At 42.1% G+C, this 72,089-nt stretch overlaps 2 protein-coding genes across 3 annotated transcripts; both read right to left on the bottom strand.

The window, feature by feature from the left end:
* Positions 1 to 27,691: 27,691 nt before the first annotated feature.
* On the bottom strand, positions 27,692 to 43,268 carry LSMEM1 (leucine rich single-pass membrane protein 1). Of its 2 annotated transcripts, XM_019795035.2 has the most exons (6): positions 42,925 to 43,268; positions 41,987 to 42,051; positions 39,483 to 39,510; positions 35,055 to 35,183; positions 33,044 to 33,172; positions 27,692 to 28,830 (listed from the first exon to the last, which is right to left on the bottom strand). In XM_019795035.2, the coding sequence occupies exons 4-6, from the start codon at positions 35,176 to 35,178 to the stop codon at positions 28,700 to 28,702; spliced, it is 384 nt and encodes a 127-aa protein (XP_019650594.1). In that variant the 5' UTR covers positions 35,179 to 35,183; positions 39,483 to 39,510; positions 41,987 to 42,051; positions 42,925 to 43,268; the 3' UTR covers positions 27,692 to 28,699. The 2 variants fall into 2 exon arrangements, with proteins under 2 accessions (XP_019650594.1, XP_019650593.1); XM_019795034.2 differs by lacking the exon at positions 39,483 to 39,510.
* Positions 43,269 to 43,609: 341 nt separating this feature from the next.
* On the bottom strand, positions 43,610 to 65,502 carry IFRD1 (interferon related developmental regulator 1). Its single transcript, XM_002915046.4, has 12 exons — positions 65,159 to 65,502; positions 61,236 to 61,340; positions 61,004 to 61,088; positions 60,229 to 60,353; positions 58,310 to 58,467; positions 55,349 to 55,399; positions 55,088 to 55,266; positions 54,890 to 54,998; positions 51,710 to 51,844; positions 47,403 to 47,531; positions 46,892 to 46,987; positions 43,610 to 44,166 (listed from the first exon to the last, which is right to left on the bottom strand). The coding sequence occupies exons 1-12, from the start codon at positions 65,247 to 65,249 to the stop codon at positions 44,077 to 44,079; spliced, it is 1,353 nt and encodes a 450-aa protein (XP_002915092.2). The 5' UTR covers positions 65,250 to 65,502; the 3' UTR covers positions 43,610 to 44,076.
* Positions 65,503 to 72,089: the final 6,587 nt, after the last annotated feature.

Below are 72,089 nucleotides of genomic sequence, written 5' to 3'. Positions count from 1 at the left end.
TGGGAAGAAGCAATGTGTGGTTATATATTATAGATATTATATGCATTTTTTCCACACACAAAAAAAGTAACCTTTTTTGCCTTCTTCAACTGGTCACGTTATCTAGACCTGCACTGTCCAGTAAGTTAGCCACTAGCTATAGGTGGCTGCTTACAGTTACATTGATTAACATTAAATAAATTCAAAACGCAGTGCCTGAGTCACATTAGCCACATTCCAAGTGCTACCCACATGTGGCTAGTGGGCAGTGCAGATAAAGAACACCCACTGAATGGCCTGATATAGACAATGAATAATTCCTCCCTCTTTTATCCGTGAACACCTTGCAGTCAACAGCATAGGAAGGAAAGCCGCCGCGATGCATGTGACCCTCACTTCTCCAGACGACATCCATCTTCACAGGGAAGAATGCGAGGGGATAATGACGAGCACACATAAGAAAGCGGTCTCCAACTTTAAGCTCAAAAGTCCGCCTCATTTTTCTGCACAGAGTCCTAGGAGTCTCCCACTCCTCATGTATAAAAGTTCTCCACCTGCTGCCCAGGAAACCCTCTCCACTCTACTCCTATAGTCTTGCCACCACTGCCAACCTCACCACCCAAGACACCCTGGCCACTCCGCGCCTTGGAAACCCCCACGTCCTGAACTCACGCTTTCTCGTCCGCTTCCCAGACTCCTTTGCAGGCTCAACACAGTCATGTGACCTAGGATCTACCAATCAGGTGCACTCAGGGGAGATTTCAATTTGCAAAAAAGCAATTCAATTTGGAAGAAAGCAATTCAATTAGAAGGCAATACCCAGACACTACGAGACAACATGCTGGCAAGGACGGGAGGAGGAGGCAATAGAGAAGGTCGGCTTTGAGAAGCAGCAGGAGCAATGGGGGGGGGGGGGCAGTGCCCCAAGCTCAGTGTCAGCAAGGGAGATCCCAGTCATGGCTCCACATGGCAGGCGGGCCTCCAGTGGAACAACCCACGCATTACAACTTACATCTTGTTCCTGGCTAGAAAACATCCCAGTCCCATTATCCAGTTTTTTGGAAATCCTGTGAGTTACTTAATATACTTTAATAAATTCCTTTTGAGCTCAAATTATCAAGAGTGAATTCTGTTGCTTGTAAATAGTGTTTGTAGCAGACATTCCTACCCAAGTTGGAAAGAATTCTCTCCACAGTATTTATTCACACACATTGATTATATAACTTAGGTTCTCTGCCAGAGAGGAGATACAAACACTTGCAGGACTCATTCCCCAGGGCCTTCCAATTCCAGGAAAGAGAATGATCAGCAAACCAAGAAGAAGGTGGCCAAGACAAATGTAGCATCACGGAGGCCTAAAGGACAGGGAGGAGGAGGGCAAGTTGGAAAGTCTTCAAGGAGAAGATGACCTTTGAATTGCAAAACATAAACAGGTTGCTGACAGGCAGGTAGGCAATAGGATGAAGGCAAAGGCAAAAGCATGATCAAGGTCAAGAAGGCGAGGATCATCTTCCCCATTCTGGGAAGACCGTCAAAGTATGGAGTTGGGTGGGGAAAGGAAGGAGTCTCAGCAACCAGCAAAAACACTAGAGAAACCCTAATAATAACAGCTAACCTCCCCTGAGGGCTTCCTGTGTGCACTTCTCTAAACAGCTAACAGGGCACTAACTCATTCACTCCTCACCACATTCCAGGAGGGAGACGACCATCACCCTTATTTTACAGAAGGAACAAAAAGCAAAAAACTGAGGCACAGAGGTAAGGGACATGCTCAAGCCCGGGAGCAGCCAGGAGGGAATGATCTTCCCCCCCCCCCCCCCCCCCGCCCCGGGCCAGCTCCTGAGTCTACACACGTAAGCCGTCCATGCTGCTCAAGTCAGGGGAGTGCCAGTGCGGAGAGGACTTTATATCCCATCCTAAGGAACTTGGACTTCACTCTGGCCGCACTGGAGGATTTCAAGCAGATGAGTGGAATGACCAGACCTGTGTTTTAGGACACATGCCAGGAGTTTACAGAGTGGAGGGCAGAAAGAGGGAGGGCAGCTAGGCAGGAAGACGAGACTCCACTCCCTACACTGTACGCCCAGCCCTGTACACAGATACACACAGAGATATACATACATACACACACACACACACACCCCTCCTCCTGGGGCCTGCCAAACAAACAAGATAACAAAAAGTGAAGCTTTGGGAGAAATGATTCAAAACCAAGGAAGAAATAGCAACTTTTAGCAGAAAAGCTCAAAATGGCCCTATATTGGAACCATAGCTCCCAACTTTGCAGCTTTGTGACCCTGGGCAAATTACTTAACCTCCTTAAGCTTCAGCTTTTCAATAAAAGTGGAGAAACAACATGAAAATCCCTATCACAAAACTCAGAGTGGGGTCAGATGTGTCCCCAGAATTCAGATTGTCTGGACTGTTGAACAGTAATACATTGTCCATTCCGCATATTATGTAACGTACCCAGCGAGCCCTGACACAGTTTCCTATAATCAAGTCCATCATTATTTCTACAGAAAAATATATTTCTGGGGCGCCTGGGTGGCACAGCGGTTAAGCGTCTGCCTTCGGCTCAGGGCGTGATCCCGGCATTCTGGGATCGAGCCCCAACATCAGGCTCTTCTGCTATGAGCCTGCTTCTTCCTCTCCCACTACCCCTGCTTGTGTTCCCTCTCTCACTGGCTGTCTCTATCTCTGTCAAATAAATAAAAAATCTTTAAAAAAAAAAAAAAAGAAAAATATATTTCTGCAGCAAAACATATGAAAATTCACACTAAGGGGGATAAAGCAAAACTATAACTAGTCTCACATAAGTTCAAGTTCCGTTTTCCTATCAGAAGATTTCAGGTCACATCAGTTTTATATTCAAATGAGTTATGAAAAACTTGAGGTTTTCAAAGCTTTGGGGATTTCAGAATTGCAGATAAGGGGTAATGACCCTCATAATATATATATGCTTCAGAGTTTCTGTAAGAATTAAATAAGGGAGGCATATAAAGCACTTAGAATCTGATATTTGTCCCAAATGACAACAAATATGACCCAGTATCCCCATTACTCAGGCCAAGTCTCAACTCTGCCATCTCAGAGAGCACTCAAAGCTAGCAATATCCTCACTCCTGCTTTTGATCATGAATTCTCATCTTTACAATCTATCAGCCCTACCACCAAACATAATTTCATTTCACCATATTTCTTGGTGGAAAAAGTCTTCATGAAAAGTACCCACATTCCCAAGATGGGTGCTAGAGACTGGCCCTCTACTCCTACTCCCATGCGAACACCTATCTGCAGGGCCACCCTGGAAGGTGTGAAGCTGGGGTAAGTCACACCATGGGAGACCTTCCCCTATATCCACAATATTTTCTAGGGCCAATTTTATTAAAATCAGCAAAAGTAATCATGAAGTGTAGAAGGTGGGGGGAAAGTACCAGAACACATTAAAGCTCAGCAAGGCAATGGTGAGCCAGGAAACCTTTATGGTCAGCAAACCAGGGACCAAGGGCAGCACTGCTGGACCACCGGCCCCACCATAAAGACAGCACAGTTTCTGCCTCCTCTTCTCCAACCCTCCATTCCACTCCCTTGCCTCAATCAGAGTTTTGCTGAATCATCATCACCATCATCACCACCACCACCACCATTACCACCATCATCATCACCATCATCACCACCACCACCATCACCACCACCATCACCATCATCATCATCATCACCATCATCATCATCATCACCATCATCATCATCATCACCATCACCATAATCATCACCATCATCACCATCATATCACCATAATCATCATCACCATCAACATCACCATTACCATCACCATCATCACCATCACCACCATCACCACCACCATCATCATCACCATCACCATAATCATCACCATCATCATCATCACCATCATCACCATCATCATCACCATCATCATCACCATCATCACCATCACCATCATCACCATCACCATCATCACCATCACCATCATCACCATCACCATCATCATCACCATAATCACCATCAACATCACCACCATCATCATCACCATCATCATCACCATCACCATCACCATCATCATCACCATAATCATCATCACCATCATCATCACCATCATCATCATCACCATCACCACCATAATCCTTCTATGACCCAGCGCTCTGAAGTGTACTTGGGACTCTGAATATATCACCTTACAGTTGGGACGTTCTCTTCTACCAGGCACTGCGTCCTCAGCCAGTCAGCCTTCTCACAGCAAGTAATTTCTATAAAATTCTGGTTATTCTGGTCTGCAGAACGCTGGAGACAAAACCATCAAGCCATGCGGATGAAGACCTCCCACACCCACAACCCAAGCCACCAGTGCCATTTTGTGGGTCTGCCTGGGCTGATCTGAAAGGCCTCCACGGATGGAGATCAGGCCCAATGTGCATAGTGTTAACCGAATGCCCGCCAGCAAAGAAAAGGAGAGATGCTGCGTATTGGCATTTCCCCTGTGGTTACCGAGAATAGGGTGCCCAAACCTTAACTGAGCATCCGACTCACCCTGGGACATTGTTAAAATCCAGATTTCCAGGCCCCATCCCGAGAGATTCTGAGACCACAGATGTGAGGGGAAGGCGGAGAATCTATACTTTATTATGCTCCCCAGATGATGCTGATACAAAGGCAATCTTGGGAACCACTGGCCTAGAAAATCAGGAAACACAAGTTACAGAAAAAAATCACTTTAAACATACCAAATTCTAATTTCTGGCAACTATAAAATCTGTGTTCACACTGGGAGCAGAAAGGAAACAGCCTTGGAATATTAATACAAGCAGCCATAATAACTATTCACTTCAAATAACCTTTATATAAATGACACAGAGACTTGGCAAAAGGAGCACAAAATTGTAAGATGTAAAGCCTAAAATTAGGCCAAGTGACAAATGAATACTGGTTATCTAGAAGATGCGTCTAGGCAGCTTTAGATGAAGGCTTGTTATTGGCTCTTGCCCTCCATCCGTCTCCTTTAGCTCCCACTGCCCTCCCACTCCATGTCCAAGTGAGAGCTGCCTACAGGTGGCAGGGTGACACTTCAGAAATCAAATGGAAACCAAAAAATTACTTCTTTGGTTAGCATCTGTGTGGCAATATGTTTACTGCCTTTATTCAGCCCTAAGCAACTGCCAGGGAAGGCAAAAAAGAGGGCAAGAGCTTTATTCATCTAATTACTTCAGCAGAAGAAAAATGTGTTAATTAATTGACCTTAATAATTCATATGTATCCAAACCGAGGGATCATTAGACTTGCACAAAAGGCCTAGCATCTGAATAAAGAATCCTCAGAATGATCTCAGGGACAGCCTCATTTTGGAGAGGTGATCTATTTTTGTTTTCTCAAGAACAAATCTACCACCTCCAAAATGATTGAAGAACCTTCCTGCAAATTATGGGTTTGCTATAATACCTTGATTCCTCCAATTTCCTCAGCCCCTCCAGGGAATGTAAAATATTTTTAGAATCACAACAGCCTAACACATTAATTGGATTTCATTGTGCTCACTGCTGATTGGACCATTATACAGGAAAGGGGAATGTGACTGTGTGTGTCCTCTATAGACTTGCAAAGCAGCCAGAGGAGAGACAACAATGGGTCTTGCTTTTCTGGGGAGTTAACTCGATCATTCAAATCACAGTTCCCTGCCCAACAGGCTGCTGCCTAGAAAGCAGCCATGAAATTAGTCCAAAAAGCCTCCTCTCTCGAAGTCTAAGACAGACCAAGAATGCTGATGATTTCATTCTCAAAGACAGTGGGACACCCCCAGGCAGGTACACTATTTCCATTTGCCTTTCTGGGGTCTTAGCAGGCCAAGGTGGAGACTTGTGTTAAGTCCACAGGAAGGAAGGGCAAAGTGAATCATGCTGCGTTTGCAGTCAGGACAAAGCCATCCTCCAAGAACATCTGCTACCCAGTACACCAGCAGCACAGACAGAGGAGTGTACAGATGGAGGCCGCAAAGCTGGTTGCAGAGGACAAGCAGGGATGGTGAATGAAGCCCAGCAGGAGGTCCTTCAGCAGCTCAGCAGGACGTGGTGCTGATGACAGAGATGCCCTGGCGGTGGTGGCGTGCGATGAACACCTGCCCCTGGCAGCGACGCCAGCCCATCAGGCCAAGGCCATCACTGCTGTGTGCGCACCCCAGCTGAGCCCCAGAGCCAGCAGCAGGGCCAGGGGACACCTACCTCACTAGCCAAGGGCACCCGGCCAGAGGCCCCGCTGCAGGTGGGAAGGGGCTGAGAGGACGCCAACCTGCACAACCCCTGTCCGTGGGATCCTGGGTGTTGGGGTGAACTCTCCAGTCCCCCAAAATCATATGCTGATGTTCTAATGCCCAGTGCCTCCAGATGTGACCTGATTGGGAAAGAGGATGCTGCAGCTGGCATCAGTTAAGACAAAGTCACACTCCAGTAGAGTGGGCCCCTAATCCATTATGACTGGTGTCCTTATAAAAAGAACACCATTTGAAGAGACAGACCCAGGCCAGAAGAACGCCATGGGAAGATGGAGTTGTACTGCTACAAGCCAAGATGCTACCAGAAGCTCTGGGGAAGACCCGGAACAGATCTTTCCCCAGGCCCTTCAAAGGGAGCACAGCCCTGCTGACACCTTGATTTCACACTCTGGCCTTACAACTGTGAAACAGCTTTCCGTGGTTCTGAGCCACCCAGTGTGTGGGACTGTATTACAGCAGCCCTGGGAAACTAGTTCACGGGGCCAAGGAAGAAGGTTTTGAGTGGGTAGGAGAGGGATCCATCCTCTGGCACTAGAATCTGGCTGTCATGGCCCAGAGCCCAGTTCTGTCATCTTAGACAACTTGCTAGCCCTTTGAACCTATTCCTCCATCTATAAAATTGGGGGGCTTAGTGCCTGGCCTAGGGTTGTTATGAGGATTAAGTGATGTAACACTGGTCACATGGTTAGCCCTGCGCCTGGCACACAGTAAGCATTCGATGACTGTGTGTTAGCTCCTGTTGAAGGGCTGCAGAATCGGATCAGTGAAGTGTGGGTGACCGTGTACGTCCATCTGCAATCTTTTAGCTTCTAGGGTTTACTTTGCACACTGCATGAGTAGTGATCTGCATTTTCTAGCATGGCAGCTAAAATTATTCACCTGCATGGCTGATCCACAAACATCACAACTCCCCCCAACTCCTTTCCCTACCACGCTTCGCTAGATTACTCCTAGCTGGCAAATCCTCCATCAGCCCCTCTCTCTGCATCTCCCTCCTTCCCCACATCCTGATCCATCTCTCCCACAGCCTTCCCTCCCAGGAAGATGCTTTTCCTCCTTGCCCTTTCTATTGGCTTCGCCCACCTCTAGCTATAAATCTTTCCAGTTCTCTAGCTGCTCTGCCTGGAACAACTTCCATTATACGTCCTCCCCTCCTTTCTTTAAGCCCCCTCTCATCCCACCTTCTCCTCAAAAACCCATCCACGTCCAATTATAGTGAATGGAAATAGGAGGCAGGTTCCCACTCACACCTAAACATCATCAACTACCTTCTAACCCCAACACACCCACTGCTGATAAAAATAAACCTTTAAAAAATAGAATGAGTCAGTTTAATCCAACCTCTGTTCATTGAACCAGGAAGAGCCTGTCTCCACATCCTCCCAGAAACACATGTGCAAGACAGGGAGGTCTGCGTGGGCAACAGTTCATGAGAGAAAGCTGCTAGGAGGTGCCCTGGGCACCCCCACCTTCCCTGCCTTGCACGAGTGTCTACTCGATGCTCCCAGAAAAAAGACAGAGGCAGCACACCCGATAATTCATCTGCAAATGCACAAAAGGAGAGCCAAGTCACACAGGCAATCCCCTTTCCCTCCACCATGCTACTCACCAGGAGTCAGCCTTTTGGGGTTTCCGCCCACCTGTTAGAGAAGCATCATCCCAACTGTAGGTGGTGTCAAGTGCAGCAGTGCACAAGTCTGGGTGAGAACGTTCTACTCTTTACCAAACATCTTGCTATTGATTTACAAGTAGAGAATGGATGAATCTGGTTTTTCCCTGCCAGTACCTCTCTATTTCTTTTGAGGAACTATTCTTTTTCTGTTCCATAGGAGTCTCATGATGCAATCAAGCAAAACCACACACACAGAGTAACAAAATTGACCTCCTCTCCCTGTAACAGCCAAGAAATAGGCATATGATCCAAGGTGGACCAATCAGAGTCCTGCCCTATGGTGACATGTAGACACAGGGACAGAGAAGTGCCTTTTCCCACTGGAGTTGCTAAACAGAAAGGATGTTTCCACGGGACTTCCATTAACTATCTTCTTCACCACACTGAGAGCCAGTCTGCAGCAGGAGGCCAACCCACAGAGGGAAGGTAGAGGTGAGAGACTGACAGAGACAAGCACAAAGACCAAACAACATCATTTGAGCCCCTGGATCCAGCCAAGCTTCAAGCCATATCCACACACCGTCCCCCTATGCAGCCCTACCAGGGATTGTAGGAGCCCTTTTTTATTTAATTCACTTGGAGTCAGAGTCCTAGCTCTTGCGATGAGAAATGACACTGAGGTAATTTTCCACTCAATGGCAGTATCTATGTCTTATTATGGCCAGCATCTGTTCTGTGTTACTGGTTGCTTAATATTTTGATTATCACCACTGCTTCTGGTGTAGTTCTGACCCAACAGAGTGGGTGGTTAGCAGTGTTTTCTAGGCTGTGGGGAGGCAGCCTCCAAACCCTGTAGGCTGGGACTGCCTCCCCAACTCCCATCTCAACAGGAGAATGAGATAAGGCCTGAAGACACTCTTCTCATCCCTGAGGTGTGAAGAGGAGAGCAGCAGGGCAGAGTTAAACTCTTTATTCTTCATAATTGTGACAAAGCCCCTGTGTCGAGGGAGGATGAAATGTCGTGGGTATGTGCCATAAGGAGGAGACTGAACGCCTGACTTGGAAGAGTCAAGTCAAGGAAGATGTAAATGAATGTTCAGAATGAGTCCGGAGGAAGATCAGACTCTCTCTAGGAAGATGGCACTGCGTGAAAAGATGCTCAACACCACTGGTCATCAGGCAAATACAAATCAAAAGTATAATGAGATATCACCTCACACCTGTCAGGATGACTAAAATTAACAACACAAGAAACAACAGGTATTGTGAGGAAGTGGTGAAAGGGGAACCCTCTTACACTGGTGGGAATGCAGACTGGTGCAGCCACTGTGGAAAACAGTATGGAGGATCCTCATAAAGTTAAAAATAGAACTACCCTATGACCCGGCAATTGCACTGCTAGGTATTTACGCAAAGGATACAAACATACTGACTCAAAGGGATACATGCACCCCAATGTTTATAGCAGCATTATCAACAATAGCGAAATTATGGAAAGAACCCAAACATCCATTCACTGATGAATGTGTAAGGAAGATGTTGTACATATTACTCAGCCATAAAAAAAAGAATGAAATCTTGCTATTTGCAATGACATGGATGGAGCCAGAGTGTATTATGCTAAGCAAAGTCAGTCAGTCAGAGAAAGACAAATAGCATATGATTTCACTCATATGTGGAATTTAAGAAATGAAGCAGATGAACATAGGGGGGAAAAAAAGAGAGGCAAACCATAAAACCGACTCTTAAATATAGAGAACAAACCGAGGGTTGCTGGAGGAGGAGATGGGTGGGGGATGGGCTAGATGGGTGAGGAGTGTTAAGGAGGGCACTCATTGTGATGAGCACCAGGTGTTGTATTAAGTGATGAATCACTAAATTCTACTCCTGAAACTAATATTACACAATATGTTAACTGGAATTTAAATAAAAACTACATACATACATACTTAAATGCCTTCACGAAGAGCTTGCTGCTCAAGTGGGAATACTGTCGGTCCCCTCCCCCGGTAATGAATGTGAACAAAAAGGTAAAATCCGCTATTTCAGATTTCATGCTTGTCATTTTTCTTCACTTAACATCCATTTAAAGTATGATATTCTTTCACTAACTTATAGACTACATCAAAAGAAATTGGTCAGATCACAAAATCTAATCCAAGTTCAGATACTGGTAAGAATGATGACTTAGAGTTGTTTATCCTTCATTTCACCACTGAAAAATAAGCACAAATATATACTTGTGGTCACAGATTTAAAAAAGTAGAACAAGTGCAGTTTCCCTTTTCTGGGACGGCTGGGATATGACTGGAAGAGTTCAGAGCAACCCATGTGTTACAGACTGAATTGTGTCCCCCCAAAGTTTGTATTTTGAAGCCCTAATCCCCAATGTGATGGTATTTGGAGATGGGGCCTTTGAGAGGTAATTGGGATAAGATGAGGTCATGAGGGTGGGACATTCATGACCGGATTAGTAGAAACTGTCCTTTTAAGTAAAGACTGGGAACTGGCTCCCTCTCTCCACCATATGAGGACACAGCAAAAAGGTGGCCATGCACAAGTCTGGAAGAGAGTCCTCACTAGAACCCAACCATGCTGGCACCTTGATCTAGAACTGCTAGCCTCCTAAGTTGTGAGACAATAAACTTCTGTTGCTTAAGCCACCCAGCATATTGGTATTTTGTTATGATGATCCAAGCAGATTAAGACACCCTGAAACCTGGCTGCGTACGTGGGGATTCTGAAAGGGATGAGGCAACTCAGCATTGAGAAGGCAAGCTGAGAAGGTAGGTCACCCCTTCAACCATGCAGATGTTCTATGGATATTTAAAGCCAATATTTGTTGACTCTATGGCATCTTCTCTATTCCAGCCCCATAAAGGGGTATCCACAAAACTCAGGAGGGAAGGAGTCTGCAAAAACTATCTCACACATTCTCACAGATCAGTTGGAGCTGTCTCTAGAACCAGCATCCGCCATGCCACCTTCCCCATGGTTCCTGCATGGCCCTGCCACCATCCTGCTAACCTCATTCCCCCAGGTGTGTAGGCCGTTCAGAGGCTATCTCTGTCAAGGATACAGGATATAAGGGTGGCCTCTCTCTGGGAAACAGTCAGTTGCTCAACCTCACAAGCCCCAGTGTTACAGGCCTTGGGCCTTGATTAGGACTGCTTAGGCTCACTCAAAAGCCTGCATTTTTCCTAACACAAAGTCCTCAGTCTTCAGGAGAAGAGGTAGGTGTACACCCCCATGGCCTCTTGTGCAAACTGATCCACCTTCTCCCCAGATTTTATACACCAAGGGAGAGGGCAATGCTTCCAAGTTAGACAGAAACTCCCCTCACACACTTTGCCCAGAGCAGGGGCCAAATTACCTTACATTAACCAACTAAGAGGACCCATTGCACTGAATCTTCAATTAAAGATCTGGTCCCATGTGATCCCATTAAGAATACAGCTGTCAATTTCGGAAGGAAGGAAGGAAGGGAGGGAGGGAGGGAGGGAGAGAGGGAGTAGGGAAGGGGAAGGGAAGCTCAGAGAAAGCACCATACGGGGTACCTTGTTATACACGTGGAGGCAAATAGATGCATGAGGAGGAAGGCTGTCATTCCATATGTCAGACACAGCTGTATCTCTGTTCTAGTCCAGGCCTTGTGACACAGATACACAGTTACGCATCTGGTCTCTGCTATGTCGAGACCTAGTAATGAAATTTCCACTGAGGTAATTCTGGGAGAAGAGCTGAGGGCTGGGGTGAAGGTAGTGGCACCTGGCAGAGCACAATGAGGGTGTTAACAGTGGCCAGCTACCTGAAGAGCGTGTAAGAGTGAGAGACTGACTTTTGAGGACCCCTCTTCAATAGGCTTCTCCTACTGAGGACTCTGCCCAGGGTATGGGGAGTGATGAGAAATGGGACATTTGGGAGCCTCATCTCCTTCCTAGAATCCAAGAGGCACTTAGCCAGCCCATCCGAGCAAGGGAGTTGACAACAGGGGGCGATCTGCAATCTTTCAAGAGAATGAAAAATGTGATACATGGCTTCCTGTGGCTCAGAGGTAAGGGGTGGAGAAGTCCCTAGTCTCATGCCCCAGCCCAACCTGTTACTTCCCTGAGAGCACAGGCATGTTTGTTTTCCAGCCTCCAGCAACATCTGCTTAGAGCTTTGCCGAGTCCCATCTACATCCCTGGCTTGGCTCTTACGTAGCCTGCAGTTTGGCTGCCATCATCAGGAAGGCTCTGGGCAAAGGCAATGGCAATTCACTGACTATGTAGATGAGATGGCCCAGGGGTCTTGGGAAAGTTCACCTAGTGGAGAAAATACAGAAAACAGAAGCATACCCAGGGGAGGCATTTGTGCTCTGTTAGTCCCCAAAGCATCTTTACAAAGAAAAATTAAAGGCAAATTTAGACCAGAGTTAAGTAAGGGATATTACAAACAGAAAGCCTTATGGGTGTGCTAGGAAAATGAACATGTGGAAGTTACCAAAAAAAGCCAGTCTGAGATCTATATATCATGTGCTCTAAATTATCTGGCAGGTAGCACTGGGACCTTAGAAATTAAAATTGAAATTGGGGCAAAATACCCTAATGGAAATAAACCTCAAAGATGTGCTTTTCTAATTTTAATAAAAAATAATTCATATCCGGGATGCCTGGGTGGCTCAGTCAGTTAAGCATCTGCCTTTGGCTCAGGTCATGATCCCAGGGTTCTGGGATCAAGCCCCATGTCAGGCTCCCTGCTAAGCAGGGATCCTGCTTCTCCCTCTGCCTGCCACTCCCCCAGCTTGTGCTCGCTCACTCTCTCTTGCTCTAATAAAAAATCTTTAAAAAATAATAATTCACATTCATGTGGTAGCTAAAACTTTACAGTGTGACGGAATGGCCCAGAGTGACAGGTTTGCAATTGAAGGCATTTATAAAAAGAGTGATTCCCCCAAGTGCTTGGCAGGGGGGCTGTTCAGAAGTCATTTTCCTAATCTAAGATTTGCCTGGCAGAGAAAGTGATGGTTCCTGGAGCCCTGGAAACCCCATTCACTCTCTCTCAATCTCTCTCTCTCTCCCTCTCTCTTCAGGGTCTTCCCACATTTGCCCTTGGCCTTCACCTGCCGTCCTACTGACTCAGCACTGTCCCCTCCACTGCCACTCTGAAATCAGTTACGATTCTTGGATATTGAACCATCATCTCAAACTCAAAAGCTGAACTCATTAACATGCTTTCTTCCTGTCCTCCTTTATCTCCCAACCAGGTCCCCTTCTTGGCTTTGTTTCTGATCATAACACCTCTGTTGTCTCAATCACCTGCACTGAAACCAGCAAGTTAATTTTTACTTTCCCTCCCTTAACCCTACGCCTAATCCCACTGGGTAGTAAAGAATTAACTTCATGCAAAAAGAGGTCTGGCCTTTGCCCTTGGCTCCTAAAAAGTGATTTCTAGGTCCTTTAGCTGCCCTTCCTGGTAAGAATGTTTTTGTTTACCTGGGACCCTCAGCCACAGCAGATAATCTAACAGTGTGATGTATGCAGCACTAGGTAGGAACCAGATTAGGAAGAATTTTTCCAGAGATGGCCACAATGATATCTTTTACCCCACACGCTCTTTGGATCCCTGAGCTGACCATGATCGGCTATTCCAAGCCTGGATCACAGTGAGAAGCCATGTGTTGGTCCTCCAGTTCATAGCCTCTGCAAGGCGCAGACACATGAGTGAAGACACCGCCAATGATTCCAGCCATCAAGTTATCCCCAGCCACTCAAGTCTTCTTGCCTGAGGTCCCAGACATTGTGGAGCAGAAGAGAACAGATTCCACTGTGTCCTTTCCAAATGTGTGATCCACAAAAATTCTGTGAGTGTAATAAAATGGTGGTATTATGCCACGAAGTTTTGGGCCAATTTGTCGCCCGGCACCACTAACTGATATACTTTCCTGGACGCAGAGGTCTGGGTTAGGCTTCCATTTTCTGGACTCCAATGGCATCTTGTACTGTTTCCATTCTACCTTTCCACACCGAATTGGCATTGCCAGCTTTCTCATCTCTACTCCACACTAGGCATTATGTCTGTGAAGTCAGACACCACATTGACCTCTATGGATCTGTATCTCCTCAGCACTCTGCACAGTGCCTCGCAGAAAATAAGGAATCAATAATAATTGCCCAACCAACCTCCAGTAAGGTAGTGCCATGAGAGCACTAGACAACTGGCCAAAAGCATCACCCAACAGGAAAAACCAGTTCGGAACAGGCACCCAGTGAATCAGATGTATCATCGTCTTGTATGAAGGGAAGCACCTCAGGTCAGTGAAGGTTGGCAAGAGCCTCAGCCCAAATCCTCTACAAAACCAGCTTTCAGCGTGTGAGTTTTTCATGAACGGAAGGCAAGCTCTGCACTGGAAGAAAGACCCAGATAGCAGGAAGGCTAAAAGGTCAGGGCTATGATTCTGGGTAGCAAATTATACTGTGAGTTTAGACCACAAAGGGACTGAGAGAGAGAAACAATGTCTAGCTGACCTTTATCTAAGGCCTGAAATTAATTATTAATCATAGATCCTGACCCACATATATTGAGCCAAATCCTATTTCAACAGAGGCATTTATGGTGCTCAAAAGATCTAGGGAAAAGGGCCAGGTTGTCACATTGGGGAATGATGAAGGGATCAGGAAAATTCACTTACTGGATAAAGACAAATTAAAGTTTGGCTAAGAAGCCAGGATTTTATTCAGGAAAACTTGATGGAAATGAAAACATGGGAGTGCCTTGGCCAAGTAAAAACCTGCAAAAACAAGGAATATTATCTAATCTTATTTCCTAATTAGTAGTAGGAATCATGGATTACAAGCGTGTTTGGTGGTATGTGAAATAATGACCTGCCAACCAATAGCACGGAAATAAAGCAGTCAAGGAAGCTTAGGTGCTAGAAGGAAGATTTTCTTAGAAAGCAAGCTAGAAATGCAATTTCAAAAACTATTTTGACAGTAAATTATATCTTTTGACATTTTTCTCTCTTCAATTCTCTGGGCTTTCTTTCTCAAAAGCACCAATATGAAAAGGAAGGTGTTAATTAAATAACCATTCTGACAAATCTGGAATAGCAGGCTTGCTGAAAGGTAGTATAATCAGAAAGGACTAGGGTTTCACAGAGGTCCAGGATGGTTCTTTAAAAATTCACATCCACGTTCATCTATGGGAGTCACTCAAGCTAAGAAAGAGCCGTGTCTTTTCTCTTCCCTCACGCCTGAAGGAGTCAAAAGTTTACTAATTTTTTGAATATGTAAAGCATGCATATGGTATGAAATTCCACAGGTATAAAAGGGTATAAGCTATAACTAAGCTTCCCTCAAGAGTGTTTTTTAAACACCCAGCTTTATTATGGAAATTTAGAATCTCTGATGCTGTATTTTGGACCTACAGCAAGAATAGCATTAGGACTAATTTTCTTTGTTAGTACCAAGAAAAGAAATCTATTCGATCGATGTGTAGTGTTATTATTACAGTCACTTTCTATCTTAATTCAACTCTTCTTAATTAAGTTACTTTCCCTCCGCACCATATTTCAAGACTTATGACCACGGCAAAATCCTACCACCTAGTGGAAAAACTCTCCATCCTTCACTCTGAATCCTTTTTAGAATTTAGAATATGTTAGCTGTTAGCCAGGAGCTACCTATGTAGGTCACTTTGAAAAGTTTGCTTTAAGGGAATGAACTGTTCAAACGCTTTAATCAATGAAAGATGCTGTAAATTTTGGCCTCAGAGGCCTCCCCAGTGTTTCCACATCTTAGGCAAGCAATAGTTACTGGGACTGGCAGAGATCTACTTCCATTGTTAGGATTTTTTTCATTTTTGTACTCATTTAGTGTTGATAACATCAAGATAGGCACAACTGGGTGACAGCAGGCATAGTTTTAATCTCTTGGACGTGTTAAGCATATAAATTCACAGCCACATCAGTCTATGGGAGTCACTCAAATTGAGAAAGCAGCAGGTCTTTTCCCTCAAGACCGTGAAGCAGAATCCCACACTTTCGGTAGATTGTAAGGCTGCAGTGCACAATGACTAGACAACAATTCTATGTGTGTTCACAGATAAGGATTTTCCAGTGTTTTATTTCATTTGACTACCCCATCACAGGCAATGGTTTTGAAGGCACAAAACTTGATGCAGAGATTACGGACTGAGGATCTGACCCAGGCAACAGAGAAGAGAAGGGGAGGAGAAGAGAGGGAATGAAAATGGTTCACTTTCCTGAGAGACTTCAGTCCATTCTAGCACTAAATCTGCATGAGTTGACACCAAAAGAAAAATAAGACCTTTGCTCTTTGCCACATTTTCCTCCTTCTTCCAGATGGAATCTTGGTTTTAGGTCATTTCATCACTGGCCTCAGACAGCAAAGGGAAGAAAGAAAAACGAAAAGAAAAAAAAAAAAAAACCTGCCAATAGGGACACAGAAATAATACTTCCAGAAGTCTAAGGTCCTACCTTACATGTGTGATGCCTTGTCTGCTCATCTGTTTGAGTATCCAGGTGCCTGCACATCTCCTTTGGCATTTGATTCATTCATTTTGGGATTCTTACACCATGAAACAGTGTCCCATTTCCCCAGACCATCTTCAACTTTCATATTTCACACTCTAGAAATCATCTCCCTCAAATCCCTCCGTGTATGAGTGCCCTGCATCTGATGTATGTCATCCCTTCTGCTCCTATCTACTCAGTCAAGGAAAATGCTGGCTGTCTCCTGTCAACAAACTCCCTCTCTGTGTTTTTAAAGGAAGCCTTAATGTTTTCTGGATTATCTTGTCTTAATGAGGAGGTGAGGTCACAGATACCCTCTTCGTTCTTCAGCTCCCATTTTCATACCACACTCTCAGTCACTAACACCAATTTACCCCCATGTCCAGAATTTATGTTCTGAAAAGTCTGAGCCCAAACTAATGTTATCTCTTCCTTCTTACTTTATTGCATCAGATTTGGTCATTGAATATCCATATTGATAACTTCTTGGCATCCCCATTTCTCAATAAACATTAGGATTAATCCAGATTGAGATGTTTTGAGGATGAGTTCAATGGAGGGATGGAGAATAAGGCAGTTTGGAGGCTTTTTTTTTTTTAAGATTTTATTTATTTGACAGAGAGACAGCCAGCAAGAGAGGGAACACAGTCAGGGGAGTGGGAGAGGAAGAAGCAGGCTCCTAGCATAGGAGCCTGATGTAGGGCTCGACCCAGAACGCCGGGATCACGCCCTGAGCTGAAGGCAGAGACTTAACAACTGAGCCACCTAGGTGCCCCTTGGAGGCTTGATTAGTCACCTTTTAGACTGTATGTCCAGTTCATAATAAAGCTTTTCTCTGAGAACTACCCTGTTCATACAATATGGCCCCACACTGCAATTCAGCCGTATGTGAATGGACCAGAAATAGTCAGCTGGTAAAAACTGAGCCACAGATTCTCCTGGAAACTTGGAACAGGGTTCAAAGAGAGCCAGATTGTTTCTGGAAGTGAGAACATATAAACTTACAGGCTATGATGAAGTTTTTGCACAGTAAAGCAAAGATTGATCTGCAGAGAAAGAAGAATGAAGCATAGATAAGGGCACCACATAGTTCCAAAGGAAACAGACTGAGGAAATGCCCTCATTCCCTCCATTCTTTCTCATTCCTAAGTCTTCTCACTTCCTTCTGGAAAAGGAACTTTAGCACTTCAGGTAGTGTGTGGATCTGTTGGTGATGAATTCTTTCAGCTTCTGTATGTCTGAAAAAAAGTCTATTTCTCTCTCATTTTTAAAAGTTATTTCTGCTGGGTACGGAATTCTGGGTTGACAGTTGTTTTAATTTTGGTCCTTTAAAGATATTGTTTCGCTATATTCTCACTTAAATGGTTTTCCATGAAAAATCTGTCATTCTTATCACTGTACCTCTGTATTTGATGTGTCTTTTTCTATGGCTGCTTTTGAGATTTTCTCTTTATTACTGGTTTCCAGCAATTTGATTACAATGTGCTTTCTTCGTTACTTGTGCTTTGGTTTCATGGAGCTTCCTTGGACCTGGAGCCTTCTGGGGGCTTCTCTTTTTGCTTCCATTTCTATTACCTTGCCATCGAATTCACTGAAAAATTCTTCTGCAATGTGTAATCTGCTAATAATTCATCTAGTGCATTTTTCATTTCATACCTTGTAGTTTTCATTCAAGATGCTTTAATTTGGGTCTTTTTTATACTTTCCTTTTCTCTATCTTTTTAAACATATGGAATACAATTCAAGACAGTAAACTGGGGCAATGGTAGGGCTTCCCTTGTTTGTTTCCAGTCTCTAGAAATAACGATCCTCCAATGCCTGATGCCCATTATCTTGAAACCATAGTTGCATATATCTTGGGGGATGGGGGAATGGTAAATCCAGTCCTAGTTACTCTGTCTTGATCAGAAGAAATCCCTTCTCCCATTTCCTAAGGCATAATGTTTGATTTTTCCTTGGATTTCAACATATTAGCCAATGTCTTTCCAAAAAATTCTTCTTTTTTCTTTTTTTTTTTTTTTTTTGCCTAAGCAACAGTATCTGATACATTGAACAAGTAGAACTTATAGGGTTTCATAATGATGACGACAACAACAACAAAATCCAAAACTATATTTTCATGTCCTATATCTTTAAATCTCTTCACTGGAGGGTAACCATTCTTCTCCTAATATTGGAAAAAAAACTCCAGGCAGTCTATGCAGGAGTATTTAATATTAATACCCTCCATGTATACATCAATTCCTAAAAAGGGTCCAAGAGACCTAATGGCAGACATCTCTGATATAGGTGATAGATTGGCTGGGGAAATTGGGAAGTAAAAAATGAAAATAAAATAGAATATAAAAGCAAGTAGCTACAAAGAATTTAAGTAATATCATAGGCTATACAGTTCCATAATGTGTTTTTAATTTCAAATCATTCAGAGGAGCTATGGAGAACCACCATATTCACCCCTAAAATATCCTTAAGTGCCACAGGCAGAATTCTAAACCAAATCAATCTCTGATCTGACCTAATATGGGTGGCCCTCCTTACTTTAACACAACCATTAAGGCCAAAGAATAAGTTAATATGGAGCCAAAGAATGCAAGAAATAGACACAAAATCAATTAAAATTCAACTAAAGGTGGGCGCTAACTAAAAGAATTTGGAAGTGAAACTCTACCTAAGATTTGATACTGAACAGATGTTCAAAAAGATTATAAAAGAGGAAATGCCAAATATATTGTATAACAGAAGCCAATTATGAGAAAAGAGTGTGAATATAATTTGGACCTTAACAATGGATGGGGGCTGGTGAGCCGTCCACGGATAAGCCAGGTTTCCTAAGACAAGGCAGCCAAGTGCTGCCTACGCATCCACGGCTCCTCGAACACCACACTCCATTTTAAGCACTTTACTTGCTGAGGAACAAATGAAAATTGGAAAGAATCCAAAGAAAACTAAAAGTGATCACAGAAGAGCAGGTTTTGGTTTTTTTTTTTTTTTAGGATGATCTAAGTTAATTAAAGATGGAAATCTGGTTGAAAGACAGGAAAAGCAAAGAAGGATGTATGGATGAGATTCAGTCAGAAAAACAGTGCAAAAATCCTGACAGGAAGAGAGCAGGATGAGAACAGGAGGGCAAAAGAATTAAACCTTGAAAAACTTTAAATGCAAAGATTTTTGGGGTTTGGGACAAACAAGTGGTGTTACCTATAGGGAACACAAGCCGCCTTTATGAAGGGGAGAGGACTTGATGGCCAGGTTTTTTGTTTTTTTTCTTCTAAACTTCATGAGTCAGAAATTGAGCTGAACACTGACTAAAATGCCAGCAACAAGAAGACTTCCTTGTCTCCAACACAAGTTACAGTCTCCAAACCAGGGCAGTTTCATGGGCAATCAACCCATGCAGTCACACAAGACCCTGTATTTGGTCTAATCCTCTCCTATCACCATCTTGAAATTATTAATTTACAAACGACCTGCAAATTTCATTTTACACTGAACCCCATAAAGTAGATAGCTGATCCTGCAATAAACTCAAGACTATAAAGAATTTTACCACTTCTCACAAAATGTGAATCTTTTCCCCCAACATCTAAGATAATGGATAAATCTAGAGAGAGAGTGAAGCAAGAACAAGGACCATCGATTTACTTCCTTTCTCTGCAAGAGCCCCCCTTCTGTCATACCTGCTGACTGACTTTCCCCAGTCTTCCTTCCCCAGGACAATAAACACAAGGTTAATGACACTGTGCTTTGATAACCTGAGCTGCATCATAAGAGGCCACAGAACAATGGGTTCCTCCACAGAGATCACTCCATGTTAATAAAGTCTTTCTCTGGTCAAGTGACATCTCTAATCTTTCCAGATTAAATCACCTTTCTTCTTGCAGAATCCACGATCTCTCTTTGGCGAGCAAAAAACTACATTAGCAGAAAGGAGAGCAGGCCTACAAGGCCTAAGAGAATTGGAGATTTCTCATCCCAAAATAGTATTAAAAAGCAAGAAGTTTAGGAAATACACATGTATGTAATATAGTCTAACCGCTACAACCTTTTATTCATATATGCAAAAGTCCCCTCTGGCCAGGTACTGTCAGTTACTGAGGATTCAAGGAGGAGTAGAGCATAGTTTCTACCCTCATGGAGGTTATGGTCCAGTCATATTAAACATGCTCCATTTATCCAAGTCCAGATATTGAACAGGCAATTCGTTCTATATCTGAAGCACAGTAGAAAGATGTGGATTGAAGAAACAGATATGGAAATCATCTATATATAAGTGGCATTTAAAACCATAAGATAAACTAACCCAGAAATAGTATGTAGAGACAGAACAGTGGGCTAAACCCCAGGGAATGGCAACACTGAGGAGGGAGGCAGAGCCAGAGGGGCCCCAGCAGGAAACAGAATGGAAACTCCAGGAGTACAGAAGGGAAACAAGGAGAGTGCTGACCCAGAGGCCAAAAGAGTGAAGAGTTTCATGAAAGGAATGATCCAACAAGGTCAACTCCAACAACAACAAAAAAGTCTACAAAGAAAAAGTTTGGGAAATGGGCATGGGATCTAGCAATGAGATCATAATTTCTATTACCTCAGCAAGGACAGTTTCCACAGACAGGTAGGGGCGAATGCTCAATTGTAGCAGGCAGTGAGGAATGGATGGGAGGTCCAACTATAAGACACAATGGGTGTAGCCCACCATTTTGAGAACTCCAGACAGGAAGGAAAGTAAGAAAAAAAAGCGGCTAGAGGAGAGAGCGGGAGGATTTATTAGGATAGGAGAGACTTACATGGGTATCGAGAAGGAGCTACTGTGAAAGCACAGACAGACTAGAGAGATCATGGCCCCAGGTTAGAAAAAGAGACTGAGATCAAGGACAGGAAGCGGTGCACATTGACTTGAGTCTTGAGGAAAAGCCACAGTTGGGGTGAGGTTGTAGGTAGGTCTGTAGAGAGAGAAGATGGACATTCAGAGAAACCCTCCTGATGGCTTCAGTATTCTCTCTGAAGGTAGGGTGACCAACAATCCTAGTTTGCTGGGGACAGAAGGTTTTAGAACGACAGCTGGTCAACCTATTGTCAGCTCAGGGACATGCCTTCCCTCCCTGAACCTTTCCAGCTCTTACTCTCTGGGTCACAAAATTGGAGTTATGCCCCCAAATGGTTATGCCTTATTTCTTGTTTTGCCATTGTGTGAACTTAACTTCCCATTTAGGGGTAAGCTCCACGAGGGTGGAATGTCTGTGTGGTGAAAAGACATTTACGGAGCTTGCTAAATTCCTCTGCTTCATAGGGAGACACTTCCCGACAGATCTGAAACAAGGTTACCTGGTGCAGACCTTCCTAAAAGTGGGATCAAAGAGCCCCCTCTACGGACTTTCCCAAAATTCAAGAAAACTCTGAACCTTTCACCAGAGCCAGCAGAATACTGTTCCTTGGCATCAAACTCTACTCTCACCATTCTGCTGTGAATAAGAAAAATAACAGCCACTTTCCTTAAGTGCTTAACATTTTGTTCAATTATTACAGCAATCTTATTAGGTAGAATCATTTGCATTTTATAGTAAGATGACCAACACTCAGAAAAGGTAACTAGCTTAGCCAAGGTCACAGAACAGAACCAGATTCGAAGGTAGGTCCTTCGACTCCAAAGCACACAGTCTTCATTACTATCTAGGTGACCTTCTAGCCTAATAGCCTTTCCCCAGACATAAGCCCTCAGCTGTCCTATGTCTGAAACAACCATTCACTCTTCCATGGACCTCATAAACTGTATTTTAACTCTTCCTCCTTTCTTCCTTTCTAAGTGACCTCCTTCCTCTGAAATAACCAACTGCCACCAGGTGTCCCTCCTCTCCTATTAGTGAGTACCACTTTGTTCTAATTGCAAATCAGAGGCAATGCAGGCAAACAGGAAAGACTTGCTAGCTTAATTCAGTTACACAAATTCACATTATTGAGCAACATACTATACCCTGAGGAAGCCCAGATGAGAAAGCCATGCAAAGGGTACGACACAAGCACACAGTGACAAGGCAAAATCCGAGAGGTTCAAATCAAGTTCTAGTTCAAAAGAGAAATAGAGGGCATCAAGTTGATGGGGGTAATGATTATGGAAGATTCCTTTGTGACTTCTGCAAGGAATATGGAAAGAACCTGGGTTTTCCATCATCTGTACCGAATGAAGGTTTAAAAATAGGTCCTAGATTGTACCTCAAAGGCGACCTAATGTCTTTTCCTTCCTTATTTTCTGAGTCTGTGCAAAACTGTTTCTGAGCCCTTAAGTGTGATTCAGAAGTTGACCCCAACTCATCAATATTAAAGAAGTTTAGGGGAGTGAGGATGTGGAAGAGAATTATAATTTAGTCTGTGGTAATATTTAAAATGACTTTAGGGCATGGAAAATTAGACATTTTTGGCATTTAAAGATGCCATAATTAAATTATTAACTGGGTTTTCAATTGTTTGGCCTTCTCCCTTTGTTCATCAGACAATAAATGCTCTGTGGCAACAGCACTCCACAATCAGGAAGGATATTCCTGATGGAACAAGCTTGTTACAAACTGTCTCTTTGAAGACTCATGCATGAATAATGCATCAGGTTTTGAAATTTAGAAGGGGACATGAGAGTCAGAAGAAGCCAAAAAAACAAGGAAAAGTTAGGATCATGACTTCCTTCCCCACAACGCATGCCTTCTTCATCTCTCTGCGAAGACACAGAGTAGCCCGTGTCTTCCTCCATCTGTGAAGATTGCGAATGCTGTGGCCTTGCCCGTGGGCTCTCTGTTTCACACCACAGCTGCTTTCTCTGCCCTCACCCCCTTCATATCCTACTGCCCACATTCCTGGCCTGAAAGCAAATGTCTAGAGAAAAATCCTTAGTATTTTATTGGCAAGACCAACTTGGAAGAAAAAAAAATAAAGAAGAAATAAAACAAAGGTAAAAGCTTCCTCGAGTTTCCTTCTGACCAATTACATGACTTCCTTTAGGTGCATTTTGATTTCTTTTAGATGGTGAGGGAAATTCTGGGGCAACGCAAGCGTTGCCCCAATTAACTCTTGCAAAGGTGGAAAATCCAACTACATGTAAGCCTGGCTTTCATCTCTTGGCAGTTTGAAGAGCTGCCTTACATGTGTAAACAGAGTCACAGCTCATTTCTACTGCTCGTGTTTGCTCCTCCGTGCTGAGCACTGAATTCATCATTTCACTCCCTCCATTGGCCATGATTGTCATTGGTTTCAATTATTCAATATTTTGGAATTGATTCTGACATCTGGCATCTGACCATTCCTCAACAATATTTTTAATCCCTAGGGAACGTCAGTAGTCTGTCAAAGGACCTATAAAATGTCTTCAGCTGAAGAAGTCGAAGACAGAAGGTTCTCATTCGAAATGAAGTCAAGGTGGATTCTGACATACCCAGTGGGGACGGTGCAAGGGCAGCTCATTCTCACGGGCAGCCAGGCCGCTCCCTTAGGCAGTGCCCAGAACAGTGCTACCTTCCTCAAACAAACATCTAAAACCTGAATCCTTTGTAGTCTTTCGATCAAGGTCAAAGATACCACTTTCCAACGTATGTGAGAAGACAAAATGCTGGACAGTCTACTTCCCGGTCAGGTTTGTGCATTGCACATTTCCAGTAAGCCCACGGGTCATGGTATCACAAAGCTGCTTCTTCAGGAATAATCATCCTTCTCTGCTCTCCTGGGGCAGGAAGTGGAACACACCACTTGTCTGGCTTCTTTCTCCTCTGGGCCCTTACCTTTCAGGGTTCCCGGCTTCTCACTCACATCTGCTCTCAGACTGGCTCTTCAGAAAAGTGAAGTAACCCCTCCAACTGGACCTTAAGCCACGTGCAGCTGAGAAGGTGCAGAGGTGGTGGGAGGGAGGGAAATGGAAAGTAGAAAGTGTTGTTCTGAAAACATTCATAGATCTTTGACAAGATGTCATGAATGTTCCCTGGAGCTTAAAAATAATACCCACAAATGATCAGATGGTCCCTCTTTTTAATGTACAACTTATTAGTGACTTATAAACGGTACAGAGCCTGAAGAACTTTCTACCAAATTCCCCATTCTCACCAGAAGCCACGCCCTCCCGTGTTACCGAGCAACAACCTGAAAGTCAGGGAAGTTGAGGAAGCGAGGAGAGGTCAAGGCTACATTCTTACTCAGGCACAGTACCAGAATCCAAACCCAAGTTTACCCCAAATCCATGATCTGCGCGGCCGCCGGTCCAAACGGAGCACCAGAACCATCACAGCAGCTTTTTTAAAACCCTGAGCTCCCAATCCCACTCCCTGCCTGCTCGCTCGGAATCTCTGAGAGCAGGGTCTGCTCTGGGGGTGGGGGTGGGGGGATTCAGCCTCCCAGCTGATCCCTCAATGAGCACGCTGGGAACTGCTATCTCCTGTTTGTAGCTACAGGTCAACACCGGTTTCTCATGTCTTATTTCCACAAACGTTCTCCCCCCCACCCTCATTTCCAGTGATTACAATTCACTTGTTCTGTAGAACCAAATTGAAAACAATAAATTTTGTTTTTCAGGCTGAAGGAATCATCTAATCCATTTTTAAGAAACCTCACACGTTCTTGTGATTTAAAAAATTCTATAAAGAAACCACAGAGCCAGGCGTTTAGCAACACAGCACATTAAACGCTTCCGTCTGTTTTCTCTGGCTATTCATACTTTAAAAGCAAGGAATATGGGGGTGTTAACCAAATCTTTTGTTTCAAGGAACAAAATGTCTTAAAATATCGTAAGTATCAAGGCCTCTCCTAAGACATTAAGACAGATTATTATCAGGTGCTGGAAGTATTACCATGTATTTGATCAGTTCTCATAAAATCTACATCTTATCAAAATGTCCTCCATCCCCAACCAAAGGTAATGTCCCACGTATCTTCCCAGGTGGGAAAATAATCTGTTGCTAACATACCATAGGACATAGATCAGAAGCCTATTTGGAAAAAGGACCACACCTCCTCTTAGGTCCTCCACAGCGTGGGTGCGGGGAAGCCCAGCACAGCCCACACCACTGGGGGCGGCAGATACCCTCACTTCCCACTCGTTACATAGAATTACATTTGTTCTGACTTGCTGTTTCATCACGTCTTTAAAAATCCTTTTCACCTTCACAAACAGTAGGATGATATTTCTGTAATGTTTTCTCCACAAAAATTTTTACTGAGAAGCTTTTCTCTTCACCAAGTAAGAATAAGGGGGCACACAGGTTCCAATAAGAATATTTTCATTTTTCCTCTTTTTAAAAAAATACACTTCCTGACTCTGTGGAAAGATAGCTCATGGCCCTTTCTCTGTTTCACAGCTTCTTCTGCACAAACTCGTTTACAAAGGGGATAAGTTACCAGTCTTTTCTGACGATCTCGCTTTCCCTCATCCTCGTCTGAATTTAAATGGGGTCATTATAAGAAGCTGACATAAAATTATTTTATACACCCTGACTCAGAGAAATCTTGTTTCCACTGAAATTACTTGCAAAGCAATAACAATAAGTTGGAACACAATGCTTTGGGCTGTATTTCTAAGGCACCTCAGTTCCTCGACATGACGACATGACGTGCACACCAGAACTCTTCCCCTTTCCACGGGCTGTCACTAGTAAAACAAGCAATTGTTTTTGTGTTATTTTTAACCCTCCAGGTTTGCTTTGTTCTTACCCAAAAGCCTTGCTTTGGAGGTTGGCATCCACCGGCAGTGTCTTGGACAGAGAGCCTTGGTCTTTTCCGGAGAAAAAAGTAACGTGTGTCCCCTAAATTACAGCTCAGCCGCCATGCCGGGAAGCTGGGCCTCAATAGCCTCCAGGTGTTGACAGCGGAGCGTGGGAAGGGCGGGGCTGGGCTCACCTGCAGGCCTTTGCNCTGGTTCCAGGTTGCCGCTCCTCAATAGCCTCCAGGTGTTGACAGCGGAGCGTGGGAAGGGCGGGGCTGGGCTCACCTGCAGGCCTTTGCCAGGGCAGAACTCTTTGAGCCGCTGGAGGAAAGTGAAACACAAAGTGCATGGGCTGGGACCTGGCGACAGGTGTGTGTAATCCTTCCGTCACAACGGAGCCATTGCCAGAGAAAAACCTCTCTCTGACCCCTTGTGAACACAGAGTCCAAAGGATGATGCAAAAGTTCTTTTCTTTTCCTATCAGGACATGTCTCAGGTCAGATGTCTCTTCTATTTCTTTTTCTCCTCCTTTGCTCGCTCCCTCCGTCCACTGAAGCTTGTAGTCAAGCTATTAGTGCAGGACAGACAGATTCCTGACTCCATCTCAGGTAGGCAAATGTGCATCCTGATGTTCTTCAGACTAGATTATTTGATAAACAATAAAACCCTCCTGCATTTATTGATCACCTTTGAGAGCATAGTACATTTTCTGCTACAAAGCCTGTCACCCTATCATCCTTGGCCAGATAAGACCAGGATGCTATGGTCTTAAACACTGCAGCAGAAAAATATTTTGGCTTTAAGTCCCAAAGATTTAATGCAGAGGTTTAAACGTAGTGGGTTATTTCCACTATGCCATACTTACTACTTTTAACAATAATTACAATAACAACTAGTACTTTGTTCCTGATGGCTTTCAGTGCTTTATCGTCTCTTTTAAGCCTCCCAACAACACTAAGAAATAGATTTTATAGTTTTGCTGAAGTTAATTTTCCAAAACTCACAATAAATAGTGGCAGCAGGATCCAAACCTGGAAGTTGGGTTCCTCCGCCCAGGTCTCAACTGCCATATTTGACTGCTGTGTAGGCAAAGGATACAAAATTTTGGTGATGCAAGATGAATCCATTCTCAAGACCTTATATCCAGTTAACAATACTGTACCGTATACCCGAAACTTGTTAAGAGGACAGATCTGAAATAGTCTCACCCCCAAATCCCCCAAACACAAATGGTAACTACAGAGGTGATGCATGTTAATTAGTTTAACTGTGGTGCTTATTCTACAATATATACGTGTATCAAAACATCAAGTTGTATACCTTAAATATTTGCAAGGTTTATACGTCAATGAGAACTCAAGAAAGCTGTTTAAAAAGAAAGAAAAGGGGCACCTGGGTGGCTCAGTCAGTGGGTGTCCAACTGTTGATTTCAGCTTAGGTCATGATCTCAGGGTCCTGGGATTGAGCCCTGTGTCTCTCTTCCTCCCGATAAATTCTTTTGCCACAACCCATCAAGAGTTCATTAAGAATTTAACAGTAAACCCAAATTCTAGATTATTAAAATATCCTATATGATATCTATCAATTTTAAGAAAGTGAGTATGCAGAACAAATGCTTTTGAGTGCAAAAATAGGTGTTTATTTCATCAACCAGTGTTGTAAAATGTAAACGTGTGTGTATGTGTTTAATAGTTAATGACAGGTTTTTGATCAGCCCAAAATGACAGAATCGCAATGCATTCTTCAATAAACTTGCACAATATATTTGTATTAAATAGAAGACTTTCTAAGACTCATATGCTTTTTAAGCTCATTTGTATCACACCATATCTTTTATCATGAACTGTGTACCTTTTGGGCTAAAACGGGGCAGGTTCCAATATTCCAAATATGCAATTTCCTACTGTAGTTTAGTAAAGACCACAAACCTAGCAGATTTCTTCAAAATTAATCAGAACACTGATGGATTTCTTTTCATGAGAAAGGAATCCAACAAAGCTTATATAATTTATATATAACCCTTATTTCCTTTGCTCCCCAATTGAATGTAAACTCTTCTAAAGTAGACAGACACTTTGTACAAAGTAAGAGCTCAATGAACATTAGTTGAATCAATTAGCCTTGATCTTTTGACCCCCACCCTACCATACACGTATCAATCCGACTCACAAATACGAGGGCACCTGGCTGTGAAGTTCGCCCACCCCCGTGTCCCTGGAAAAATAAGAGTCCAAGTTTAATCACCTGAGCAGGATTTCTTTTATTGAAAAGAGTTATCACCTGGTTCCCTTGAAAACAATTCACTGAATTCGTTAGGCTGTCACAGGAATTCATAAAGGTGCATAAGGTGCCGTGAACCTCACGGGCACAGTGAACTTATTCTGGTGACACAGCTCCTTTTGTAAGAGAAGGTGTAGGTATGGAGTCGAGTTTTCTTGCTCACTGTTGGTTCTCCTTCATGTCAGCCGCCCTTAACCCCAATGAAGCAGAAGGACCCTGCCATAAAATGAGCCCTTTTCTGGCTGCTACCCCCATAGCCCTTTGCCTTGAGCTGCTCCTGTCCCTGCAGCAGGAAGTCGGCCCCAGGCCTGGGCTCAGGAACCAGAGACTCTGTTCCTGCAGAAATGCGCATGCCTGGACAGTGCTCTTTCTTTAGTTTTGTTTGGCATCCAGCTGATTGAGTCGCTTTACAATCATGCTGTTGATTTTCTTAAGATCGTCTATGTCCTTTCCCTCAGCTGTTAGTCTTCTTGACATGTCGTCCATCTTGTTTCCAGTTTGAACTTCAAAACAGAAAACAGACTGTGTTATATTGGTTTCCAGGCTGTTCCATCGGGACTCATTAGTACCTTGTGTTGGTGCTTAGCTAAGTGCTGAAAGGGCCCCTTGGCAAGTCCCCTGCTCTAATATTCCAGGCAGCCCAGAAGCCCGGTAGAGAAATTGCTAAAGACTGAAGTTATCTACCAAGCGGATTATTTCTACAATTTATTGAGGCAGCCTAGACTACCTTGGGAAGCTCTCCACAGAGTTTGGCTGAGAAACATCACCATGAGCAACAAGGGACTGAGCACGTCAGAGATGTGATTGTCACATTGTCTTTTTCTGAGACATCTTCTCAAAAGGTTTTTGGTTCCTCATCAGGGAATGAGGTTTTCTGGGTTTCAACCTCTTTGGACATAGCTCTGCTGGTTGTGGATACCAGCTCATAAATTCCCCTCAGACCACCCTAAGAACAGAGACAATATTTTCAAAATAGAACTCCTGGCAATAAAGGCAGCTATGGAATGGAACACCCTGAGGGCTGCTGATCAGAGTTAAAATTTCCAGGAAATGCAGCACAAAATCCACATTTAATATTTAAGCTTCTTGATTTCCATTTTAGGCAAGTTTTTTCCAAGGTATCTTTCAGGAACTAATGATGTTGGTAACATATCACCAGGCTTAGTGGATAAACTAATGCAGGAAGGAAAACTAGACATTAGCGCTTCCCTTTCCAGGCTTGGGGCAAATTGTTGCTCAGAAGCTGCTTTTTCCCCATGTTTGAAAAATTATGCTGGATGTATTATGGTCCAAGACATGAAGGAAAGAACTTAATTGAGATTTGCTGCAGAGCAAGGCAGAAATACCACTTGCTTCTGGGGAAAAATGTGAAACTGAAATAAATTCCTAACACATGAGATCCTTTCCCCTCTTGGGAACCTCCTAGAACATTAGTCAAACAGAGAAGGAAGCAGCAGCCATGGTAGCGTAAGTGTATTTCACGATACACTGATTCCAAATTTGACAGAGTTGCAAGCGTAAAAAAATTACAGAAAAATTATATACTGACTTGCCTCTTGAAAACTCACAGGAAGTAAAAAAAAAAACAAAACACTTTGAGCATTATCTAACTTAGCAATTCTCAAATGCATATGGCCATAGAATCCTTTTTTTCTTCAGGCAACACTTAATAACATCCCATGCATCCAGTATTCTTTGGAATACACTGCTTGGCCACTAGAAACTGCTACCAGACACATCCATAGTAATCTACCCTTGCTGTCTATTATTCCTTTTTAGGACAGAGATTATGACAAAAACATAAGGCCCTATGGGGTTTTTTTAATTATTACTTTTCTAAGATTTTCATTTTTTTATTTTTATTTATTTCTAAGGTATTTATTATCTCTCTAAAGAGACAGAGATAGCAACAGATAAGGAGAGAGACCACAAGCAGGGAGGAGAAGGAGAAGCAGACACCCTGCTGAGCGGGGAGCCCGGAAAGCCGGGCTCAAACCCAGGACCCGGAGATCATGACCTGAGCGGAAAGCTGATTAACTGACCGAGCCACCCAGACATCCCAAGGCCCCATGGATTAATAAGAAAGTGATCATCATAAAAGGAGTCTTCTCTCATGTAAAAAGACCAGAGTTATAAAGAATACAGGTTCTTTCACTTCAGTGAACGGGCTACAAATTTGCATTAAATCCTACTGAGAGCAAAAAGATTTCCTTGTTAAAGATGAGCACAGGCCAAGTTCATTTCCAGATGCCTGTGCCATCTCTGGTCTTAGGTTAAGTTTTGTCTGAAAACCACAGGAAGTCCTTACTTTATTACTTCAGTGTAGGCAATGGAGGGCAGGGGAGCTCTGGGGCCAGACAGATGAGGGTTTGAACCCAGTTCTGCCTCCGATTAGCAGGGTAAACATAGAGAGGTAAACTCTGGGCCTTAGTCTTGCATTGATGAAATAGAAATATTAAATACTATCAAGAGGTAAAGATTTAAGATAATTTATGTGTCTGGCACAAAGCAACTGCCCAATAAAAAAGATACTCTTAACTCATGCCTTCTTTCCATTTCTTAATATGACTTTGCCCTCAATATAAAACACCAGCAGCAAATAAAAACTAAGCCATATTTATAATGACGGTGATAAAGCGGCTGCTCTTGGAGGTCGGGCAGCAGTGTCTTTGGGCACTTACTGGCTGTGGACCTCAGGCACGGTAATTAATCCGAGCCTCGGTGTCAGCATCGGTAAAGCCAGAATAGTAGCCGATCCTATACCACAGAGTTGTTACGAGGTTGTGGGCAGACAGGCATCAAGTCCTTCCCACAGTGCCTGCGACAGTGGGCGCCCAACAGACAGCATTCCTTATCATGACCCCTAATCTTCCTACCTATCATCCCACAGAAGAGAGGAGTTCTTTTGGGTGGTTCTCCTGTCTGTGGGCATACCCAACATTTCCTAGGAGTTTAACTCAGTCATTGTCCCAGATGCGTGTGGCAGAAGGGTATGTGGAGTATTCACTGTGGTTGGTGTAACATTTCAGAAGAGTAATCCATGGGCTCTTTCCGACCGAAGGTTCAGGAACAACCCATATCCCAGTGTCGATCAGATACAAGGTCACCATTATTGTAATGAGAGTTGTCGAGTTGTCCTTGCAGCTCTAAGCACAGGAAGGCAAGGGCTGGGTGAGAGAGAAGCAATCAAACATCCTGCCTCCCCACCCGCCCAACCCCCAGGCTGTATAAAGAACTTTTGCCTGGAAGGAGGGAGTTTGGGGAAGAAAAGGGGTCGGAAGCTCTAAAAGAGTTATGCCCTCTGCCCACCTGCCTCCCCCCATCATCGCCACCACTACCTCCTTTAATCCTGAATGAATTTATTTTTTTAAATTTTTTTTTTTTTATTCATTCGACAGAGATAGAGACAGCCAGGCGAGAGAGGGAACACAAGCAGGGGGANTCTCCCCCCATCATCGCCACCACTACCTCCTTTAATCCTGAATGAATTTATTTTTTTAAATTTTTTTTTTTATTCATTCGACAGAGATAGAGACAGCCAGCGAGAGAGGGAACACAAGCAGGGGGAGTGGGAGAGGAAGAAGCAGGCTCATAGCAGAAGAGCCTGATGTGGGGCTCGATCCCAGAACGCCGGGATCACGCCCTGAGCCAAAGGCAGACGCTTAACCGCTGTGCCACCCAGGCGCCCCTGAATTTATTTTTTTTAATGATTTTTTATTATATTATGTTAGGCACCAAACAGTACATCCCCGGATTCCAATGTAAAGTTCGATGCTTCATTAGTTGCGTATAACACCCAGTGCACCATGCAATTTGTGCCCTCCTTACTACCCATCACCAGTCTATCCCAATTCAAGCCTGAATGAATTTAAAGGCATTCCAATGACATGGGCTCCACTTCTCATCTTAGATTTTTGAAGGCTACATGGCCTGCAAAGTAGGAAAGGGCAGGAGAAACAGTGTGGTGGATCCCAGGTAAAAGGTGTCAGTGATGGCTCCCCCTCTTGGGCTCCTTCCACTCTTCTCTCCAGGCTGGGAGGGAGCTGAAATAATCCCGATGATGGCCCAAAGGGATTAGCTGAGAGATAAAACTGGTGGGCTGGAGGGGAAGGGGCAGCACCCCTGCCCCTTCCCAGGCACTGAGGTCTGGGGGGTGTCTTGGCCAAGGAGCTGTGTGGGGCAGCCCAGGTCACCAGGGGAGAGGTCAGGCCCAGGCCAGGAGCAGGCAGGGCAGCTCACATAGCCTGGGGAAGTGTCAAACAGGAAAGAAGCGGCTTTATCACCTTCCTAACACTGCCACCGGGAAGCTGCAGGAGCCCTCAGCGCTTCCAGCTGATTCTTGGGATGTGTGAAAACCCGGAAAGGAGTTTGAAGCCTGAACGTGACTCTCTGGTACAGACCTGAATTAACGGAGCGGTTATGCAGCACATCAAGAAAACCTAGAATCAACAAGCATAAGCCGCTTACCTTTGGACAGCTAGGGCTTCCAAGTAAGAGGATAAAGTCACAGTATGAGTTTGTGAAGTGTTGGCAGTGTGGGCCGGTGTTTCCGTGACCCTCCCAGAGCTGCAGGGCTCAGGCAGGGCATGGGCCTTCCGTCTGTCTTTCAGCGTAGCTGTGAGTGCCAAAAAGCACGGACTCCTCGCCGGAACAAAGTTAAACAACCAGCCACAAAACAAGAGATTTCAATAATGAGAACATGTTGGTGGTACTTACCTATTAGAAAGATCACGAAGGAAACCAGTGCCAAGCTGACGATCAGTACAATTATCAGCCCCATAAAAAATAGACTATGACTTCCGTTTCCTGAGTTAGTGCCAACGTCTGGGATTTTCTCCTGGAGGGCTGATACGATACAAAAACAATGATGATGAAAAGTCCTCAGCCGACAGCTTGTCCGTCCGCAGACTAACAGTCCCCCACAATTAGAGGTATGAGTAAGGGATACGCCCATTTCCCCTGTGATCTGCCCTGGAGAGTGACTTATGTTTTAGGAATGTCTTTGGGCTGGTGCTCTTTGTGAATTTTTTTCCTTTTCAACATTGGTATTCAAAAAACAAGCAGTGTCCTTGGAAAGTTCTTTGAAGATGGTGTTACCACTGAAAGAGCAGGACCTGGGCTTTTCTTTGGGTGGGTGGGGGAGGCTGCTTACTTTAAGGGTTCAGAGGGATGGAGGCTCTAACACCCTTTCCCCCAACGTGACCCCAGAGTAAAAGAGCTGGCTGGGACACCTCTTCTGAGTAGAAGGCTGAATACTCTGGGATGTCTCCCAGGAAACTCCTTGCACCATAGGAGTGGTCAGTTAAGCCCACATCCATTTAAACAGAAAAATAGCGCCGATGTAGTTTGGTTTCTTAGAAGCAGTCTTTGGGATGGACCTGCTCTGGAAACAAGGTTCTTTTAAATGCGCTGCAGTTAAATTGGGACTGCAACCGTGCTCAGCCAGAGCATGAAGTGTCTGCACGTGGCCATGGTTTTGCAAGGCTTGTGTGCACCCAAACTACATTCAGTAAGAAATAGAGAAACTTGGGGCGCCTGGGTGGCACAGTTGTTAAGCATCTGCCTTCGGCTCAGGGCGTGACCCCAGCATTCTGGGATCGAGCCCCACATCAGGCTTCTCCACTGGGACCCTGCTTCTTCCTCTCCCACTCCCCCTGCTTGTGTTCCCTCTCTCGCTGGCTATCTCTCTGTCAAATAAATAAATAAAATCTTTTTAAAAAAATAGAGAAACTTGGGGTAACGGAGACTAATGACTTCCTTTCTGTATTCTCGCCTACTTGGCATCAGTCCCACACACTGTGCTGCTTTACTGTAGCTGGGTGGGTGGCTTGTGTCCTGGGCTACGCCGCCCTGCAACAACTTTTGCTTCCTAGTCAAAGCGATGGCATCAGCTGGCACCCAAACACCTGTTTCTATTGAGACGGACGGCAATAAGAGCGGGTGCAAACCCAAACGCATTAAAATGAAGGAAAAAGCAAGACTTCAGGAAGGATTTAGAAGGGGAATACTAGATACAAATTTGGGACGGTCTGAGTTTAGAACGGGAATGGAACAAACGGCCAGTGGAAAATGAATGCCTGTGTTTGAAGGGCAGAGTTCAAGCTGGAAAGATGGGGCTCAGAATGATCGGATCGAGCTCGTTTACAATATTTAGGGAACAAAGTACACATTTAGTATTCAGCAGATTTTTGTTTTGCTTTTCCCCCTCCTTTTTTAACCCTTTAATTGGGGCCATTTGTAAGTAGAAAATGAAGTTGACTTCTTTGCCCGACAGAATTCTAATGACTTTTTAGAAGCTGGAGGAATGTGTGGACCATTTTCCAGGAATCTGCTACGAAGTCAGAGCTCTCTAGGAAAGTGGGCCCCACCGGTGACCTGGCTGGGGTCCCTGAGGTACACAGCCGCCAAGAGGGAGGAGCAAGCCTCTGGGAAGACCAGTCCTGCAGCCTCCACCCCTTTCCAGGGAGAGGCACTCCCCAGGAACACCTCAGAACTCCTGAAGACAGATTCCAAATCTTGCTTAGGAGCCAAGAAAGCCCCTACGCCTGTCAAGTATTAAGAGAACAGAAACAAAAATTGCCTAATAATAAATAGCACTTCCAGGGCTGAGCTGTCCCCAGTGCCCACCCTGTCCCCCCGACCACACCCCCAGGTCCAGGTTAGCATTTGCTATTTGTAGGTGGTCTAGAAGCCAGGAAGGGCCACAAGCCTGGGAGGGCGCACGTACGGAACAGGTGCTGTGATCCGGCAGGACAGAGGTTTAGCTTGTTTAAGTCATTTATGGAGTCCACAATATAAAGTTTTCTGTCTTCAGGCATGCCTCGAGAGCCGCTGTCCTGGGAATGGTTCATCCTTCCTGGAAGAAAACAGCGAGCTGAAGCAGAAGGCTGGGCCCGCGAGCCCCACGGGCCACAGGCACATAAAGACCCCCCACATACGTCACCTCCAGCTGCAGGTCTAGGAGAACTGTGCTTGTCCAGAAGGAAATACTGCCTTGTGGGGACAACTTCATACCTCTTCTTTTTGCTTGGCTTGCCAGGAAGCTCAGACTCAAGGCTGTGGCCGAATGTGAGCCCTTTGTACCTTGTTTGTCTGAATATCCTCCCTCCTCTTCCTCTGATTTCTCAGCTCTCGCTATTTTCCCTGGGCCTGCTTTTTATTTTGTAATTTATTTTAAAATATTTTTTTCTTTTATTACATTGTTTATATTCTGGTGACATGCCTCGAATACTTTGCCCAAGAAAAGTTTGTATAAACATATAGAAAGATAAAACTAAGCTAGTCAACCTGTGGCCCAAAGATTCTGACGGGGGAAGAGAATATTACTGTGAACCATCCTAATTGTGGGAGGCTTTAAAACAAAACTGCAGGGGCGCCTGGGTGGCACAGCGGTTAAAGCGTCTGCCTTCGGCTCAGGGCGTGATCCCAGCGTTCTGGGATCGAGCCCCACATCAGGCTCCTCTGCTATGAGCCTGCTTCTTCCTCTCCCACTCCCCCTGCTTGTGTTCCCTCTCTCGCTGGCTGTCTCTATCTCTGTCGAATAAATAAATAAAATCTTTAAAAAAAAAAAAAAAAACTGCAATTTTCTTTTAAAGATTTTATTTATTTTTTGAGAGTAGGGGTTGGGGCAGAGGGAGAGAGAGACTCTCCAGCAGACGCCACACTGAGCTCGGAGCAGGATNACTGCAATTTTCTTTTAAAGATTTTATTTATTGAGAGTAGGGGTTGGGGCAGAGGGAGAGAGAGACTCTCCAGCAGACGCCACACTGAGCTCGGAGCAGGATGCAGGGCTCAATCCCACAACCCTGAGTTCATGACCTGAGCTGAAAGCAAGAGTCAGACACTCAACCAGCTACACAAAATTGCAATTTTTATATTCTCCCTCAATATGGCATATGAGTCTCTACCTTAAATGTATCCTTCAGCCATCAGATGCTGGCTGGGAGTCCTCAAGAAAAAAATCTTCACAAGCTTAGGTGCCACAGACAGGAACCATACGGCGAGTTAAAGGCTAGACTGTGGGACATCAGAGGTCTCTTCCCCCTGAGTTTCCTTAGATCGAGGTCTCTTATATAATACAGAAGTTTAAAAGTGAGGCTTACATTTAAGGTAATATTTTCTAACGATGGCGCAACTTCAAGCAACCCTGAAAAGCCTGAATGGATTAAAAAGGTCTATTTTAAGATGTCTGTCCAGCACAACAGAGAACTTGAGGCCTTTTAATTACATGAAATAAAGGGCTCTAGGAAGACAAACTCAAATTACTATCAAAGCCGTCTCTTTCACAGTTCTCTCTTTTCATAAAATGAGTCTAACAGTGATACAGGGCTTTTTGATCTGAAAGGGATTGTAGACATGCTCTAGTCTGGTCCCCATCCTTCCTCTAAGTCAGGAAATCCAAGCTGAGCTGGTGAATGGCCGAGATCACATGTTTAGTTAGCTGCAGAGCTGGGAGCAGGGCTCTTGCTTCAGAGTTCACTGCGTTGTCCCTTTCTTCCCCACATCCCTGCCTGACCCTCTTTCAAGCCTCAGCTCAAACCTCACCTCCTCTAAGAATCAACCTGCCTTTCCTTTGTGCTCTTGCTGGATGCAGTACATTCTTCCACCAGAACACGTACACTATTTTACGGCATGTATTGCTCACATCTTTGACTTTCCCAACTGACTGAAAACTCCTGAGGGTCGGCACCAATCCTCTTCTCCAAATGCCCAGTGTCACATGGGTAAGCCAGTGATTTAGGTAAGTGCGAGCAACTCAAATATTTTATTCAAGAGTTGAAGCTTGCTATTTTCAAAGGAATTTGAGGCAGCTAACAAGAAATCCACTAATAGAGGGGCGCCTGGGTAGCGCAGTCATTAAGCATCTGCCTTCGGCTCAGGGCATGATCCCCGCATTCTGGGATCGAGCCCCACATCGGGCTCCTCCGCTGGGAGACTGCTTCTTCCTCTCCCACTCCCCCTGCTTGTGTTCCCTCTCTTGCTGGCTGTCTGTCAAATAAATAAAATCTTAAAGAAAAAAAAAAAAAGAAATCCACTAATAGAAATGCAACTGAGTGTAAAAATCCTCATGTGATGTCTACCCAGGCTCTGGAAAGTCAATAAACTTTGTGCCTGCTGATAAGAAGCAACACACTACTTCCCGTAAACATTTTAGAATTTTCCTCTCATAGCAGTTACAGAATGAAGAAAAATAGGAGAAACCAAATTCAGAAAGAAAAAAAAAAAGATGTGAACATCTGTAGATCTGAAAAAAGAATCAGCCATTTACTAAATGGATTAAACTGTGTTCTAAAATATTAAAAACCAGGAATTTCCCAGTGATACCTGAGAACCATCAGTACTTGTGAAAAAAAATAGGCTCCTGAAGCCCTAAGAAAAACAGTGAGTTCCAAATGGACTTGGTGCCCGGGAGGCTCAGTCAGTGGAGCGGCTGCCTCTTGATCCCAGGGTTGGGGATCAAGCCCCACATCCTGCTCCACGCTCAGCAGAGTCTGCTTGGGATTCTCTCCCTCTCCCTCTGCCCCTCCCACCACACGTGCTCTCTCTCTCTCTCCTTCTAAAATTAATAAATAAATCTTTTTAAAAATGTCACGGACTAATTAAACTTTTCCTCAATCAAAGTTAAAAACTAAACAAGGTGTTTCAGTTTTCCTGAAATTTTAATTAACAAAAACACATAATTCTCTGGGTATTTTAGATTACCTACTGCTAAAGCAACTTAGATATTGATATTACTGAATTCCAAATATACTTCATGAAGCATTCCTAAGGGAATGACATGAAGCGATTGTTTTTTAAAAAGCAGCAGCAGCATATAAAATAAAGGAGGTTTAGAGATCAATCAAATCCTCTCATGGATAAAACCGTAATGACTGAGGCATGGTCACAGATTTTAAAATGTTTTGCATTTTCTCATCTCTTACACTTTACTATCCCAAATACTAATATTTGATAAGGAATAAAGGTTGTGTCACATCATAAAATCATCATTCCAGCCATGGCTTCTATTTTTGGCTTGGGGACTGATGCATGGTTCATTTTTGGATCTCTGACTTAATGTCCTTGAGCCTTAGCTTCCCCTTTAGGAATGGAATTCCTATTGCTCAGATCTCATACTGAAGCTTAATTGACGTTTACCAAGTGGAGGACCAACTAGAAAATCATAGCCGCCAAAGCTAACCTAAGAGCAGTGCCACTAATTAAATCTCCAAATTATTAGCCTTGCTACTGACTGCAGGGGTGACTGAGTGCAACAGCAAATGCAAAAGCACCAAGGCAGCAACTCAGAGTAAGCTATGAAGTGCCCTGAAAGTAAATTTCTTCTTCAGGGTTAAGTCACAATATAAATAGATGCCGTTTTCATGTATTTTTAAATTAACTACAACATGCAAATGGAAAATAAAGGACTAGCAAAGAAAACAGAGTTGGGTGTCTGTGGTTCATGGCCACCAAGGGATTACCAATGACTCTGTAAGTGGATACAGCATCACATGGCCCTAAAACCAGAACCCACGGCTGTTGGCATCCAGTTATTGCTATCTTTGGCACCTCCATAGAAGGGCAACAATCAGCAGGGCCGGTTACTAAATTCTGCATCACACCAGCTCGGCCCTCCTCCCTACCCCTGGTGTGCAAATGTGCTCATGAAGATTGACCAAAGCAGTATCCTTCTAATGGAGCCCTTTCTGATACCTTGCACTGAAACACGTAAGTAATTTCATTTTCCTCCGGCTTAGATCAACGCTCACAGCTGATTCTTTTTATCATTTAAGAACTCTTTCGCACCCTACAAATAAATATTCTGACAAAATAGTTGTCTATGAAAAATTGCTTTGCTCTTTATTTTTTCCCCATAGGCGCTCAGTATCAAAGATCAGAAATCACACACCGGTATTGCTTGCCACAAGATGAGAATTGTTAGAATAGGGCTTAATTCAAAGCTAATAGGAAGCTTTATTGAGTGAGTCATGGTAATTTGTTCTTTAATTCCATTTCAGAGTCAGTGCCTCTTCACATTCAGGAATTAATTTTTTAAATCAAGTCTAAATCATTTCTAGCAAAAGTTAAAAGCACAGAGCACATGCAACAATAAACATCCCCAGCCTCAAGAATCATAATTCAGGGTTGGCAGAGTAATAGCATGCAAATTACTTACAAAAATGTGAGCTTTGACTGCTAGGTTGCTAGGAAAAAAAAGAAAGAAAAAAAAAACTATTCAGAAGCAATTGCAATAAAACTTCTACAGTCTGTGGTTCTTTCTTTGCCTTCCCTCAGCGCACAGGTGCTCCTATGACGCCCAGAAACCCCAGCATGATGTCGGTCTATATTTAGTGTTAATTTAGCCAAGCAACGTAAGATCCCAAACACTTTTTTAAAAATGTCTGGGGTTTTTTGTGAATATATTACTGAAACTATGCTTTAAAAAGAAAAAGTCACCATGCCTTGATTCAACTGGTAACTGATGAGGTTCTTACTGGACCGAAGTTAATGTCCTTCTTTGGCTGCTGTGACTGTGTAAGTGGACACATTTGCAGCGCCTCGACCACGGTGTCCCATATATAAACATCCAGTAGCGGCCGGAGCTGCCCTTTGCACACCTAACTTGCACAGGACTCCGGACCAACCAGAGGACGGCCATCAGCAGGGACAGAGTAAGGCAGTGATAGTAACTAGGAGTACCGCGCTTTAGGGAGCTCCTTGGGCTTCCAGGAGCTACAACACAGGACTGTGAGTGGGAGATCATATGGCTCCAGATCCACGGCAGGAAGCACTTGGTCGCATCCACTGCCCTTTCTGCTCTAAGGCCCTGTATTCTGGGAGTTTTTAGGCACCCTCCTCTCTCGGGAGTGTCACGCTCTCTCTTGTGTGGTTCACTCGCACACAAGCCAAGGAGCTTCTGCCCCCTGCTGTACACAACAGCAACTACAGTGAGACCTGCCACCCCGGGGAGCCCCATTTGCAAGCCGCAGGGACTAAACTACCCCAGCAGGACGCTGAGGGCTGGCCAACCGACGCGCAGTCCTTTCTCATCCCCTCTCCTTGAAACATTTTGTACGTCAATGAGAAAACGTTTGCTTCCCAGGACTTCTTTTACGTTTATATTCAGTATGGACCTGACCCTGCTTTCAGGGGAAAGTAAGGTCATTTTCTTAGGCTCCATGTGCACCAGTGGCCCAATTCGTGGAGGAAGACAATGTAACCAGTGACTGTCTTCTCAGAGGTATATTATACATTAAGAAGCCAGATTCCTTGAAAAATGAAAATGTTTGTTTGCTGTTAATTAGCCTGTTTTTGAAATAACCTCCTGACTACCTGATCTGTCCTAAACCATCAAACCTTTGAAGAAATAATAGAATAGCCTCATTTTGAGCATTTACTGTTTTTCTCTCTCCTATAACCTTACAACCCTGTTAAGTATCAATCCCTAGGGTTGAGAAAGATGGAGCCTAAACAATTCCTGAAAATCTGAATAAAACCGTATTTTTAAAAAGATTTTGAGACAGAGGTAGTGAGAGGGAGCATGGGCAGAGAGGGAGAGTGAGAGGCAGGCTCCCCACTGAGCAGCCAGTCCAATCTGGGGCTTGATCCCAGGACCTTGGGACCATGACCTGAGCCAGAGGCAGACGTTTAACCGACTGAGCCGCCCAGGCGCCCCTGAATTTTTAAACCAGTGAAGGGGTTCAGAGTTTTTATGGCTTATGACCAATTGTCTCCAATTCTGGAGAACCACGTAAGAGCAAAGCAAGAGGACATACCTCATTTTATCTATTACATACCTGAAAGCCCACATCAAGAAGAGTTGAGAGTCACAAGAAGAAAATAGGTATTCTCACCTAGGGGCATTTTCAAGTATTTCTTGATTTTTATTTCAAATACTGTATTTTACTCTATCTAGATAACAACTCCCAAGAAATTCAATAAATGCCATCCAAGACTTGAATCATGGAATGCTGGTTGTTCCAAAATTTATGCTTGAGCCTCAAAGTAAAGAACTTCGTAGGCAGGGAACATTTTAAATTCCTTTTAACCAGCAAGATTAACAAAGAATCAAGGAATCAACGGTCTATCATACACTTGAAAGTTTTACTGCTTTCAAGAAAACTCAAGCATTTGTATACATTCATTGAGTCCCCAGGAATCCTTGTTGAGCAACCATCCATAAAATTCATGAAAATGTACCCATCTATAAACAATATGCAGATCAACACATTTATCTCTTCTTCCTCCTAAAACCCCAGTAAAAAGGCAGAATAGGAATAAAAATTACAAAACCACAAGAAAAAAAATTGGAAGAAACAATACTGAACAAGATTTCAACAAATGTATTGACCATGGAAGAGACTGTGGTTGTTAGCCTGCCTTTGCAGGCCTTCAGATGATCACTGATGAGACGACCCACAGAACCAGGCCGCCTCAGGAGCTGGAGGCAAGTGAAGGATGGAGCTAAACATGGGCAGGTCATCTCATGAGCATTGGAAAACTGTGTTACAGGAATCCCCAGAAAGAAAAATAAGTGAATGAAAAATAAGGTCAGAGGCTCAATCCAGCAGCTCAGGTTATGGGGTTTGGGCACAAAGAAAATGGGTGCGTGTGTGTGTGTTCAGTTGGGGTTTTTTGGCTGGGGGGTATGTGCAGTGCAGGGCAGGGTCAAGAACTTACACTTTCCAAATTGCCAGGGGCCACCAAAGCACTGTATCACACAATTTTAGAACACTCAAGAGCCTCTAACAAAAAAAGAAAAAAAAAATCAGAAATAAAAATGGCTCCTCACACTTTAATCAGAATAGAACGCCTTTGAAATTCTTCATTATCTACCTAAAATTGTATATACTAAGCCATACTACCTTTCAGACACGTAGTACTCTCAAAGTAATTGACCTCCCATGCACCCATTCCCGGAGTTACTGAAGGAAATGTTCCATTATTTAATCTAATAACAAAGACACAGTGTCCAGGAAACACAGATTCCAACCCTAAAGAGAGGAAAACAAACCCCAGGATGATGACGTCTCAGAGGACAGCTGTATACATGCGTAAGAGAGAAATGAGCTTCGACTGAAACAAGTATACTGTTGAGCTTTGACCATGTCAAAATAGATACTAGGACTGTTTTGGAAGAATTAGTGATGTAAACATAAAACCAAGACAAAATGTTGAGAATGGAAATGGAAGCACAGTAAGCTAGTTTGAGAGTAAATATAGAAATATGGTCACTATAATGCAATAATGCCAATTTCATGAAAAAACACTAGGAGAATGAGGAAAAAAAGGCAGAAATCTTCATCTATCAAATAGGAAGCTGTCAGATGTCTAAACATAGTGAGTTAATAAATAAGCAGTATAAATAAGCCTATTACTTAAAAATCTGAAACCAAGGTGCTAGGAAAAATCTCAAGACTGAAATGCCCCAAGAAATGGAAAAGGATGGAGCCAAGAGCCAATATTTTTCCTTACAATCCTTGCAGTCCCATTAAGCTATGTATATAGATCACTTTAATAAAAATTCATTATTTAGAAGTACGTATACATACAGGAAATTGAAAATTTAGTGGGAGGGAAACACTACTTGCAATCTCTTTTCCACAGTTGTTACCTACTTAGGAGTACAAGGACGTGAGAGCATGCAAACTCAAGTTCTGGGTTCCAAGGTGGTCTTCCTCTGCACAGGATCTGAGGGCCGGGCTGCACACTGGAAGCAGCAAGAGCGCTCCCACAGGCCAGCCTGTGTGCAAGGAGGGCCCCATGAGACCTCCCGGGGATGTGGAGAATGCAGAAGAACTCTACTTTGGGAAGTACCTTCACTGATTTTGGTTCTTCTCTATGATGTACATGCTTCCCCACCCCTCATGCCTCTTACTACTGTTTTCTGTGCTAATACCAAAGAAATCAGTAACTAGAATCCCAATGATATGCCACATTACTCTACAATAATATTCCCAATGACATTGCTACTTTTTTTCATGTGTCCAAATATACAAAATAAGTTTTGTCTCACTCTCTCCCTACCTAGGTTGGTCATTCTGAACCCTACTTCAGACCCATAAATTTCCTTCTATTATAAAAGCAGCACTCTTTATGTGAAAAGATCTTTATTTGAAAATACAAGAATATAGCAGATAAAATGTGTTAGTACCCTCAGAGGTTAAGGTTAGCAGCCTTTCTGCCATATGCTAATTCTTCATGAACTCCCAATAGCTGGACTGAATGACCTTTAAATGCAGCTGTAAGGTCTCATGGTGTAATTCTCTGTTGATCCCAGTGACGAAATTAAATTAGATTCCATTTAAAAATTAAAGTAATTTTATTATTTTATTATTTCTTCTTTTCCAGAAGAACTAGCTCCCAAAACTGTACCCAGAACTCACCTAACATCTTAAGTTAAATACCTTGTATTAAGTTAAATATACCTTGTGTATTTACATCACTATAATCAATATTTTTGGACAACCACAGTATGAGAAACTTAACCTTGGGTAGTTTTCCCCATTATGAAATCAAGTGAAATACCATATTTTTGCTCTCTTCATAAATAGAAAATGATCAAACATTACACTTTATGTTTAATGATTTACAAAGAATATTCAATAATCGGAACTCACCATTTGCAATACTGTACATTAAATTATAATATAACCCCTGCTACAAAAGCTATCTATGCTGACCCAAGATTAAAACTGTCTCTAGTTTAAATAATAAGAAATTACAAAAAAAAAAAAAAATTAGAAAGTGGTCTTCCAAGTGCTGAAAATCTAGAAGAATTCTCCAACATCTGCTCTCTTATCTCGACATTTGCTTCGAGCTTTCGTTCGAGCTTTGAAGGCTGCAGAGTTATACAGGTGCTGAAATGAAGGAAAGGAAAACACATGCGACATACGGATCACTAAAGCTTAAGATACTCTAATAAAGGAAAGGATGAATAAAAATCAAAAAGGAGAGAAATGAGCTAACTCAACCTTATCAATATTTTAAGTGTTTATAAAACACACAAAAAGAACAAAGGGGTAAATTAACATAATAGATGATAGCTATTCTGTATTAAGAAAAAATATTAATCAAATATGTAAAATACCAAGAAAATTCCAACAAAATGTTTTTAAAAATGCATCAACACTTAATCTGATCAAAGAAAAAACAAATCATGAACACAATATCCAAAATACCCAATTACTTAAAATAGTAAGGTTCCATCTTAATGCAATTAAACTAACAAATTTTTTTAAATCATAAAACTCAATGCTGTCAAATACGTATTAGCTACGTGCCTTCATTCATTACTAGAAATAATTAAAAATGATAGAATAACTTTAGAAGGTAATTTGGCAGTACATATCAAAAAGTCATAATCTGCCCCTGTATTCCCATGTGAAGATTTCTGAGAAAAAATTCAAAACAGAAATACATGTAAAGATATTAATATTAAAATACCCAATAATCAATTATATGATCATAAAAATGATTAACTATAAAGAATCTATAAAAATATAATTAAGCACTTCAGGGGTGCCTGGGTGGCACAGTTGGTTAAGCTCCAACTCTTGGTTTCAGCTCAGGTCATGATCTCAGGGTTGTGCCCACACTGGGCTCCGTGCTCAGCAAGGAATCTGCTTGAGATTTTCTGCCTCTGCCCCTTCCCCAACTTGCACACTTATGCACTCTCTCTCTCCCAAAAATAAAATCTTAAAAAAAAATTAGATATATACATATATGATTAAGCACTTCACATCCACTAGTATAACTATAATTTAAAACAAAACAAAACCAAAAAAGCTAGAATAACAAGTGCTGATAAGGATATAGAAATTGAAACTCTCATACACTACTGGTGGGAATCATGCAGTCCCTGCAGAAAACAGTTTGGCAGTTCCTTAAAAAATTAAACACAGAACTACCATATGATCCAGCAACTCCACTCCTAGGTATATACCTAAAAGAACAGAGAATAGGTGCCCTAACAAAAACTTGTACACAAATGTTCATAGCAGCACTATTCACAACGGCCAAAAAGTAGAAACAAGCTAAATGTCCATTAATGGATGACAGGATAATCATGTGGTATATCCACACAATGGAATATTATTCGGCCACAAATAGGACTGAAGTACTGGTATGTGCTGGAACATGGATGATACTTGGCAGCATAATGCTGAATGAAAAAAGCCACACAATAGGTCACACATTATATGAGTCTATTTATATGAAATACCCGGAATAGGTAAATGCAGAGAGAGAAAGCACACGAGCGGTTGCCAGCAGCTGGGTGGGGGGGGGAGCGGAGTTGGGGGGAACATGGGAAGTGAATGCTTAAAAGGTATGTGTTTCCTTCTGAGGTGATGAAAATATTTTTAAACTAGACAGAGAGTTGTACAACATTATAATTGTACTAAATGCCCTGGTTTATACACTTTAAAATAGTTTATGTTACATGAATTTTACCTCAGTAAAAACCTAAAAATATAATCAAGGATTTTTGAAATGTTACGTGAAGTTATAAGGAATGTTACAAACTCTCTGAGCACATGTTTCCTTAACTTGCAAAATGAATCTGGTACTTAAGTTTAGTTATCTGATACAAAAGAAGCACTATGTAAATATTCTTTAATATAAGAAGTTAACAGGATTAAAGAAAACAAAAAAGGATTTTTTCTATGTTAATGGGATTATGGACAAAATTATTCATTACAACCCCTCCATACTCTAAATACAGTGAAGTTTTGGGGCGCCTGGGTGGCACAGCGGTTAAGCATCTGCCTTCGGCTCAGGGCGTGATCCCGGCGTTATGGGATCGAGCCCCACATCAGGCTCCTCTGCTGGAAGCCTGCTTCTTCCTCTCCCACTCCCCCTGCTTGTGTTCCCTCTCTCGCTGGCTGTCTCTATCTCTGTCAAATAAATAAATAAATTCTTTAATAAATAAATAAATACATAAATGTAGATGTNAAATAAATAAATAAATAAATAAATAAACAGTGAAGTTTCTACTTTTTTTTATTTTTATTTATTTTTTTTTATTTATATTTTTATTTTTTTAGATTTTATTTATTTTTTTGACAGAGATAGNTTTGACAGAGATAGAGACAGCCAGCGAGAGAGGGAACACAAGCAGGGGGAGTGGGAGAGGAAGAAGCAGGCTCATAGCAGAGGAGCCTGATGTGGGGCTCGATCCCACAACGCCGGGATCACGCCCTGAGCCGAAGGCAGACGCTTAACGACTGCGCCACCCAGGTGCCCCTCTACTTTTTTTTAAAAAGATTTTATTTATTTATTTGACAGAGAGAAAGTAGCAGAGGTAGAGGAAGAAGCAGACCCCTCACCAATCAGGGAGCCCGATGCAGGGCTCAATCCCAGGGCCCCGGGATCACGACCTGAGTCGAAGGCAGACGCTAAACCAACTGAGCCACCCAGGCGCCCCGGTTTCTACAATTTTAATACAGCTGTTGTGTCTGAAACAGCATGAGGCACTAGAGACCCACAGACTCCACTAAATACCTATCGCCTGGTAGAATCAAAGCTTCGGCTCTGCTTTTCTTCAATGCATTTAGTTCTGAAGAGAACAAAAACAAAACCTACCCTTTCAAAACGAGAAATCTTCATTGTTTTAAGTGTTGCGGCATCAAGCATCACCGGGGGTCCAAGTTCAAATACATTACGAAGGAATTCATTTGACTTTGGTAAAATAGAAGAGTAGTAAGGCTTATTATTAAATATCAGCTCTTTTTTATTACATAAAGTGAAATCTAATTAACAGAAGTTATGTGGAGCTTATAAATAAGAACTTAGGTCACTTATTTTCTGTTTCTCTTTGTAAGACTAAATTGTTTCAAATGCCTTGAATCCAGTAAAGTTATGAGGAAAGCAATAGTGCTCTACCGAATTTATAGATCTTTCACTGGATTTATACAATACAGAAAGAACAGCTTCATACTTAATTCCACTTTAAAAAACAAATAAAAATGCAGTTTTGTATCATGCTGAAAGCATTCTGCACATCCACTTACTTCAAAAGCCCATTCAGTGAACTACATTCAAAACCGCTCCCTAATTTAAAAGCGAGCACACAGAAAAGAGATCGCTCACTCACCTGCAAATGATACTGCATCCCCGATCCAAGAACTTCCTTAAAGGTGTCATAGGTATGTTTTTTGACCCAGCAATCGATATACATTCGTTCAGGGCCAAATTTAACAGTTTCTGTTGGAAAATCCCGTTCCTAGACAACGGAAGAACCAAAATTTTAAGAGGAATTAAGATGGCTTAAAGAGATCCTACATAAATACAATTTCTAAATAGATACATTTACATGCTGAGGTAATAAAATAATATGGCTTAAATTGATACTGCCATTCCTGAGATGTGAATAGACTAGAAAGTACTATCCTAATATAAGGGTGTAGAACTTGTCTAGTTGTCGTATACTTGGCACAACTGAGTTTGGATAAATACTACTGGCAAAACCACATCGTTGTGAATGTCTTTAAATTTCAATAGCACTCAGTTATCTGTAGTGTTCTACAAATGGGGGTGAGGTGGGGAGGGAAGAGGAGGAGGTTGCAAGACAAGTCAAAGATAAGATGCCCCCACATGTCAGTGGTGGAACTGAGGGGAAGCAGGTGTCAAAGGAAGATAAATGGGGTTAACAGACCAACCAAAAAGTAGAGGACCAGCAACTAGAGGGCTCTAAGGGTCTAAGAACAGGCTTACTAAGAAAATGGGAGCGGGTGCGCCTGGGTGGCTCAGTTGGTTAAGCATCTGCCTTTGGCTCACGTTGTGATCCTGGGGTCCTGGGATGGAGCCCAACATCAGACTCCCTGCTCAGTGGGGAGTCTGCTTTTCCCGCTCCCTCTCCCTCAACTCGTGCATGTGCTCTCTCTTTCTCTCTCACTCTCAAATAAAATCTTAAAAAAAAGAAAAAAAAACAGAAAGAAAGAAAGAAAACGAGAGGGAATAACTGAGTTTAAGACTTCAGAGATGGAACAATTTTGCCAGAAGACAATTTCTAAAGTATAACTGTGGGAGAGAATCAAGTGAATGGAAATAAAGGAAATGGAAGTAAAGATCACTGGAACAAATACAGGATAGGGTTTTCCAAATGCAGAGGAGTCAGCCAGAATAGGGGCAGAACTTGGGATGTAAAAAACTGGCCACTCCATTGTTTGATTAATCATGACTATGGAAGAGTAATCAGGAAGGGACCGGGACAGAAGAAAGGAGGAGATGGAACTTGACCACTCCAATCGTCTTCCCCACACTTACCCAGCCCCCTTCTTTCTCAGCAGACACAGTATATAATGTGGAAGAAAAGAACATGAGCTCTAGACTTACATGGGTGTGCCACTCACTAGCTTGTCATTTGGGCAAGTAATTTAAACCCCCTTTGGGTCTGTTTCCCTACCTGTCAAATTGGGGTTTTCCATCCCTCCCACAGAGTTATTCAAAGTATAAGATAAAGCCTGTCTGTGAAACACATACAGTAGCTGGTCTGCTACAACAGCTCAAAAAAACCCACAGGGTTCTACTATTTCAGCCTTCCTTTTTTCAGAAAACACTGAGACACCAGGAAAGAACTCCCTCTAAACTCATCCTTACCTACTCCTCTCCTAAATCTCTCCAGTTCAAGGCAAATCATGCTGTTTACATCATACTCCCGATCTTTCATTTATATTTTCAAATGCTCCCTTCTCCATGGGTTCCTTCTCCCATAAACCGCATCCAGCATCTTACACAAGACACCATAACACACCCTCCCACAGTCCGATGATCAACTCTCTTTCCCTTCCAATTACAACCAAGTTTTTATTTTTTTAAAGATTTTATTTATTTGACAGGGAGAAAGACAGCCAGCGAGAGAGGGAACACAAGCAGGGGGAGTGGGAGAGGAAGAAGCAACTTCCCAGCGGAGCAGGGAGCCTGACGCGGGGCTCGATCCCAGGGTTCTGGGATCATGCCCTGAGCCAAAGGCAGATGCTTAATGACTGAGCCACCCAGGTGCCCCTACAACCAAGTTTTTAGAAAGAACAGTCAAGACATACCATCTCCACTTCTTCACTTCCCATTCACTTTTCAATCCACCCCAATCGAGCTTTTCTGCCATCATTCTACTAAAGCTGCACTTGTAAAGGTCATCGACCAATGAGCTAACTGACAAATCCAATGGACACTTTGACTCTCTCACTTGCCCTATCTGCAGCACTTCGCGCCGCTGAAAGACAGCACAGTACAGTGGGTTCCAATTCCGGCTTTGCTACTTACTGTTCTTTACTATGCCTTTAGTCTCTGTTTTTCCTTAAGAAGAATTCTGCTGCTTAAGTGTTGTAATGGAACTGAAATAAGAAAACTGTATGTCAAGGTACCTAACATCTAAATGCTTGCTGATTTAAGAAATACATGAGCTTAAGAAAGACTCCTGAATGAAAAGAAATGACAGGCAGCTACAAGCACACCTAAAATGAAGAATTCCCTCTGTAGCAGTTTAACAACCTCCATCCATCAAGGGTCTTTCAGGGAAAGCTGCATTCCAGTGAATGCAAAGAAACAGGAACACTTAGCAAGGCTGTTGAGGCCAGACCTTTCTCCGGCAGGCACACTGAAGCAGAGCTGGAACACACGGAAGCCAGCCAAAGGGCAGGGGAGGAACAGAAATCCTGAGGTGGAGAGTGGAGGGTGTTTAAGGCCTAGGAGGGAAGGCGCCACAAATCAGAATTATGAGGCAAGGAAAGAGCTTTTACTTTCAGTCCTGCTGTGCAAGAGTGACGGGCACACGAGAGACCCATCAGGGCTCATGTACACTGAGATGTGGCTTGTGTCTTTCTCAGGAGAATCAACACTGTGTGCGATGGCTGGCTTACGCTGAGTGGTTTGTTGACAGGGTCTGCTCAGATCCTGCTGACTCTTAAAATCTATTATCCAGAGAGGATGCACCCAGACAGAAAATGTGACGTTAGGTCTAATCCAGAAAACCCACAACATGCCATTATCTTATCTTTGGAGGTAACATTATCCAAACAGAGTAGTTTGTAGTTGAAGATTTCACTTATTTATTTGAGGGAGAGAGAGAGAGAGCGAGCCTGAGTAGGGTGGGGGGCAGAGGGAGAAGCAGACTCCCTGCTGAGCAGGGAGCCCGATACGGGACTCAATCCCAGGACCACAAGAGCATGACCTGAGCCAAAGAAAGAAGCTTAACTGACAGAGTCACCCAGGTGTCCCAGAGTAGTTTGCAGTTATTCAAGAAAATGGCTTAATATGGGGATACCACCACACTACAATTGTAAGACCAAAAGAATCAACTGTTAATATAGATGTCTGCTCAAGTTTCAGGATTTTGTTTTGTTTTAGATTATAAAATATTACAATAATGCAATTACAGTTAGCATTAACCACAATGTTCAGATCCCAGATCTCTATACTATACCCTGGGTTCTACTTAGATTAAAATGGAGAAAGTAGTTCTTAAGCAGGCTACGTATGAGAATCACTGGAACATTTCAAAACTGGACCTGAATCGGATCTTAGCATCTTTATTTTTTTAAATTCCCATTCTAAATTTTCATATACATGTCAAGTTGATGACTCTTTGGTAACATATTTACTCTTAAATGAACTCCCTATCAGATAGCAAGAACCTGAGATATTTACTCTTTATATCCAAGAAATATTTCTTACCTGGCCAACNTGGCCACAAAAAAAAAAAAAAAAAAAAAAGACAGACTTTGGTATCCTCCACAGTAAAATTGCCCTTATCCTACACTTCCTTTTAACCATGCATTCTATTCAAATCCCTGAAAGTTTCTACATCAATTTATTTGCCAGGCAGATTCAAACAGGCTAGAAGACTATAGAAGGTACTGAAGCATCAGATGATTTTAAACCCTGATTTAAACGCTGGGTTTTGTTATTTCAGTTTTTAGCACCTAGGCTTCCCAGGGAGAATACAAAAGTCTTTGTTTAAAAGTACTGAGGGGTAGGCAGTAATTTACCATTCACAAAAAACACTGTACTAAATACATATGTGCTAAGCACCATTGCTTAAATGATGGCAAGTGCAACAAAGTGAAATATACTTTCGTAACTATGAAATCTTCATATTTTTTAGCCTAAAAAAAAGTAACTCTATGCATTAGAATTAAATTTTCCTTTGTTTAAAAAAAAATAAGTCATCTTTATGTATGTTGTTAAAAACCAGGCTTAAAAGGAGGAAACCGTTTTGATCAAAAGTGAAGTTCAATCAAAAAAAATGACCCAATCGTCCAGGTTAGCCTAAAACAATCTCATTTCAAATGAGTAGCAGGCCTCTCGCTGGCTGAGTCAGTGGAGCATACAACTCTTGATCTTGGGCTCATGAGTACAAGCCCCAAAGTAGGTGTGGAGTCTACTTTAAAAAAAAAGACCTACCTCCACTGCCCTCAGGATATCTCTGAACACCGAACGCTGCTTTCTCTTGTCCACTTTGGCACGGTGCTTGTTTCCATCTGTAGCCAAAGCCCTAAGCATCTGAGTCAAAGAGTCCATGTCTTCATAAAAAAAGTCCTAGTCAGGAAAAGCAATTTTGTTTTAGTTCGTTATTGGGTCCCCTCCGCCCCCCCGCCAACCTTCCCTAGTGCTAACAAAGAACAGTCCACTTTGGAAAATACCCAGCAGGGGTCAAAACAGCACCACAAATCTCTGAGCTCTTTAGAGATCTTGGCGCACAGGCACATATTAACACATTCATAATATCATGCAGAAGTTTTAATCCAGAAATGCTGACATGATATACTACCACTACAGTTAACATTCCCCTTCCAAGTACATCCAAATACATTCAACAAATACTTACTGTGCTCCTACCATATTCAAGACATTCCTGGGATTTCAAAGAAGTTCAGTGAAAGTGAGATACCACAAATACCAACACAGCTTCTATCCTTTGGCTCTCAGTCCCCAAAGCACACAACCCCAGAATTCCAAATAGTCTTATTACAAAAGTACAAGCTAACAGTAATGCCTAAAGCACCTAATTTCTAATATACTGGCCATATTTCAAATAAGCAATAAAGCATTTAAATCAGGTACACAACTCGAGTAATTAAATTACTCAAGCTAAGAAGATATTTTAATCCCTTTTGAAGAAAAGCCATGAAATGTATTACTATTTGCCATTACCTTGATTTGACTCTCCTCCAACAAAAAATTATACAGCCCAGTAATCTATCAACAGTGCAGAGGTTGAGAAATCCCACTGTAATTGACCTCTGCAATCAGTAAAACTCAATCTAGTTTATAGTCTGAATCACTGAGCTCAATATAGTAGTAGCTTTGAAAAATAAATGTTAAATATTTTAAGGAAATGTCTCCATAACGTCTTTGAGCATTAAAAAGAAAATGTAAAACATAAAAATAGTCCATTAATAGCTTCCAAAAGCCAATTTACTGCAGTTTAGGATAATTTGACAGTAAAACTATACACCCAGGGACAAACGGGCTCTTGGAGGTACAAATAAACACCTTAATTCCTATCAATAATAAAAATAGAATAACCATTATCACAGAAAGGTGTGTGTGTGTGTCTGTCTGTCTCTTTCTTGCAGCACTTCCCATGTCAGGTTAGGTGGGGGATAAAAAAGGAAGAACTGGGGAAGGTCTGTCTACACTATATATATTTTGGTATATTTTCCTGAGTCAGCACATTATGTGGCTCCCAAGATCTGTAACTCTGCCCAGTAAATAGTCTTTGTCTTATTATAGGTTATCCTAGAGAGCCCCTAAAAGGCCACTACTAAAAGATCACTGCCAGAAGGGGGAGGTAATCCTCCCTTTAATGAACAATTACAGTAATAGCTACTACTTCAGCTGCATCCATCGTAGGCTCTCAACAACCCTATGAGATCGTTACTACCTTATTCTCCATTTTAAAGATACTGAGACTGAGACATAGAGAAGTTGCCCAACATTATCCAACTAGTAAGGGTGGAAAAGAGATCTGAACCTGGGAGTGTGGCACAGAGTGCACTCTTACCTGTTTGGTTATACAGCAAACATGCATAATAAACCACAGACAGCTCTCACAAACAATTCCAAATTCTTCGTGTCAACTTATAATTATGTTAGCAAAAGGCTCTGAATATTTCAATGCCATGAATGCTACCAAAACCCTAATTTAAATCAGCCTATGTATTCATCAACACATGGTTTAATTAATTTTTTGAACACCCTTTAACTAACCCAACCGTAACCATACATTCGCAACTTTCAAAAAGCTTACTTAACAAAAATAGCAAACAAAACACTAGGTTCTGTTTTGTAACCCAGGTCATTTTTGTCCTTAAACAAGGACTTATCCAAACATGTTTAATTTGATCTGAGTTCTCCTAGCTATCTCATATGATTTATTAAATCCAGAGAACACAGATATATGGGCAACAATAAACGTTTACAAAATTTTTTAAAAATTCAACAAGTATAATTTAAAATGCATTATTATTTTACTTTTAAGATACACTTCAAAGGAAAAAGAAAAGAAATTACCATTTTTAGCCCATAGTAGAACAGATGATTAAAAAACCGGGACATCTGGCTTCTGTGCCTTGAGGTTAAAGAGCCATTAACTAGCTCAATAAAATTAAATTGATTGCTAAACTACAGTCCAATTTCTCACATAAGTAGATTCATTCGTTACTGAAAGCATTAATAACTTCTTTCCATTCCTACCCTGCTATCCTTTAAAGAAAAGGGGAGAGGCTGGTGGAAGCGTAAACAAGACACTTACCAGGTATTTTTAAACACAGGACTAGAATGGAATTATACACTGTTAAATAACATATTTAATTTCAGAAAAAGTTTCATGCCAGAAATATAGTCCTTGTTCTTACATTAAAAAGCAACTAATGAGAAACCCAAGGTTCACAATAAGGGATACAAACCAGGATGACCAAATGTCCCAGTTAGCCTGAAAGGAGAGGTTTCTTGGAACACAGACCTTTCAGTGCTAACCCTGCAACAGAACCAGGCAAACCACTAAGGTTGGTCACCTATCACAAACTCAAATACCTTTGAGAGTCAAATTGAGGTAACAAACATCCATGGACAGACAGTGGGTGGGGAACTGCAAAGCACATATCCCAGTCTCAAGGGCCATGTTTGCTTTCAGCTTTGGCTTAGAGAAGTTAAACAGGGACTAAACTCATCTGATCTCTAAACCTATGTCGACTGAGTATTCCACCCATTTGTCTGACATTTATTATAATGCATCCGTGCCTGAATCACCTTAATGTGCCCTGTGTCTGAGAAATCCAAGCAGATCCACACAGGCTATAGTAGATAACTCTCTCCATGAGTAATAGCGTCCCTAAACTTGAGTTCTATAGGTAGCAAGAGATAAATGTAATAAACTACACTCAAATGTTGCTCTACCAACCCCTACTGGTTTACACTCTTAAAATTTTTACCACCACTGCCAAGAAGCAGGGCAATCAATCACTTGATTCTCAAGCTGGCCATACTCCAAAATTATCATCCAATTCTTAATTACGAAGATAATGGTAGAATAATGGTCCTTGCAACACAATCTTTTTCCTCTATTCATCAGATACTTACACTCTCCATCCCTCTGGCCAATTCAAACATAAGTGCCAAAGATTCACCAGCAGCTATTCTCATGTTGACATCATCAGAAGATAGGAGGCTTGGAAGTTTATGGAAATGCCTAAAAAACAGTTAGTCATTACTGTGTGAACACAACCAATTATGTCAATAAATGTTGTTTTTATAAAATATGAAACTAAAGGTACATACATCTCAAGCTTTTTCTTCACTTCATTGATTGGGCATATGGTCAGTAATAACGTCCATGCGAGAAGAGAGCTGATATGAAGCACTGTATTAGGGGTGCTGCAAATAACATTAGTGTCTTTCTCTTTGAGATAGGACTTGGTGAAGATATTTTCCAAACATTCCAGAGTTGAATACAGCTCCTAATGCATAAGAACATGAAATAAGGTAACCACCCTAAATTTGAATTGTGTAAATAAGTGGAGTCAAGGGTTTTCTACTTACAGTAATGTCATCTGTAGCAATAAAACAGCAAGCACCAAAGCAAGTTGCACACTAAAAAAAAGAAAAAAGTAAATATAGACATTAATGTAATTTTCTTATTATTTCCGTGTTTTCCTGCTTTTATAATTCAATGTGAAAATTCTCTCAACTACATGACTACATTGGTCCCAAGCATAGAATAAAAAGAGAGGGGGCACCTGGGTGGCTCAGTAGGTTAAGTGTCTGCTTTCAGCTCAGGTCATGGTCCCAGGGTCCTGGGACAGAGATTGTGCTTCTGCCTCTCCCTCTGCACAGCCCCCTCCCTGCTCATGCTCTCTCTCTCTCACTCTTAAATAAATAAAAATCTTTAAATAATAATAATAAAAAGAAAGAATATAAGATTAAGAGTCAAGGGAAGTGGGTTTCAGCCCAAGCTGTGTGTGCTACCAAACTGACAGTACAACTTTAGAGAAGTTACTCAATATCTCCCAGGTCTTCCTTCTTTAATCCAAGAGATCCTTTTTAAACTTCCAACTCCAACTCAAAGACAGAGATGAAGTTTGCATACTGGAGATAAAGAAGCCTACTCTATTAAAAACCTTTAAAACACATTAAGTTTGCTATAGGCTTTTAAGCGTTTAAAACCATTTATATTCATCTTTTTATGAAGACTCTACTATGAAAACTTCTAAAAGAAATCAGTTTCCAAGAAATAAGCACACCAGGAGCAGAAATCTAAAATTTCAATAACCGTCCTCAAACTTGCCACCAGAAGAAGGGTCTCATTAATTCAAACTTCACTTTTTTCCGCATACGATGAAAACCGGTCAGGAATCCTTTTGTTTGGTGGGGGGAGGCTAAATAAGTGATGACACTACAGGACTATCACGGTGTAAGTTACCTAATAAGATGGAGCTCAGAATACAAAATTTATATACAATCTGCTTTCAACATAAACAGGAGCCATTAATTTTTAGAACACTGTCTAAACAAATCATATAAAAACAATTTATAATCTGTGAGTTTTTTTATTCTCCATTTCCCTTTTCTCCATGTTTTCACTAAAATCCTCTCATGTTGTTCCAAGTGCCACTAAAGCATGAAGTTGTTAAAGTCACCATTTACACGCTCAAGTTCCTGGTATCATGAGGACATTTGTGGCATTAATCTGCTTGGTGTCACTATTTTATCTTCATTATTTCATCCCACTAAAAACTGGACATTGCTAAAATTAAAAAGTAGTCTAGGCATTATTCTCAATAAAGGAAACTTTTATTCTGTAATCCCTCATCCCAAACAACCAGCAGAGGCAAAGTCACATCTCTCCTTTTGAAGCCTCTAAGAGAAAAAAGGTAGCTTAACAATTTGAACTACCTACATTCCCTCTGCTAATATAAGGACTGTCAAGTACTTTTTTTTTTTTTTAAGATTTTATTTATTTATGTGACAGCCAGCCAGCGAGAGAGGGAACACAGCAGGGGAGTGGGAGAGGAAGAAGCATGCTCCCAGCCGAGGAGTCTGATGTGGGACTCCATCCCGGAACGCCAGGATCACGCCCTGAGCCGAAGGCAGATGCTTAACGACTGCGCTACCCAGGCACCCCATGTCAAGTATTTTTAATTCACCGCAAGCATCAAACGTACTTAAAAAAAACAAAACAAAACAAAAAAAACACAACATACACACACGCAACAAAAATTAAGGGCTCACTACTACAAGTATCCACCCAATAGTGTTTTCTGTCAAACATTTCAAAAATACCTCTATAGTCCTACATGATTTAAAAGTTGCATGAAAATCCAAAAGAGGGGATAAAAACGCAAACAGCAAAAGCTCAATTAGCTATTTTGGGATTATGAACTGCTAGAGGGCAAGAGATTCCTATAAAGTCACCAAAATTCTCTTTCTTTGCCTCTGGGGAAACAGTTTAACTACTCCCAGCCTCCATACAGTTGGTAAACCAAGGAACTGGCTATTAAAGTGATGTGTTCTGGCTTGAGCATCTGTCCTCTTTCTTTCCCCATCTTTCCCCATAGCTGCCATACAGAGGACCTAAAGGTAGGACAGTGCTGCAGGATGGACACCCAGGGACTCTGCCAACTTACAGTGATATAAGAAATAAACTTTTATTAAGCCACTAAGATTTCAGGGTTTATCTGATACAAAGACCAGTGTCATCTATTTTAAGTAATACTAAAGAGAAAGCTAATGTGAAAAGCCGGTGTTAAAAGTATTAAAAAAGTTTCAAACTTGAACTGGTTTCTTATTAAGAAAACAGGTTAAGATTCAAATCTACTAAGATTAAATTCTTAAGATCCATTAAGATTCTTAAGATCCATTAAGAGTCAAATCCACTTTCCAAACCCAGAAAGATGTTTGTGAGAATCACTTTAAACACACCAAAAACAAAGAAAAAACCCCACAATCTAAAGTCAACGGTCGTGAGTGATAGTTATCAAACGATTAGAGAATGAAAAGTTTTTCAAACCTCATGACATGACTAGATGAGTATCTCACAAGTTACAGATTCCTACACCTAACCAAATCCACCCATGGAAATAAAGCATTTCGCTTTTTCATAAGGACTTGTAGGCCACAGCAGCCAAAGTTTTTTAAAAATACCTACTACGTTTCTTAGAATAAAAAGTAACCACCCAATAAACACTGTCTAGATCATTTAAGTTCCAACCAAAATTATTCTTCAGTCATCCTAAATAACCCAAGATAGTATTTCCTATCAGCGCGTGACCTTTGATTTCAAAGATGTAGAAATATGCTCAATGGGATGTCCTATGGTATCTCAGAAAATTTAAGAAAGCACTTGTCCTATGAAGTCTGCTCACTCAAACTAAAAGACAAATGTAAGTAAAACATTAATTAAAAACCTACTATTTTAAAAAATGTAACCTTCCTAGATCATTCATCAGAGTATCTGGATGTCATGCCTAGATAGATTTATAAATTAAAAAATCATATACTTACGGTTTGCCTAGCCTGGATACTAGCTGTTCCATCACAAATTATTTTCTTTAGGATTGGTCCAAGAGTCTTTAAAACCTCTTCACTTTCAATTCCAGGGCCCAACTGAATACAAAGAACAGATGCTAATGCTGCAGCCGCACGCTGCTCATCACTCTTCCCTGTGAGAAAAGCAAAGGTACAACCCTGAACAATTATTTTGAGAGGACTTATTAAGACAGCGATTTCCCAAATTTGTACAATTCCAAAATATTATCTACCATTTACAAAACCCCATAATATGTTCTAAGCTTTGACCTGAGCTACAAACCTAGTGAGCTCAAACTTTGGAAACCGACCTCACTCAAATTCTAGATCCACCACTTATTAGCTAATGACTTACAACTCTTACTCAAAACATATTTCCTCAGCAGTGAAATGGAAATTAACATCTGTCTTAAGGCAGCACTGTAACAATTCAGCAAAATAACGTGTTTCAAGCTGACCTGACCTTCCAGATCTTTCATGTACTCACAGAACAGTGCTCAGGTAGCCTCTGAATTAGTCTCTCAAGCATTTCAGATGTACAGCCCATGAGGTAAACTAAACCTTCAAGGTTTCCCCCTCCCGATTTTTTTTTTTTTTAATAAACAACGGATTAAAAGTAAAGGATTCTTGGGGCACCTGGGTGGCTCTGCTGGTTAAGCATCTGACCCTTGATTTCGGCTCAGTCTTGATCTCGGGGTTGTGAGATCCAACCCTGCATCTGGCTCTGCACTCAGAGCGGAGTCTGCTTGCCCCTCCCCTCCCTGCTTACATGTGCATGCTCTCTCTTTCAAATAAATAAAATATTTAAAAATAAATAAATAAAGGATTCTTTAAAACCATACGAAAACTGTAGACACCAAATTATTACCTGACAAATTAAAAATCTATAAAATAAGCAGATTGGAATGGAATTCTTAAAGGTCATCTAATTCAACTACCATTATAGGCAAGTTTCAATGTAAACACCTCTATCAAAGCCTTTGTAATATCTCAAAAAAGCTGGCTCTGCTATCAACTATACCACTAACAAAGTTACATAACCTTAGACCAATCTCACATTTCCTAGGCCTTTACTCTGAACAATGAGAGAGATGGAATGGATGAAAGGTTTCCAAACACCTATTCATGACAAAGCTTTCACCTGAGGTAAAGTGAGAAAAACAAGGACATAAAGGTAATAAGCTCATTCAATTTAAAAGAGCATGTGTGCTTCCCACATTCCTGGTGCTAGAAATATTTTGTTAATAAAGACCTAACGAAAGAAGGTCATTATTCTCACAGTGTTCTTACTTGGCAAAATAATTAAGATGGCAGCCCCAGATCTTTTTAATTCTGGTGGTTCCTAAAACTGAAGTCTGGTAATATTAGACTTAATCTTTTAAGGTCTCTCTTCATTCTCAAAAGTTCTATGATTATATGACTTCCAGAATCTCTATTACAAAGTTCTGGAATTCAAATATTCCAAGGGATATCCTGAAAATGATGTCAGCCACAGGTACGATTGAGGTTTTAAGGAATTACAAGGGAAAATGAGCTATGCGATTATACTTTTTCAATTTCAGGAAAATGAAGTAGGATGGCTTTTTTAATAACTTTTGTTAAAATCTGACACAAGCTTTCAAGACTTTCTTATACATGAGAATGGCAATCACCTCTTCCAATATAAACAAGGATGACAATCCTCCACAATCCTAGTTTCAAGCTGTTTATTACATGAGCAAAAACAAAGCTTCTAACGGGTCTCATTTTGAATACGAATAAGCATGGTGTATTCCTTGACAATTGTAAAGTTAAAAGAGTGAACCAATCTTCCATTTCCATTAATAAATATTACTGCAAAGAAGGTAGCAAATTCCTTTTTAGTTCTGTGCCTGACTCAAAAATAAAGACATTACCTTTTTTCAGGCAGCGTTCAATGCTGTCAGTCAAAGTCATTCTTCTTTCCAGAATGAATTCATAAAGCATTTTTGAAGCCAGTGCATTTTTAATACCTTCAAGAGCTGCCTGCCTTGTCTTCGCACTATTTAAAACAAATCAGAAGATCCATTTGAAGTGTACCACAGGTCAATGACTTATAAAAACTTCACTATCTCCCTCTCAATTTCTCTTTACATTTTTCATGTCTGCAACAAAATTAGTGGACAAGAGGCTTAAAGCAGGGGTGCCTGGGTGGCTCAGTCACTGAGCGTCTGCCTTCAGCTCAGGGCGTGATCCCAGCGTTCTGGGATAGAGCCCCACATTGGGCTCCTCTGCTGGGGGCCTCCTTCTTCCTCTCCCACTCCCCCTGCTTGTGTTCCCTCTCTCGCTGGCTGTCTCTCTCTCTGTCAAATAAATAAATAAAATCTTTAAAAAAAAAAAAGAGGCTTAAAGCAAAGTTTAGCTGTTCTTTTCAGCTGAAGATTAACTTTTAATCCAACAAATCCATTTCAATTGTAATCAAATACAGTTATATGCTATTATGCTATAATAATGACTAATCTGAGTCAATCTAAATTCTAGTAGCATGTTCCTATCTACGTTAAAAGTCCAAAGGAACAAGAAACATTAAAAGATCCAATGTAAACAAATGAGGCTTTAAAAAAAATGCTGTTAAATCAGAGAACTGCATATAATGCACACAGTGGCTGATCAGAATCACACAGAACAAACAAAGTTTCCAGTATCTCCTACCTCTTATCCAGGGTCAAATCAATGAATCCCTTCAATTTGTACTCTAAGTCTTCTTGAGTTCCTTCTTCATCAAGGACTTCTGGTCCTAAGGAATAATACAAACTAACCATTTTAATTTAAGTAGGAAAAAAAGCAGACAGGAAACAGTCATAGTGTGCCTTAGCTGTTAAGAATTCTTATACCTAAAATACCCTTTTATCTAAAGTTGCAAATTTAAATTTAAAACTCATACCATCTTCGGCAAAACTGGAAGGATCGCTGTAACCACTGCAATGGCTCATTGTTTCAATCGATGCATCCTCATCACTGAAAGGTTGAACATTTCGATGCTGGCCACCTATTAGATAAAAAAGGGTGGAAGCAGATGACTGTGTTGCCATACGCTCAAAAATTTAACTTGGGAATTTTTACATTTACTTAGGAGAAATCCACTAATAAAAACCCAACCTTTTAAAAGGGGTGATTATGCTACAAAAGAACATAAATATTCTAAAATAAGTCAATTCACCTGTTTTTTCAGACCACCAACTGTTTACAATATACATCAACTTAAGAAATATATCAAAAACTGGTATTGTGGTTGAAAAAAGTACTTCCAAACATGACTTCAAATCATGAAGATAATGAAAATAGATCCAGAAATAGAATATGAAATTATAGGTCATAAGAATAAGTAAAGTATATTTTTCAAGGAGAATGACTGAGCTTGGTAAACATAAACATGGTAAATGGGTTAATTTTTAAGTTACACACCATATGTGAAGAATTAAGACATTAAGAGATGGTAGTTTTAAAGATAACTTGAATTAAGAGGGGAAAAAAGGAGGGGTGCCTGGGTGGCTCAGTCAATTAAGCATCCAATTCTTGATTTCAGCTCAGGTCATGATCTCAAGGTCATGGGATCAAGCCCCATTTGGGCTCTGGGCTCAGCACAGAGTCCACTTGAGATTCTCTCTCCCTCGGCCCCTCCCCCTGCACATATACACTCTCTCTTTCAAACAAATAAATAAAATCTTTATTTAAAAAAAAAGGGGAGGGGTAAAATAGAAATTGTGGTTTTTGATCTAGTATAAAAGCCTGTCAGATAATTCACCTTTAAAAGAAAGATTAACATATCCAACAGTTTTAAAACATCAGGGCTGTTACTAAACAATAAAATATATTTTTTAAAGATTTTATTTTTTGAGTACTCTCTATACTCAACTTGGAGCTTGAACTCACAACCCCAAGATCAAGAATCATATACTCTACCAACTAAGCCACCCAAGTGCTCCAAAATAAAATCTTTTTTAAAACTAGAATCTTTCTTCAAATTAATTTAAAAAATAAATCCACAGTTATGCCTTGTTTTGCAGGGATTTAATAATAAAAGCACTGCTCAGTCATGAATTACACTGAGCACTGAGTTAAAGTTAAGTCTCAAATTCGGCCCCAAAAGTGACTTTGCCACCTGATTCACCTTTGAGCCCAAGTTTCCTCACAAGTCAATTCATATTTTTTACTTTTCATATTCGGTCTCCTTCTAAACTGCCAAGAAGAGTATACCTATACAGCTCTTACTCAGCTTTCTCTAAGTTTCAATCAGTTTCTAAGACTCCAGGAAAGAGAGGTTAAACAAAAAACAAATCAAGAAAAAGAACCTATGAATGCCTGATATCTAGATCAAGCTTACCCACCAGGCAATCCCAAGTAATATTAATTAGGTGGCACTCTGCACACATAAAGTCCTTATATCTTAGGGGGTTTACTTACTAACAAGGTTTTTTCATAAAAAAATTCTCTTTAAATTAAGTGCAATGAAAAGTATGCATACTTGTCAATTTTATCAGCTTTCTAGAACCTTCCACTAACTTAAACGAGAAAGAATTTAAATGGAAAATCAATTAAAGTGGTAGGAAAGTTGGGTATCTTTTGATTGTACATATTAAGATCTCATTTGAATCCCATCTCTCTCTAGACGTCATTTTAAAATACCAATAAAGTAAATGGCTCGTAAGTAAGTACAAGTTTGGACAACTTTCCATCTCTTCTACTCAGTTATTACTTATTCATTTATTTAATAAGTAATACATTCATGTGGAACCAAATTAAGGTTTTAAAAAAGTAAATCCCTCCGCATATCCCACTCACCAGAAGCACAGATAAGTTGTCGTGTAAATTTCCGAAGATATTCAAAGCCTGTACAGTTTTATAAACTAACAGAAGCCTTTTCCATTTGTTTAAATATGCTAAAATTCAGTGTTGAATTTACCTTTTCTACTAAAAATTCAACAACAACAACAACAGCAACAAAGCTGATGAGAGATGAGTAAAGAGCCTCGAGATAAACTCTGTAAGTCAATCCGCCACTACCACCTGAGGTTAATCGGTTAGCACCAGGAAGAAGGGAAACTTCGGAAGGAAATTTCAGAGCTTCTGAGGGACTAAAGGTTCGTTTGTGATTCGAGGAAGCCATTAGTAACATCGTTACAATTTTTAAAATGACTTTGGCTTGCTGCTTCACCACCATGTGTTCCACCAACAAAAGGTAAAACTTAAAGTGGAATAAAATGAATAAGGACCTCCCAGACAATTCAAATTGACTTCAGAGGAGGAAAAAAGCTGAAATACAGAAAATAGAGGTATCCCCTATTCACACAGAGTAATCAGATGCCACAACAAACTAATTTTGTATTTTAAATCTTGATCAAGAATGAATTTCGTGAATATCGAGGGCATACAATCAAAATAAAGAGCGATATAAACAAAAGAAAAAAATGCCAACTATAATAATTCATTCCTACTGTCAATTACTAAATGTTTAATTCAGGAACACAAGTTTTCATACTGCTATAAATTCTACAGGAAAGCGTTTTAAATGCCAGTTTCCAATTTTCTTTAACAAGAAAACCGGACTATTCATCAATGAACAAAGGCATATCATTCCGAGGGTCGGATTAGCAATTGTGTTGACAAATACATAATGGCTAGTAGCAGTTCCGATGGGATAAAGTCTGAGAATTCCAATGTATAACTTCAAAATCTCGACCAAAAAAAATCACTAAATGCGATTATTTCACCCAGTTTAACTTAATACTTGATTTAAGTTTAGTGGTGTCTCATANTAAAGTCTGAGAATTCCAATGTATAACTTCAAAATCTCGACCAAAAAAAATCACTAAATGCGATTATTTCACTCAGTTTAACTTAATACTTGATTTAAGTTTAGTGGTGTCTCATAGGACTTTCTGCTTTGAAGTCCTTTTTTCTTAACCCTATAGTTGGTACTAGAGAAACATTAGTTCATCCAAGCACCCATCCATGCACGAAAAGCTTCAACTTTGCAGTGAGAACACACAAAAAAATCTAAACTTTTGGTCTATTGCACCCTGAGTTCTTCACCACCTCGCCCATCCCGGCCTCAGGGCACAGAACCTATAGAACGCGGCACAAAGGGGAACGCGGTTTCTGCCCCGGGTAGGAGGTCGTCGCCTGGACCGTCCCGCCGCAGGGGAAGCGGGGGCGCGGGATTTCTGCAGGAGCCAGTTAGTAGTAGGAATAGAGCCTTGGCTGGGACAGTGGCCCCGAGCCTCCTACGCCTCCGCCCAGCCAGGTGGACACGCGGGATGCCTAAGAAGGCAACAGAATGGGATGCCACACGGGCGCCTCTGCGTCACCCAGGTCCCACAGCGCAAGGGCCGGGCCTCGTGACGCAAGAGCCGGGCCAAACCCGCCGGACCTTTGGCATTCCCGAGAACTCCACGTTGGAGTCGGTGGGTCAAAGGCGACCACTGACAGCAAGACGCAAACCCTATCTCGGCCCCACCCTCCGTCAGGGTGAGCTCTGAAGAGCAAGCACCAGATTCTGAGAACAGTGCCTCTCCCGCCCAGGAATCCGTCACCCCACCGGGATCCACTCTCAGGCCCTAGAACCTATTCGCAAACCCCCCACCCCCAAGGCCGGTGCCCAAGAGCTCCGTTCGCAAGCCAGATCCAAATCGCGCGAGGTACTGACCCCAGGGCACGCTGGGAATTGTAGTTCGCCAGCAAAGCAAAACTCCCTGCCGACACATATATCCGTGAGGGATGAAACTACAAATCCCACAGTGCCCAAAGAGAAGAGACTCGCTAGCCCGGCCGGCAACTGGGATGCCGGTGGCGGGGATACCCCTTTACCTGCTGTCGCCGCCGTCGCTGCAGCTGCCCCTGAGCCGCTGCCACCACTGCCACCGCGGTGGGGAGTGTTCCGCTTCTTATTCTTCGGCATCGTGGGACGCCCGGTGCCGCCTAAACTCGGAGCTTAGCGAGGATCAGCCGATGGAGCTGCACTTTTTACTCGTGCGTCTGTGCGGCGGGCGGCTAAGAGGCGAGTCTTCGGCTAACAACAGAGGCGAGAAGCGGCGGGGGTACGAGTGGGCGGTGGCAGCAGCAGAAATCCCCGTGAAGAGCTGTGAGCGGAAACGATACATGTTTCTCTCTAGCGCGGGAGCTAAGGCGGGGCGGGCTGGGCCACGACGCCTTAAGTAGCAAGACCGCCGCCTGTCGTCACCATCTGTGGGCGGGACTCGAACCTCACTAGCCAATCGCTATAGATCTCCCTACTAGAGTCCTACCTCCGGCGGCCGACGGATGCTGACTACGAATCCCATGTCGCAAATCTTCAAGTAGCGCCCAGGGAGCAATGCTTCGCTGCCGCACTGATTTCTGGGAAATGTAGTAAGGCTTGGTGGCGACGTTCTCCTATCTCCGCCCAACGGGCTTTTCTGCGCACTTGCCTCCCTACTAGTGACCCCTCCCCTGCTTCCCAGCGGCCCCGCCTCGGAATAGACTTGAGTTGTTCCCGGGCGTTGAGCAATGGAGCGAGTATGCCTGATGACCACGGCCAGCTTCCAACTGGGAGCTACGCAATCAGCTTAGCTCATCTTTACCTCGCGCCTCGCGTTCTTCTGTTTAACCTTTCCCCTGCTTCCGTGCAGCCTCGGCCCAAGCACAACCATGCCCCACCTCGCTAACACCTCAAGTTGAATTAGTTTAGCGATCACCAATATCTGTAATTGAGCAGAGGTTCGCGGTTATGTGCTCCCCTAATCTTAGTCCTGTAGTTCGTGTATTTCTCCTATTATAGACTAGAAAGATCGGGCGATTCAATGTCACAGGAATCACATTTCTACACAAGAAGGAGTGAGTCCTTTGACAATTTTACCTGCCAGTTAAGAGGTCAATCTGGGATAAGAGTTGTCAAATAAATAAAAAATCTTTAAAAAAAAAAAAAGAGTTGGTTTCTGAGAATTTAACAGCTGATAAAACAAAATAAACTATAAATACCAATATCGAAGTGTTTTTTATTTTCCAAGGCGCTCTTAGATATGTCTTCCTTGTTACATTTTATATATTTAGGACCTGTCATTAGGTTCATGTATTATGCTTATGACAGCCCAAACTCACTGACTCACCTCAGTGTAAGTGACTCATCCCCCACTCCACCTCTCTCCTGGGCTCCTTCTCTTATTTTCAGAGGCCTGTAGCACATTTCCACCTGACTGTGCCACCAGCACCTCAATCCAATATCGCTAAAGCAAACTGTTTCCCTTTCCTGTGCCTTTTGTGTGTTTACAGTACTACTATTCTCCCATATGTTCAAATTTCAAAAACTCAACTTCATACATGGTTCCCCGCTCTCTTTAGTGCCTCCCAAAACGATCAGTTTTACAATAAAACTCAAAATTCATGTCCTATCCTCCAGTTACACATAGCCTCAGTTCAAACCTGGGCACTTTAAGGGATCTTCCAGTCTCGTCACCAAGGTTTCTATTTTTTTTTTTTTAAGATTTTATTTATTTATTCGAGTTAGATAGAGACAGCCAGCAAGAGAGGGAACACAAGCAGGGGGAGTGGGAGAGGAAGAAGCAGGCTCACCGCGGAGGAGTCTGATGTGGGGCCCAATCCCATAACGCCGGGATCACGCCCTGAGCTGAAGGCAGACGCTTAACCGCTGTGCCACCCAGGCACCCCGTCACCAAGGTTTCATGCATGACAATGCTGCCGGGTTTATTTATGATTCCCTATTTTACTAATTCACTACTTTAATAGTTGGTCAAAAACATTCCTTGTTTCCATTACCAATGTTCAATGCCAACCCTCATAGCCTGGCTTGGACTCCCTTTCCAGCTCCATCTCTCACTGCTTCCCCATACACATCCCATTCTTTAGCCACACTGGACTGACTGCTTGTCATTTCCAGGACACAGCTCTGCTCTCCTACCTCCATTTTATCACTCACGTCATTCCATGTTCTTGTAATGCCCTTCCGCCTACCTTCACCTTACAAAAATTTATCCCATCTTTCAAGATCTAGCTCAAATGCTACCTCCTTCATGAAGCCTTACCAGAATTGTTTCTTCCTCCTCACAACTCTTAGGACTCTTTGTAATGCTCTGTCGCCACTTATTACATCCCTACAAGTCACACAGCCCATTCAAAGATGCTCTCCAAGGGGCCATATTTCAGGGTGGCTTTTACTTTGATTAATCCTGAAACAGCAAGTAAGCTGCACAGAGCATGTAATCCAGATAAGGATGCAGGCTGGTGGACACAACTCCCACTGATTTCCTTCCGTCATCCCTTCACATGACTACACATCTGAAGTCTAGCAGCAACCCTGGCCCACATTGAGTGAGATGACCCCAGGTTGGAGGAGCACAGAACTCCATACCTTTTATAACACCAGGCTCTCCATCATCCAAAAATAACTAATACTACACATAAGGCAATACTTTTGCTACAGTGTGAGCCCAATGCCATCCATAAAGGCTGCATATCCAGGTTCCAGGCTATGAACATGTGCTTTGCTTGCATTTGGGGGCACATTCCTTTTATCTGCATCCATGTTCAGGTTCACTTAGAGCTTTTATGGGGCAGGCCCAGCCATGGCCTACCACATGATATGCATACATGTTTTAAATCATCTAATAAAATTGTTGGCTCCCAAGAACAAGAACCTTGGTCTCATCATCTCTAGTCCTCATGGTACATTAAAAAAGTGTTATCTTTGTAATTATAGATAGTCAGTATATGTTAAATTAACATTTAAGAAATAATTGTTGACTGTATTTCTCTAGTTCAAAAACAGGGAGAAACATCTTGAGGAACCTCCATACTGTTTTCCAGAGTGGCTGTACCAACTTGCTTTCCCACCAACGGTGTAAGAGGATTGCCCTTTCTCCATATCCTCATCAGCATTTGTTGTTTCCTGTTTTGTTAATTTTTGCCATTTTAACTGGTGTAAGGTAGTATCTCAAAGATATTAAAAATAGAGCTACCCTACGACCCAGCAATTGCACTACTAGGTATTTACCCCGAATATACAGAGGTAATGAAAAGAAGGGGCACATGCACCCCAATTTTCATAGCAGCAATGTTCACAATAGCCAAACTGTGGAAAGTGCTGAGATGCCCTTCAACAAATGAGTGGATAAGAAGATGTGGTACATATATAAGGTGGAATATTACTCAGCCATCAGAAAGGATGAATGCCCACCATTTGCATCGACATGGATGAACTGGAGGGGATTTTGCTAAGTGAAATAAATCAAGCACAGAAAGACAATGATCATATGGTTTCACTCATATGTGGAACATAAGGAATGCATGGAGGACCATAGTGGAAGGGAGGGAAAACTGAAGGGGGAAAATCAGAGAGGGAGACCAACCATGAGAGACTATGGACTCCGGGAAACAATCTGAGGGTTTCAGAGGGGAGAGGGGTGAGGGAATGGAGTAGCTGGGTGATGGGTATTAAGGAGGGCACTAATGAATCACTGAACACTACATCAAAAACTAATGATGTACTATACAGTAGCTAACTGAACATAATAAAAACATGAGAATTAGGATTAATGAAATTATTTTTGTTTTACTGAGTTTATTCTCAATTTAAGTTCTGTCAGAACTACTCTGGAGTAAAAGAGAAATCGTTGAAAAAAAAAGAAATATGACATACATGGAAGATATCTCAAATTATGAACTCTGAGAGGTACTTTTGATAAAATCATCTTAATATATCTTTATGTTTATAGTTACATCAGATCAGTACAAGTGCCAGAAAGATTTAGTCATAGTCGTCATAAGACAATGGTCCTTAACTCAACATGTTGGCTTTACAACATATTTAAAGAAATTACAAGACTCCCAACAACACTGAGTCACAAAATGACTACAATAGCAGGAGGAAAGGGGAAGAGGACACTAGGGCTTTTTCCTAGTCAGGATTTGCCTTTTTATTCGGGAAAGAATATCTTCTCCAGTGACTTCTGCCTAGATCTCACTGGCCAGACTTTTGTCACACAATGATCACTGACCAAAAGGGAATCTAGAAGACAAGTATTTTCAGCAGGGCTTATTGACAATCAAATCTGAGGTTCTGTCAAGAAGAGTAAGGGGGAGATCATGGATGTTGGGTAGGCAGCTAGCAGTGTCTCCTCCATGTACTATGAGACAAAGTTTTCCCATGCTCTAATAAATATCATATATTTGTTACCAACTTAACATTATGTGCTGCCTCTCACCTCTTAGTAGTAGAAAGATGTTTCCTCCTCCGATAAAATACAACCTACTCAGTTTAACATTCCATCTAACAGATAACACTATTATGATAAATATACTCATTGCTGCAAAAATAAATTGTACATTAATCTGAATTTGTGGGCACACCTGAGAAGAGTTCTAAGCTCTCATGGGATCTGTTTATTGGGAAATATGGTTGAAGAACAATTAACACAAATAAGACGATATTCAAACCTCATTTGAAAGCATAAACATAAAAGCCTGTCTTTGAAAGACTTTAGTCATGGCTTCCTTGGGATTCTTTGCATAGCATTAAGCAAAATTAAATGTCTCCCAGATCCAGCTGAGACTTATCATAACCTAGTTCCTGCGTGTCTCTCCCAACTCACCTCTCATCACCTAACAACACAGTCTTATGGCAGAAGGGAAGGGAGAGTGTTGTTAGAAGCTCTTCCTCTTATCCCCTCTATCAGCTCCTAGCCAAAAGCTCTTCCCTTCTGCCATAGGGAACTCCTGGCAGGTCTTGGAGCTCCTCATGCTCAAGCTTCCAGGCCTCACACAGGCTTGGTGCCTGGCTACCTCTCCTGCTCCTCTTCTCACCCACTACACTTTGCTTAAGTGTCTCCTTTGCTGCCTCAGAATACCAAGTTCATTCCCCCCTTGAGACTTTTGTAACAGCCCTACCTCACCCCTGAGCTTCCACAATTGCCATTCAGATCTCAGCTCAAATGATGCCTCCCTGAGAAGGCCTGCCCTACTCTCCATTCTGATGTGGTCCCCTCACCCCACTTACCACCACCCCATGTACGTTATTCTAAAGCACATCCCACCACCTAACGTTTCTCAGGTTCAGTCATTATTTTCTCTTGGCCCTACTACAAGGTCAAAATGATGAGAAGAGATTTCGTTTTCTTCACTGCTGATCTTCAGTATTGGCTCTTAGTAGATATTCATGTTTACTGAATGAATAAATGGATAAATAACTGAATGTCACTCCTCTGCCTGGAACATCCTTCTCTACCATCTCCCCTCATCCTTTAAGTCACAGATCCTGGGCCTCCCTCTCCCACCCCATCAGGTCTAAATGTCTCTCTTCCATGTTCCTATAGTGCCTTCCCTAGAATAGCATTAATTAATATGTATCGTAATTTTTGATTACTGTTTCCCCATCAGACACAGAGTGGGCAAAGCCCAAGATCATTAATATGAATCAGACACCAGAGCCTTACAAGCACCTGAGCATTACATGTAGCACATTTGTGCAAATTAGAAAGAGAGGCAGGGCACCCGGCTTCTTGGGTGGTAATGAGCTGGAATTCAGCCCCCTTACTCCCTTCTCAGGAAACAACTTGTCCATCTGTATACAGTGGTCCTGGCAGACAGTAATTGTTCAGTTCAGTGATGGGGTGGATTTCCTCTCTATCGGAGCAGTTTTCTTAAGATGGGAGGGAAAGGATGACACTAACAATTATCGGAAGTCCCCTCCGCTTCTGGCGCTGTTGTAGGTTTTTTTCTCTTTTTTCCACTTTATTGCAGTATGTTTGACATACCAAAAGCTGTACTTGTTTGATGGATACAACCTGATGAGTTCAGAAATAAGAATACACCGGTGGAACCATCACCACAATCAATGCCATAAACATATCCATCACCTCCAAAAATTTCCTCCTACCGTGTGTGTGTGTGTGTGTGTGTGTGTGTGTGTGTGTGTGTGAGATAAGAACACTTAATTGGAGGTTCATCTCAAGACATCTCATATACCTCTTACAATGACCGTATGCAGGACAGATTAGTGTTAACATTTTGTGGATGAAGAACTGGGCTCGCAGAGGCTTTGCCACTTTCCCACAGTTGTACCATTAGTAAATAGTTTGTGATTAAAGCCCAGGCCCATCTGATTCCAAGGTTGTCCTTGGCTGACCTTGGCCACATGGGACCCTGAATGTTTCTTCCCAGGAGTCACGGGTTATGTATGTAGTCCTGCTAGGACAGGCCCATGTGGGCAGAATCTTGCCTTGTTCCCCCTTTTTTAGTGTCCCTTGACCCCTAAAGTTGTTGACCGCTTGTTTGTTTGTTTGGCAGATTTAGAGTTTTCTGATAATTCAAAGGCTCTAGCAGAATTATATTACGAAATAGCAATGTTATTCAATCAAATAATGTTTAAAGGTATTATCACTTATTACATTTCAGGTATGTTGCTTTCTTTACCTGTTTGCAAGTTTTGTTTTATTGCCAGGGAAGGCAATAATGCAACATGCTAAATATGAAGTCCCTGTTTATTTCTTTTAAGAAGGGATATAGTGGCAAAGTTAGTTAAAACTCCTAAGCCTTCAAATATATTTTGTTTGCCTTTTTTCTTTTTGTTATGTAGGAGATATTTCTTTGTGGTTATTGGTTTTGAAATTCCATATACTTTCTCTAATGAAATTCCTGAAAAATAAAAAACAACAAGGTTGTCAAATGTCTTCTAAAAAGAGAATGTTGCTTATCTCACAAAGTTGTGGTTTTATCAATAATACAATATAAGGCTATGTTAGAAGAGGAC

This window comes from Ailuropoda melanoleuca, chromosome 1 (assembly GCF_002007445.2).
Source record: "Ailuropoda melanoleuca isolate Jingjing chromosome 1, ASM200744v2, whole genome shotgun sequence".
Classification (NCBI taxonomy): Eukaryota; Metazoa; Chordata; class Mammalia; order Carnivora; family Ursidae; genus Ailuropoda; species Ailuropoda melanoleuca.
The sequence above is the reverse complement of the archived record's forward strand: the minus strand, read 5'-3'. Positions and strand labels throughout refer to the sequence as shown.

Excerpts from the sequence above, each read along its gene's own strand:
- LSMEM1 (XM_019795035.2), bottom strand. The coding sequence starts at position 35,178 with ATGAACCATTCCCAGGACAGCGGCTCTCGAGGCATGCCTGAAGACAGA. Across the intron at positions 33,173-35,054 it reads CGGATCACAGCACCTGTTCC|CCCTCCAGGAGAAAATCCCA; the intron begins GTACGTGCGCCC and ends GTATCGTATCAG. Across the intron at positions 28,831-33,043 it reads CTTCGTGATCTTTCTAATAG|TTCAAACTGGAAACAAGATG; the intron begins GTAAGTACCACC and ends TCTGTTTTGAAG.
- IFRD1 (XM_002915046.4), bottom strand. The coding sequence starts at position 65,249 with ATGCCGAAGAATAAGAAGCGGAACACTCCCCACCGCGGTGGCAGTGGT. Across the intron at positions 61,089-61,235 it reads TTCCAGTTTTGCCGAAGATG|GACCAGAAGTCCTTGATGAA; the intron begins GTATGAGTTTTA and ends ATTATTCCTTAG. Across the intron at positions 54,999-55,087 it reads GTGAAGAAAAAGCTTGAGAT|GCATTTCCATAAACTTCCAA; the intron begins GTATGTACCTTT and ends ACTGTTTTTTAG.